This window comes from Sparus aurata, chromosome 23 (genome assembly GCF_900880675.1).
Source record: "Sparus aurata chromosome 23, fSpaAur1.1, whole genome shotgun sequence".
NCBI classification, from domain to species: Eukaryota; Metazoa; Chordata; class Actinopteri; order Spariformes; family Sparidae; genus Sparus; species Sparus aurata.
The window spans coordinates 30,216,340-30,288,428 of NC_044209.1; the positions used below are offsets into that span (position 1 = coordinate 30,216,340).

A 72,089-nucleotide genomic window follows, 5' to 3' on the forward strand; every position below is an offset into this window, starting at 1 on the left:
TTACTGCACAATTACTATCCAGGTTTTCTATAAACTGATCAATGTACAAGTTGTAAAGTCAGAGTTAGAACAGTGTGTAACTAAAGTGGCCTGTAAAGACGGACTAGTGAGTAGATGAGTCTCCGTGTTCACTGAGAGGACATTTAATGTCCCCGACAACCTCTGTAGTCTCATTCAGACACTCGTTAGCAACCGCTAACTGTTTCTAACACATGAAGAGCTTCAGGATTAAACTGTAGGACATTAATGATGATTTTATATGTTCAGCCTGTAAACACACCCTAACCCCTTATTTCACACATTTAACTGAAAAACTCACGAGGAAACCAGAAGTGCTAACATGCTGACATGCTAACGGATTTCTGGTTTCAGGACTACAGATGACATCACTCTGTTACGAACATAAATTATAATAAAACATTTACTGAATTACCTGAAGCTGGTCCATCAGTTTCTGTTACAGCTCATCAAAGATCAAGTATTGATCCATGGACAGGAAGTGTCTGTGCTTTTACAGGTTTTGAATCACTTTGATGGAGATATTTACTCTCAGTGTGGACCCGTCTGTACTGAGCTGTTCTGACCGAACAAACAGAAGCTGTCCTGGCTGTTTGTTCAGTCCCAGGATGAAGACTGTCGCTCTGAGTGCTTCACTCAGCTCAGACCGGCCGTCTGCTTCGATGCAGGCTGGTCCACCAGAAGCCGGTTACAGCCACTTTGTCATGATGGGTCCACTTCTACTCTGGACCTGAACTCCACAACACCACAGAGGGTCACCTTGATGCCTCCTCATGATCTGAGGGTTCGTAGGAACCGAACTCACGGGCCGATCCACAGCTCCACTCAGACTCGTCAGACCTCACACTCGGCTCCAGTCTACCCACAGATCTCATAAAATGGCTTCACTTGTTCAGATCAGGCTCTCTCTGTCCAAGAAACAGGATCCATCCGAGCAAACATAGTCGGATGATGTTATCTACTAACAGACCCACATGTGACTGACTGTATCCGCCTCCTGATAAAATATCAAAATATCGTCCCTTGATACAATACAAGATGGTGGCGCGTCCAGACACAGCGGCCCGGTGGTCTTCAAGTTTTGGCAAATACTTTGTTATAGTTAGGGTTAGGGTTTTTGTGTGTTTTTTCGTGTACATCAGCAGCTGCTAATGGCTGCAGGTTATTATATCTGCAATATGGACAGCCACAACTGGGCCTTCATACCTCTCCATTAGCTAACATCAGTCAGCCCACCCAGACAGCATTGTGATAGCAAAAGAGGACTTTAATCATGCCAACTTGAAGTCTGTCCTGCCAAAATTCTACAATTCTCTCTGTTGTAGACAAAGACCAACTATAAAGACAGTCAAAGTATGCAGGACTGCTTGGAGGACACAGACTGGGATGTTTTTGCTGAGGAGACAGACCTGGAGGGACACACGTCAGCTGTCCTTTCACACATTAACTTCTGTGCTGAGACTGTTTCAGAGACATAAACTGTTTAAGTGCTTCCCAACCAGAAACCATGGTTCAATGGCAAGATGAAGACCCGGCTCAGGACACGGGATTCTGCGTTTAAGTCTGGGGACCTGCAGGCCTACAAGCAAGCACGGCGAAGCCTGAGGAGAGGCATCAACAAGGCCAAATTGAGCTACAAACAGCGCATAGAGGAGCACTTCAACAGCAACAACTCCAGAAGCATGTGGCAGGGGATAAAGACTCTGACCGGCTACAAGGACAGCTACACAGCCACTAACTCCACAGACCGCACACTGCCAGACTCGCTCAACCACTCCCTTTCCCGCTTTGACCGCCGGATTGCTCCTGACACACGTGCGGCACTACCAGGGAAGGACAACGCCATTCAGCTGGACCAACATGAGGTCAGATCCACCCTGCGTAGAGTCAACACGAGGAAAGCAGCGGGTCCAGACGGGGTCACCGGCAGGATTCACAAGGCCTGCGCAGACCAGCTAGTAGAGGTTTTTTACCACCATCTTGAAACTCTCCCTACTACAACCTGCAGTCCCCACCTGTCTGAAGTCAGCCACCATCATTACACTCCCAAATAAAGGTACAATGATGACTAAGAACCAACGCCCAGTTGCTCTCACCCCCATAATTACCACATTAAATCTGCCATCCCTGCTGACCTGGACTAACACCAGTTTGCCTATCGAGCGAACAGGTCGATAGAGGATGCTGTCAACACAGTACTCCACACAGCCCTTAAACACCTGGACCAGCCCAACACGTATGTAAGACTGCTGTTTGTGGACTTTGGCTCAGCATTTAACACGGTCATCCCTCATAAAGTAATCTACTAGGTCATGATGGGAGGCCTCACATCATCCACTCTCATCCTGAACACTGGCACACCACAGGGGTGTGTCCTCAGCCGCCCCCTCTACTCCCTCTCACCCATGACTGCTCCCCCATACACGCCACCAACACCATCATCAAATTTGCTGATGACACAACCATCGTAACAAATCGATAACAAATAACAATGACTCAGCCTACAGGGAGGAGATTCAGCATCTGACAGAATGGTGTTCGGACAATAACCCGGACTTAAACACCTTGAAAACCAAGGAACTGATTGTGGATTACCAGAAATCAAATGCACAGAGCTCTCTGCCCTCCACATGCACAGGGAGGAGGTAGAGAGGGTAGAGAGCTTTAAGTTCCTTGGGGTTCACATCTCAGCCGACCTCACCTGGAGCACTCACATCTCTCATCAAGTGGGGAAGGCCCAACAGAGACTTTACTTCCTCAGGAAGCTAAAGCACGCTCATCTCCCTCAACTTCTGCTGACCAACTTTTATCAGTCAACAATCGAAAGCCTCCTGGCCTACTGCCACATGGTGTGGTTCTCCAACAGCACATCACAGGACAGGAAGGACTACCCCCTCTCAGAGACATTTTTTTTTTTAAAGACACCTTTATTAAGCAGTAGACAGATAGGAAATATGGGAGAGAGAGGGGGATGTGACATGCAGCAATGGACCTCCGGCCGGAATCGAACCGGGGTCGGCTGCGTACGTGGCATGGCCTCCAACCACTCAACCACCTGCGCGCCCCTCTCAGAGACATTTACACTGGCCGACTTCAAAAGAAAACCATCTGTATCATTAAAGACCCAAATTACCCTGGACATTACCTGTTCTTCCCCCTGCCCTCTGCGAAGAGATTTAGATCTATCGGATCTAAAACAAACATAGTGAAAAACAGTTTCTTCCCACAAGGGTAATAAACCCCCTGCCCAGATCTGAAGTGCAATAAAATCCCCGACCACTGCCACCCCTCACACACCCTATTTACATACAATTATCTTGTTGTATATATTTTACTATTGTGTATATATTCTGTAAATGCTGTAAATGTTCCTTTATCTACTTTTGTCCTTATTTTATATTTGTCAAACAAAGAGCTGCTATCTGTGTTTCATTGTTCTCTTCTCTATTCTATTCTCCTGGTCTCAGGCAGGGCCGTTTCTTGCTATATACAGACTATGTGGGTGCATCAAGCCCCCGTACCACTAGGGGGCCCCCTCAAGGTGCAAGTCCTGCCTCAAAATCTGAGGAGTGACCCGACAGAAAAGGTGTGAAAAGTACCTGGCACTCTTTTTTGTACGCCCGCTGATTGGTCAGGTCTGGTCTCTACCACGCCGTGTTGCTATGACGACCAGCTAAGATTACATTCAGGTCATGGCATCAACACGAACAGAAACAAGAAAGAGGAAGAAACTAGAAGAAGAACGCTCTAAGGATGAAGGTAAGGTTTGTTTCATGATGCGGGTGGAGGCGGAGATTTAGCTAGGTTAAGTGTTTGCTTTAGGAAAGGACTAAAATAAAATGTATATGTCACATGTGAATGTCATCAGACTGAAGTGACACATGTTCTGATGAACTCCGGCAGGACCAGGTCGTTGGTATCACATTTGGGTGTGTTGTTAGGCAGATGTCTGTCATGCACTGCTGAATCCTGGTCCAGTGGAGCTGCTGTTCCCTCATAGATCTCCTGTGATGTTAGATATTAACGTAACATTACTTTAGGATTATTTTAGTGTGTCCTCAGTTTGTAGGTCTCTAATGTGAAGTGTGCTAAACAACACTAATACATATTCAGCCTATTGTGGATTATTATGGACTATTGTGGCAGTGGATTATTGCTCTGAGTGGATTATTGTAAACTCTACTGAGCTAGTTGTGTCTTTCTTTACCACATTTATTAGAATATTTATTGTGACAATATAATTTGAATATATGTTTAATATGTCATGTTTAATACAAAAACTGATTATTAATTTCTGCATTAGTGTAACATAACTCAAGTATATAGTGTTGTTTAGGATCTATTTTGCATGGGAACCTGAGGAGTTTTGTCTTTGCAGGAACAATTCTGAAAGATTCTGCAGCCGCTGACCAGGAAGCAGCACGTCCGCCTTCAGCACCACCAGACCAGGAAGCAGCACGGCTACCTTCAGCACCACCGGACCAGGAAGCAGCATGGCCTCCTTCAGCACCACCAGACCAGGAAGCAGCACGGCTACCTTCAGCACCACCGGACCAGGAAGCAGCATGGCCTCCTTCAGCACCACCGGACCAGGAAGCAGCATGGCCTCCTTCAGCACCACCGGACCAGGAAGCAGCACGGCTACCTTCAGCACCACCGGACCAGGAAGCAGCAGGGCCTTCTTCAGCACCACCGGACCAGGAAGCAGCACGGCTACCTTCAGCACCACCGGACCAGGAAGCAGCATGGCCTCCTTCAGCACCACCGAAACCAGGAAGCAGCATGGCCTCCTTCAGCACCACCAGACCAGGAAGCGGCAGGGCCTTCTTCAGCACCACCGGACCAGGAAGCGGCAGGGCCTACTTCAGCACCACCGGACCAGGAAGCGGCAGGGCCTTCTTCAGCACCACTGGACCAGGAAGCGGCAGGGCCTTCTTCAGCACCACCAGATCAGGATGCAGCAGGGCCGCCTTCAGCACCACCGGACCAGGAAGTGACACAGCCTTCTTCAGCACCACCGGACCAGGAAGCGGCACGGCCTCCTTCAGCACCACCAGACCAGGAAACGGCAGGGCCTTCTTCAGCACCACCGGACTAGAAAGTGGCACGGCCTTCTTCAGCACCACCGGACCAGAAAGCGGCATGGCTGCCTTCAGCACCACCGGACCAGGAAGCGGCATGGCTGCCTTCAGCACCACCGGACCAGGAAGCGGCAGGGCCTTCTTCAGCACCACCGGACCAGGAAGCAGCAGGGCCTTGGTCCCAATGTCACAGATCACCTGAAAGAGTTAAGAAAGTTTGACAAAATAGGGGCCCCCAAAAAGACGGAACCGGCCCTGGTCTCAGGCCAGGTGCTGTAACCGCTGTTCAACGTACGTTGATATATTTATAAGCAAGATTTTAGATTAAGATTTAATTTTAGACTCTACAGTTTATATCGATGTAGGGTGAAGTTGGGACGTGACGTCTTTCTCCTGTATGGCGCCAGGAGCTGAACGTGGTCGTTCTCGATGATGCTCTTGTTTCCACTGGCTGCTCCATCAACTCTCAGCTGCGCCTCTTCGCTCTGTTCCGAGCTGACGGAGACAGACAGGAAGTCAGACAGCAGACTAGATAGTGCATCCGGTCAATTTTCAAAATAAAACACCTGGTGGAGACTCAGGATCTACGGCGCCACTGTCCGAAAGTTCAACAGGATTTAACTACGTTACTCCTCAAACAAGATGTGAGCAGGTCGACATCAGACGTGACGCTTGATCTGAAACACAAACTGGTTATTAGAGTGATTCTTGTGAGGACACATCAATAATCAATAATTAATATTCTATTCATTATGAATAGAATATTAATTAGGTTTCAGATACAAATTTAGTGAGCAGACACACTGAGCTGCCTCAATATTTACTGAAATCATCTGAACTGGAGTCAGTCAGCTGTAGTCTGTCATTCACTTCCTGCAACACACACACACACACACACACATCATTTTATTTTAGCGTGGAGAGCTGACAGAGAGAGAGGAAATGCCGGGCGTCTCTGACTGCGTCCAACAACATTCTGCGGTCTACAGTTGCACATGCACACACACACACACACACACACACACACACACACACACACACACAGCTGTTATCAGTGTTGTTGTTCCAGCAGAGTGTGATGTTGTGTCACACTGATAGAGAAAAGTCCTTCTGCTTTTAACAAAATGTGCGTGTGTGTGTGTGTGTGTGTGTGTGTGTGTGTGTGTCACCTGTCTGTCTCTCTGAAAGAAAGACGACTTTACTCACATGACCAGTTTCCAGAAGAAATGAAGGTTTAACGTAGCTCAGCATCGATTCTAAAGGGAACCGTTGGCCTAGCTTAGGACAGGTGCCGGGAGCATAGGGAGCTAAATGTGTACTCATGTACGTTTACATTACTTGTGTGTACTTATACAGTACTTGTGTGTACTCTTACAGTACCTGTGTGTACTTTTGCAGTACTTGTGTGTACTTTTGCAGTACTTGAGTGTACTGCCATAATCATTATGTTACTCGCTCCATCTTGTGGTGAATAATGAGACTGTGACCAACGTCAGTGTGTCTCTGTGAGTCTGTGTGGCGCCTGTTATCACAAAGACAAGAGGCTGAACGACATGTTAGTGATTGGCACACACACACACACACACACACACACACACTTACACTCACCTTCAGTTTAAAGCAGTGAACGAACCAACAGCAGCTGAACACAGTAAGACTCATGCTTCTAATGTTTCTGTCACATGTTGGATCTGTTGTGTTTTCAGACATGTTGTGTGTGACTGTATACATGTGATTATCTTGTATCAGTTGTTGTGTTCACACGTTTGTGCTGGTTTGATCGGTACAGACTTCAGTCAGACTGATTCATTTGAACTGTTGACTGTGTTTTGGCTAACGAGTGTTAACAAGTATTATTGAGCATTATAGGGCTTTTAAACATGCAACATGAAGGGAAAGTTCAGTTCATGCCTGTATAGCTTCAGTCTAGACCTGGTCCAGACCCGGTCCACAGAGATTGGCACTCTCTGGACCTCTGTGGATGTGGATGAAAAGCTAGGCTGTCGGCGGGCTCCTTGCTGGACGTCCGTGGAGGTTTTTGAGTCATCTAACACAAGTTCAAGATCTCGACCAACCTTGTCATAACTGTAAATTACAACATGATTGTTGAATAGAATTAGACTACAATGGAAGATTAAAATAAAATCTGAAAGTTAGCAATTATTTCAAAAGGATTGAGATTCCGACAGGAAGTAGACGCGGTGGTCAGGTGACACCTTAAGTCCAGTCAGAGGTGTTGAGGACTTTCCTGCAGCATCACTGATGTTCCTGATGGTCCACGTCGGCTGCTGACAGCTGTCTCAGACACCAGCAACGTGCTATTTGAGGCTCGTGTCACAGCTGGTGAGATTCCAGGCTGAATGTCAGTGATGGCGGCTCGAGCTGCAGCAGCTGGTGGGAGCGTCCAGCGTCACGTTCAGAGCAGCTGCCTCTTCAGTCTCCTCCGATACCGACGCAAAAACTACGGCTGCTGTTAACATTCACTGTGACGTCCTGCAGCAGCTGGCAGGAGACGCTGACGGCTGTGAGACGCTGGTCAGAAGCTGTGTGTGGATCATTTTGAAGACCCTAATGAAACACGCCAATCAACAAAAACTGTTCTCAGATCAGCCCTGGAAGCAGAAATACAAACACATGTTCATGTTTAAGACACAGAGCAGCGACAGTCTCATCAGCTCCTCGTGATGAGTGAGTTATTATTTGTTCATGAAAACTGTAGATGTATCTTCAATATCTCTGGTGTTTGATGCAGGGACGGTCTCACTGACAGTGTGTTCAGTCAGACAGTGTGTTCGGTCAGACAGCGCGTTCGGTCAGACAGCGTGTTCAGTCAGACAGCGCGTTCGGTCAGACAGCGCGTTCGGTCAGACAGCGCGTTCGGTCAGACAGCGCGTTCAGTCAGACAGCGTGTTCAGTCAGACAGCGCGTTCGGTCAGACAGCGCGTTCGGTCAGACAGCGCGTTCGGTCAGACAGCGCGTTCGGTCAGACAGCGCGTTCGGTCAGACAGCGCGTTCAGTCAGACAGGCTCCATGTTATATATTTCAAAACATAATGTGACATAAAGTGGACCTGCAGGTGTGAAGCTGAATGTCAGAACCTTCAGCTGACATCAGGTCAGTTTATGTCCCAGTTATTAGTGGTGGGCAGATCGATCCAAATATCGATAGTATCGATACCAAAGTGAGTATTGGTATCAGATCGATACTAGCGTGATGAGATCGATATTTTTGTTGTAGCTTCTCTTCTATAAGTTCAGCAAATCACTCGTTTTTCTTCACAGAGTTTGTGTGAGTGCAGCGTCTCTCTTATGTGCAGCGCTCCTCTCCACCTCTCTCACTCTGCTCACTCAGGTTCACTGAGGAACTCAAAAATATATGCTTATATTTAGATATATAGCCTACCTCATACCTGAAGTATGAATATGGCAGAGTATAATTACTCTTTTGTAGCTGTTGAAGGAATATTAGTATTCCTATTTAGGCTTCATGCAGATAGGTTATAGATTTAATTATGTTAAATATTATTTTCTTATTGGCTAAAATCTTTGTCCTGTGTTTTATTATTATCATAATCATGATCAACTCAATAAAGGCAAAAGTACAAAATCATTCAATGATCAGTAATCTTCAAAGAAAAAGTATCAGTATCAGTATCGGCAATACTGGCACTGTAATCACTTGGTATTGGATCGATACCAAAATTTGCAGTAATCGCCCTACCCCTACCAGTTATCAGTCTGTGTACCCTGAAGAATGATTGACAGTTTGTGTGTGTGTGTGTGTGTGTGTGTGTGTGTGTGTGTGTGTGTGTGTGTGGGGGGCTGTATTTAGCTGCCTGTAGCCTAATATTTGTGGGAACCAACAGAGTCACTGAGCCGATAGATGATCTGAGAGAGAGACAGACAGAGAGACAGACGGACAGGAAAAGTTCCTCCCTCTCTGCACTCAGACGGAGTTTTAATGTGCAAACACAAACACGTAAAACTGACTGACACCTGATTCTGATCCGGCTGTGAACTGGTTCTGATATGGTTCTGATCTGGCTGTGACTGCACTGTGACCTGGTCGATATCCGGCTTCTTAAAGAGTGTCTGAACTATGATTAAAACAGAACCTGTGGCCACAGAACTGAAGATCAGTGGTGCTGCTCGGTTTCATCCCTGCAGGTCCGACAGTCTGAACGAAATCTCTGACAGGATGTCAAATCTAATGTTGGAGCTTCTCACAGTTGATTGGAGCAAACAGAACTGTGTATGTGTATGTGTATGTGCCGAACATAATCCTGCTGTTGGGACCGCTCATGAGATCGGAGTATTTTGCTTCTGGATCAGAAACTGTTCATATTTTAAAAGGACACATTGAGTGTGTGTGTGTGTGGCGAACTGTGTGCGGGACCGACAGCAGGACACGTGGACGTCTTCACCTTCGTCTCTCTGATTGTCAGAGGACGAGGAGCGCCGGAGGTCAGGGGATGATCAGAGGAGGTGAAGAGGAGCTGAAAGCAAACATGTAGGAGCACTGAGAGGAATGGTGTGTGTGTGTGTGTGTGTGTGTGTGTGTGTGTGTATTCGTGTGTGTGTATGTGTGTGTGTGTGTGTGTTGGAATGAGCTGGGTCATCGTAGTGACTGTAACTTTACACCAGAACCAGAGGGTCAAAATGATGAGTCCAAACAGCTGCTGCTGCCATGGCAACGCAAGGGTGGGGTCAACCCTGGCAACGCTGGAGACACCAGAGATGAGATTTGCGTGTGTGTGGGTGTGTGTGTGTGTGTGTGTGTGTGTCAGTCATTTGAATCTAAGAATCAAAGATCGCTGTGTGGACTGACTGCACATCAGTTTGATCAATATATTTTTCAATGATACAGATGTGTTTATCGTTCCATTAAAGAAAGAAATAAAAAAATCGAATACTTTCCTCCGTCGACGTTGAAGTTTATCAGCAGGAGCTTTAAATGAACTCAAACTCAGCTGAACAGTGTGAAAGTAAGGTGATGTCAGGTGATATCAGCAGTAGGATGGGTGGATTCTGGTTGAACGTCTTTGTCCCCTCCCCTGACAGGGGGTGGTTGCTAGGCGACAGTGGGAGGAGTCTGCAGGATGCGAGCATGGCGCCTCCACTGCCCCCTGTTGGTACAGAGGTGTTCAGACGCTTCACGCCAGCCTCGCTGGAGGAGATCCAACGTCGTCACGAGGCCGAGGAGAAGGAGCAGCAGAGGAGGAAGGAGAGGAACATCGAGGTATTGATCACTCATCCACATATTAATCACCTGTCAGCTGTCAAAAACAGGAAGTCATTGAATGACTGTCTCTCTGATAAGTTGTCTCTGATTGGCAGATAGCAGAGGAGAATCTTCCTAAACCAGCCAGTGACCTGGAGGCTGGGAAGCCCCTCCCATTCATCTATGGAGACCCACCCCCTGAGTTTCTCAACACCCCATTGGAGGAGCTGGATCCCTTCTACCAATCACATAAGGTTTGTCTGTCTTCAATAAAAGATCTTCCCTGTGTGGTCAATAGAGCTCAACAGTGAGGTTCCGGAAGTGAAAATGCCATTCATATTCTGCATATAGATTTTGATTATTGGCCATAATGTCGTAACCATCCAAAGTAGACTCACCACGAGCTATCAGATTGTCAAACGATGATATATGATCCTGTAGAAGTTACAAGTCCGTATGATATCAATCTTGTTTTGAGAAAAACATGTTTTATTCGCGATGTCATGGAGAAGTACTACACTACCCACAATCCTATAGCGCAACAGCGACGTCTCTGATTGGTGGAGCTCGCTGTTACCATGGAAATGTTTACCAAACCTGCAAATTTCATGTTAGCTAGTTACTGCTAACACTGAACTCTACGATGGTTTACCACAGAGCTGCCATGATGTCACTTTCTGACCTTCTGCGTTCATTCAGTGATGAGGAGGAGAGTTTATTAAGGGTTCAGCCCAACATGAAATTTGCTGGTTCGGTAAACATTTCCATGGTAACAGCGAGCTCCACCAATCAGAGACGTCGCTGTTACATTCGCAATGGTTTATGGGATGAGTAGTTCCTTTTCTCTTAAGATAATTATGTACACAGTCTTGTACCTTTGCTTTTTTCTCCGTTTTCCAAATTTTTTTTTGCGCCGAATTAAATGTTTTATGGTTTCATCTGCTAGCTGATTGGCTTGGCTCCAGGCCTAAAACTCGTCAGTGGAGTAAATGAATGGCTAATTCACTTCCGGAACCGGAGCCGTTAAAAAAGTGGGCGGTCACTGTTGAGCTCTATGATATGATCATTCATATCACCCAGAATGTATTGTGATGGGGACAGACCTGTCTGTCTCTGACCTGTCTGACTCTCTCTGACCTGTCTGTCTCTGACCTGTCTGACTCTCTCTGACCTGTCTGTCTCTCTGACCTGTCTCTCTCTGACCTGTCTGTCTGACCTGTCTCTCTGACCTGTCTCTCTGACCTGTCTCTCTGACCTGTCTGTCTCTGACCTGTCTGACTCTCTCTGACCTGTCTGTCTCTCTGACCTGTCTCTCTCTGACCTGTCTGTCTGACCTGTCTGTCTCTGACCTGTCTGTCTCTGACCTGTCTGTCTCTCTGACCTGTCTGTCTGACCTGTCTCTCTCTGACCTGTCTGTCTGACCTGTCTGTCTCTGACCTGTCTGTCTCTCTGACCTGTCTGTCTGACCTGTCTCTCTCTGACCTGTCTGTCTGACCTGTCTGTCTCTGACCTGTCTGTCTGACCTGTCTCTCTCTGACCTGTCTGTCTCTGACCTGTCTGTCTCTGACCTGTCTGTCTCTCTCTGACCTGTCTGTCTGACCTGTCTGTCTCTGACCTGTCTGTCTCTGACCTGTCTGTCAATTTCAATTTCAATTTCAACAAGCTTTATTGGCATGACTGTGGTTCACAATATTGCCAAAGCGTACAGGATTACAGAAAAAATGTTAACAATAATAATGATAACAATAATAATGATGATGATAATAACAATAACAGCAATAATAACAACAATAGTAAACAGAATATCAGTGTGCAGGTAAGAACCCAGTCAGGATCAGCTGGTTCATGTGGAGGAAATCATGTCAGGTGTTGTTGTGCAGCTCGTCTCTTCTCCTGTGGCAGCATTCACAGATCTCGCTGCATCTACAGCAGTGCCAGTTTTTTCTCCCAGTAAATGTTGTAGTTTTTCTTGGTCTGATAGTTTGGGGAAGTCTGGGGTTGTACCTGTGATTTTAGTGTATATCTGGGTTCTGATGTCTGTGAATGTGTCACAGACTGTCTCCACCTGTCTGTGTGGACAGAACCGACACAGCCGGTCCACTCTGGACAGCCGGGTCTGTCTGTGTGGACAGAACCGACACAGCCGGTCCTCTCTGGACAGCCGGGTCTGTCTGTGTGGACAGAACCGACACAGCCGGTCCTCTCTGGACAGCCGGGTCTGTCTGTGTGGACAGAACCGACACAGCCGGTCCTCTCTGGACAGCCGGGTCTGTCTGTGTGGACAGAACCGACACAGCCGGTCCACTCTGGACAGCCGGGTCTGTCTGTGTGGACAGAACCGACACAGCCGGTCCTCTCTGGACAGCCGGGTCTGTCTGTGTGGACAGAACCGACACAGCCGGTCCTCTCTGGACAGCCGGGTCTGTCTGTGTGGACAGAACCGACACAGCCGGTCCTCTCTGGACAGCCGGGTCTGTCTGTGTGGACAGAACCGACACAGCCGGTCCACTCTGGACAGCCGGGTCTGTCTGTGTGGACAGAACCGACACAGCCGGTCCTCTCTGGACAGCCGGGTCTGTCTGTGTCTGCCGCTTTCTAAGGCCCGGCTGTGGTTGCTGAGTCTGTACATAGTCCAGGTTTTCCTCAGTCTCGGGTCAGTTACAGAGCTCAGATAATCTGCCATGGAGTATTGTCTGTTTAGGGCCAAATAGCATTGGAGTTTGCTTTGGGTTTTGGTTGCGGATGTCCAATAGTTGATGTAATTGTCTTTTTCTTGCTATAATTTGGTGGGGCTGGATGGTGTGAGGGCGGTCTTGGTGCCCGGTGCTGTTGGAGCTCAGCCTGTGGACCAGCTGGCTGAGGGGACTCCCTTCTTTGCTCTCCTCTTGGCATCGTAGGGCTTTGTAGTGGTAGGAGCTGGGCTCGCTGGCTCTGAGGGGTTGGTAGAACTTTATTGCTCTTTTTTGGATCCGAATTAAAAGGGGAAATTGGCCCAGTTCAGCTCTGCATCTGTTGTTGGGGGTGTTCCTGTGGACTCTGAGGATGCTTTTGCAGATCTCAGTGTGCAAGCTTTCCATTGGGTGTTTGTCCCATTTTTGGAAGTCTTGGTTCATGAGAGGGCCCCACACTTCACTACCATACAATACAACTGGTTCAATTATCGATTGAAATATTTTGATCCAGATTTTGACAGGGATGTCTATGTTTGAAGACTTTTTTACAGTCCACCTGTCTCTCTCTGACCTGTCTGTCTGACCTAATTCTCTCTGATCTGTCTGTCTCTCTGACCTGTCTGTCTCTGACCTGTCTGTCTGACCTGTCTGTCTCTGACCTGTCTGTCTCTCTGACCTGTCTGTCTGACCTATCTCTCTCTGACCTGTCTCTCCCTGACCTGTCTGTCTGACCTAATTCTCTCTGATCTGTCTGTCTCTCTGACCTGTCTGTCTCTGACCTGTCTGTCTGACCTGTCTGTCTCTGACCTGTCTGTCTGACCTGTCTGTCTCTGACCTGTCTGTCTCTCTGACCTGTCTGTCTGACCTATCTCTCTCTGACCTGTCTCTCCCTGACCTGTCTGTCTGAACTGTCTATCTGACCTGTCTATCTCTGACCTATCTGTCTCTCTCTGAACTGTCTGTCTCTCTGACCTGTCTGTCTGAACTGTCTATCTGACCTGTCTATCTCTGACCTATCTGTCTCTCTCTGACCTGTTTGTCTGACCTGTCTGTCTCTGTCCTGTCTGTCTCTCTGACCTGTCTGTCTGACCTATCTCTCTCTGACCTGTCTCTCTCTGACCTGTCCCTCCCTGACCTGTCTGTCTGAACTGTCTGTCTGACCTGTCTGTCTCTGACCTGTCTCTCTGCAGACCTTCATCGTGCTAAGTAAAGGAAACGTCATCTACAGGTTTAATGCTGAGCCGGCTTGTTACCTGCTGACACCGTTCAACCCACTGAGGACCGTCGCCATCAAAATTCTCATTCACTCATATCCTTTATGATGTCACACTGTTCTCCTCCCTGATTGGTCAGTGATGAGAAACTCTTTAGATGCATATAATGACTCATTTTTGTCTAATAGCTCATTGATGACATTTTTTGTTCCTTAAAACCAAAACATTATTCAGTTTGTTCATCATGGTAACGATTCTGACCAACTGTGCCCTCATGACGCTGAGTGATCCTCCACCGTGGAGCAAGACTGTGGAGTGAGTCAGCACACACACACACACACACACACACACACACACACACACACAGACACACACACACACACTCTTTTTCAGTTTTTTTCAGTTTTTTTGAGTGTGTGAGTTTTTTGGTGTCGTTGAACAGATACGTGTTTACTTTCATCTACACGTTTGAGGCGACCATCAAGGTTCTGTCCAGAGGATTCTGTGTCGGAGAGTTCACCTTCCTCAAAGACCCGTGGAACTGGCTCGACTTCATGGTCATCAGCATGGCGTAAGACTCAAAATGAACCATAAAGGGATTTTTAATGGTGGTGATGGTGATGATGGTGATGATGATGATGATTGTGATGATGATGATGATGATGATGATGGTGATGATGATGATTGTGATGATGATGATGATTGTGATGATGATGGTGATGATGATGATGATTGTGATGATGATGATGATGATGATGATGATTGTGATGATGATGATGATTGTGATGATGATGGTGATGATGATGATGATTGTGATGATGATGATGATGATTGTGATGATGATGATGATGATGGTGATGATGGTGATGATGATGATGATGATGATGATGATTGTGATGATGATGGTGATGATGATGATGATGATGATGATTGTGATGATGATGGTGATGATGATGATGATTGTGATGATGATGGTGATGATGATGATGATTGTGATGATGATGATGATGATGATGATGATTGTGATGATGATGATGATGATGATTGTGATGATGATGGTGATGATGATGATGATGATGATGATTGTGATGATGATGGTGATGATGATGATGATTGTGATGATGATGATGATGATGGTGATGATGATGATGATGATGATTGTGATGATGATGATGATGATGATTGTGATGATGATGGTGATGATGATGATGATGATGATCTGTGTTTCAGATACTTGACAGAGTTCGTAGATTTGGGGAATGTTTCTGTGTTGAGGACGTTCAGAGTTCTTCGAGCTCTTAAGACCATCACAGTCATCCCTGGTTAGTGTGTGTGTCTGCGTCTTTGTGTGTGTGTGTGTGTGTGTGTGTGTGTCTGTGTCTGTGTACAATGTTAAGATGGATTTAATTTTTTAAACTCTTTAATCCACCTTAACATGCTGCTGGAGGCTTTGTTCTGTGGGGAATCAGCTGAGGCTTTTTTTCTTGATGTTTAACATTCTGATTGGTTGCTCAATTTTACACCCCGCCCCTTTCCTTAGGTCTGAAGACGATTGTCGGAGCTCTCATCCAATCAGTGAAGAAGCTTGCTGATGTCATGATCCTGACAGTGTTTTGCCTCAGTGTCTTCGCTCTGATTGGTCTGCAGCTCTTCATGGGTAACCTGCGGCAAAAATGTGTCCTGATACCGCCGATGTTGCTTAGCAACAACACATCTGACGCTGGTTACCATGGCAACTATACATACGGCAACAACACCTACAGCAACAACACGTTCGCCAACAACACCTATGGCAACAATACAGGAAGCAGTGACTTTGATTACAACGAGCACATCAACAACCCAGGTATGATGAAGGTGGCAATTAAAAGTAATCAAAGTTCTTCTAAAGTATCATTTTGGAGTCATAGTTGATTCTTGTTGAAACTTTGAAGTTTTATAAGATTGTTTCTGATGTCGTTCATCTTTTTGAAGATGAAGGAAAAAATCATTGTTACACTGTAACTCTATAATACAACTCTGTCTGTCTGTCACCTGTCTCGCCTCTCTGATAGAAAACTACTACTACCTGCCTGATCAGCTCGATGCTCTGCTGTGTGGGAACAGCTCTGATGCCGGGTACATTCACACGGCTCCCTCAAATTAATACATTATCACACATAACAATGTCATCAGTAACAACACTGATAATGATGATGATGTGTTCAGGGTTTGTCCAGAAGGTTACGTCTGTCTGAAGGCCGGAAGAAACCCAAACTATGGCTACACCAGCTACGACTCATTTGGTTGGGCGTTTCTGGCGCTGTTCAGACTGATGACTCAGGACTTCTGGGAAAACCTCTTCCAGCTGGTCAGTAATGACTGGTCCCAGTGCCCTGACTGCATCCAGTACACTGGTCCCAGTACACTGGTCCCAGTACACTGGTCCCAGTGCCCTGACTGCTCCCAGTACACTGGTCCCAGTACACTGGTCCCAGTGCCCTGACTGCATCCAGTACACTGGTCCCAGTACACTGGTCCCAGTGCCCTGACTGCTCCCAGTACACTGGTCCCAGTACACTGGTCCCAGTGCCCTGACTGCTTCCAGTACACTGGTCCCAGTGCCCTGACTGGTCCCAGTACACTGGTCCCAGTACACTGGTCCCAGTGCCCTGACTGCTTCCAGTACACTGGTCCCAGTGCCCTGACTGGTCCCAGTACCCTGACTGGTCCCAGTACACTGGTCCCAGTGCCCTGACTGGTCCCAGTACACTGGTCCCAGTGCCCTGACTGGTCCCAGTACACTGGTCCCAGTGCCCTGACTGGTCCCAGTACACTGGTCCCAGTACACTGGTCCCAGTGCCCTGACTCGACTTGACTGTGATTACTGACAGTTTCAGCAGGTTTAACATGGGCGACAGCCAATTAGAGTGGATCACATGAGCAGCTTAATGTAAAACACAGCTAAAAACTCAAACAGATCAAAAAGAAAGAAAGAAAAAAAGTGTATCCAGAACATGAACATAACTATGTTCATGTTCGGTGCATGTTTGTCGGTTTGTCCTCTGTATCACTCTTCTGTCTGTCTCTCACCTGTCTGTGTGCAGACACTGCGAGCTGCAGGTAAGACCTACATGATCTTCTTCGTGGTCGTCATCTTCCTCGGCTCGTTCTACCTCATTAACCTCATCCTGGCCGTGGTTGCCATGGCGTACGCCGAGCAGAACGAGGCCACCATGGCTGAGGCCAAACAGAAGGAGGAGGAGTACGCTCAGATCCTGGAGACACTGAAGAAGAGAGAGGAGGAGGTCCGCTCCCACAGAACACACAAACATTATTCAATCAGTTAAACACACAGCTGAACATTTATTCCTGTTGTCAGTGCAGCAGGCAGCCTGCAGGGCGGCGCTCTTAGAGAAACAAGATTCAGAGATGCAGAGCCACGAGCAAGAACACACCACCATGGGAGGTACAAACACACACACACACCAACACACACACACACACAAACACACAAACACTGGAGAAGGTTCTGCTCTGTCACAGACATTCAGCAGGACAGTCTCATTGTCTCGTGGGGGACAAAGACAAAGGCACTACTGATGCTTCATCTTCTCACTGACCTGCTGTGTGTTTCAGACTTTGAGGATGAACAGAGGCCGTGTCCTCCATGTTGGTACGCCTTTGCCAACATCTTCCTGAAGTGGAACTGTTGTGGCTGTTGGCGATGGCTCAAACAGTGGCTCTACATAATCGTCATGGACCCATTTGTCGACCTCGGCATCACCATCTGCATTGTCCTCAACACTGTCTTTATGGCCATGGAGCATTATCCAATGACGGAGGAGTTTGAGGAACTTCTGAGTGTCGGAAATCTGGTGAGTGAAGAGGAAAAGTCAGTCTCTGCTTAGGGTCAGAGGTCAGCTGACAGAGGCTCAACTGTCACTCAGTTCAAGTCCAAAAGTATCAACTGAAAGAATGACATGAGCAGCGAATAACTTAAGAAGTAAAAGAGAAGAAAAAAATACAATCTTCTTTGACCTTTGATCCCTGACCTCTGATCTTTGACCCCTCAGGTCTTCACAGGGATCTTCACAGCTGAGATGGTCCTCAAACTTCTGGCCATGGACCCGTATTTCTACTTCCAGGTCAGACTTACTGTTTCTTTGTTCCCAGCTCACTGATGATGTTCCCATGGTAACACGTGTCTGTGATTGCTTTGTTGTCATGGTTACAGGTGGGCTGGAACATCTTTGATAGCATCATCGTCACCATGAGTCTGGTGGAGCTGGGATTGGCTAATGTTCAGGGCCTGTCCGTGCTGCGCTCCTTCCGATTGGTCAGTTCAGAATAATCATTATCAACTTCAACATGTTTGTCTCCTCACCTGTGTCTTTACCTGTCTCTGTCTCTCAACCTGTCTCCTATATAGATGAGAGTGTTTAAGCTGGCCAAGTCATGGCCGACCCTCAACATGTTGATAAAGATCATTGGGAACTCTGTGGGCGCTCTGGGGAACCTGACTCTGGTCCTCGCCATCATCGTCTTCATCTTTGCCGTTGTCGGCATGCAGCTGTTTGGAAAGAACTACAAAGACTGCGTCTGTCGCATCTCGCTCGACTGCGAGCTTCCACGCTGGCACATGTACGACTTCTTCCACGCCTTCCTCATCATCTTCAGGATCCTGTGTGGAGAGTGGATCGAGACCATGTGGGACTGCATGGAGGTCTCAGGACAGACCATGTGTCTGATCATCTTCATGATGGTTCTCGTCATTGGTAACCTGGTGGTGAGTTTCTTTCTGATCCTGATACACATGTAAGTTATCCTCCAGAGTCCAGCGGGACTGGAAATTCCTGAATGTGGTGCTGGTCTTGTTTTAGGTCTGCATCTGTTGCTGGTCTTGTTTTAGGCCTGCATCTGTTGCTGGTCTTGTTTCAGGTCATGAATATGTTCCTGGTCTTGTTTCAGGTCCTGAATCTGTTCCTGGCCTTGTTGCTGAGCTCGTTCAGTGGTGACAATCTTGCAGCTCCAGAAGAAGAAGGGGAAAACAACTTGCAGATCGCCATAAACCGGATTAACAGGGCTGTGGCCTGGATTAAGACCTGGATCCTGGACCATATCTGGACTTTACTAGGAAAAAAGAACCATGTCAACCCAGAACAGACCGGTATAACCAGTCCTTTGTCTTATCTGGGTTGTGTTACTGTTTTTGTTCCAGGTTTTGGTGTTCAGGTGTTTTATCATTTAAATTCAATATTTATTCTGTTATTTATAATCAAATAAGATATTTTGAACGATAATATTTATTCTGATGTGAAATTGATTTGCAGTTTCTATAAATGAAACATTTATGATTGAATGTATTTTGTGTCTGATTTTTCATGGATTTTATGATCAGTGGTTGGTGGAGAAGAAAACGACGGGACAGTGAAAGAGGTTTTGCCTTTGACCTCTGTGACCTCTGTGACCTCAAACCAGTCAGTGTCTGAGCCCCTCAGCTGTATCCATGACAACCTGATGACCAGCAACTACCACAACATTGCCTCCCTGAGGGTCCCCATCGCAGAGGCCGAGTCAGACTTTGAGACACCTGACAATGATGATGATGATGATGATGTTGATGATGATGATGATGAATTGGATGAAAAGGATGAAGAAGAAGAGGAGGAGGAGAAACAATCCCGAGTAAACACATTTTTACTCTCCCATTCGTTGTTGCAGCATTTCACTGAAACTGAAGTGTGTATGATGTGACAGAGCGTTCATAAAGATTTAAACAGCAGAAAGACAGAAAACAAACCAACGTCATCACAGTCGAGTACAGACATCATGAAATAGATTCAAATCTGGTTTTAATGTTAAAATCCTCCTCCATTCACTGGATCTATTCGGTGCAAAGACGTAGAAGACAGCCAGTCCAGGTTCAGTATTTACCTGAGACACACCTGAGATCTGCTCTGGTGAGAAGTCATAAACTGAAGCAGCTTCATGTCCTTTTGAAATTAAACTGAGGACAATATTTATCTCCTGTCATGAAACACAAAGTATGATGTTGTTTGAATGTGAAGCAGTGTAAAGGTTGTCTCCATCGTCATGGCGATGGCTGACTGTACAATCACACATTTTTTTATTCTGAGACATTTTTATCTTTACATGCTGCTGTCGTATTTATATGATTGGACCATTTCAGTACCGTGACGTCAATCTGTGAACACGAACATGATGATGAAGAACCAAAGGCTGTTTACTATGTCTGTTCAGGGGGACGCGTCGTCGACCTGCAGCACTGTGCAGAAACCTCCTGAAGTTCAGGAGGACGAAGAACACGAAGATCGCGATGCAAACACACCTGAAGACTGCTGGAGTGACAGTATGCACACACACACACACACACACACACACACGCATTCTTCAGCAGCCTCTCTTGATCCTGCCTCCATCTAATAGAAGTGTTTTATGGCTGTGGATGAACCCAGAGGAAACGAACATTGGAAAACAGATCTCAGTAGTGTCTCATTCATTTCTCCTAGACAACTATGAGATCTCTGTGAGACCAAAGTGAGGCTGTGGCTGATTTCTCCTGTTCCTCAATTGTTTCTCCTGAGAAACAGGTGCAGGAAATCTCAACTTGGGCTCCCTGTAAGTTTCAAAGGAGATCTCATCAAGCTCTCAATGAAGTTTCAGAATGTCTACTCAGTGCTGGAAAGGAGCAAGGTTTAAGTGGTAAAGGCTCAAGTCTCATCTATTGCTCCTAAGGAATTTTAGGAGAAACAAATGAGAAATGTTTGAGACCAAAAAAGACTACAACCAGACTGAAATGAGAACTCTCATTGAGCTCCTTTATGGCTCCATAGCCATAAAGGAGCAAGCTTTGAGCAGTAAAACTTTCCTCTGGGAATAGATAATGAATCAGTCAAACAACATGAACCACCTCCAGTCCAACAGGTGGATCAATACAAAGACAACTGAACTGTTACATCATCATCACTGAATCACCAGAACAACACTAACTAAATTAAATGTTGATGTTCCATTGAAATGTTTGGTCAGTTTGAATTATGATCAGTGATTATAATATCAGACACAAAGTGTGTTCTGATTGGGCAGTTTACAGCATGTGACTTTGTCAGCAGGTGATGAAGGCCTGTGTACATGTTGTGATATGAACCTTTGTGTTTATGTTTCAGAGTGTTACCAGCGCTGTCCATGCCTGGACATAGACACGTCCCAGGGCCGAGGGAAGGTCTGGTCTAACTTCAGAAGAACCTGTTTCTCCATTGTAGAACACAACTACTTTGAGACCTTCATCATTTTCATGATCCTGCTGAGCAGTGGAGCTCTGGTAAACATTATGACAAGTTCTTATAGATTATTTATTGATCCACGATCAGTTTTTAACTCAAAGTGTTGAAACATTCTAATTGGCTTTCTTTTTTGTTTGCAAGTTTTAATATTATTTAAAATACTCCATAAGTCTAACTGCTCCTGGATGCTGGTTTGTTTGTTTGATCTGATCATGTGACTGAGAAGCTCAGACCTGATTGGTTCTCAGGAATGTGTGCTGTGTGAATACTAACCAGTTGAGACACCGTGGCCCACAGCAGCGCTGACATGCTGACACTACTAACATGGCCACAGCACAATACACAGGTGAGATGATCTTGAACACTGCGTCGTAATGTTGACTAACCTCAGCATGGCATGAAATCATCATGTGACATAAAAACATAACACAACAAAGAAACACAACGTTATCTGAATAACGTCGACGTGAACCAATGTTAATGTTTTGCTCTGCCTGCATGTGAAAGGCCGCCACCCTGAGATCTTGTGACGTGTGACACACCTATCCAGGTGTTGATTTTAGTGTGTATGTGAACAGGCGTTTGAGGACATCTACCTAGAGCAGCGTCGGGCCATAAAGACGATTCTGGAGTATGCAGACCAGGTGTTCACCTACGTGTTTGTGGTGGAGATGGCTCTCAAGTGGGTGGCCTACGGATTCAAGACATACTTCAGCAACGCCTGGTGCTGGCTCGACTTCCTCATCGTAGACGTAAGACCATTCATACCTGCAGGAGCACGTAACCATAGTAACAGCAGTGATACTGGGAGAATGAAACAGATTACAGCCCGTCTGTTCAGGGGTGTGATGTCATCAGCAGGTGTGCTTTGTCTTACAGGTGTCTCTGGTGTCTCTGACAGCAAACATCCTTGGATACTCTGAGCTGGGAGCCATCAAGTCTCTCAGGACTCTGAGAGCTCTGAGGCCCCTGAGGGCCCTGTCTCGCTTTGAGGGCATGAGGGTGAGACATGCAGGTTCATCATCATCATGGGTTACCTGTCTACCTGTTTGTCTGTCACTAATGGTCCTGAGGTGGTAGGTTTAGTGTTGCTACCTGTCTCTCTGTCCCCAGATGGTTCTATCTGTCCATCTTATCATCGCATGTCAAATTCTTCTTCCACTTTTAAGACTCTCTGCTTTACGACCTTGTGTAGAAAACTGTTTTCTTTAATGACGTCTGTCGTTTGATTTCTGCAGTTTGAAATGTTTTAAAAGATCTAAGAAACTGAGGATCTTTATTAAACAGCATATCCTGGTTCACTTTAACTCTGCCAACACACTGAGGCAGAAACTTGTCCATCCTAAGGACCAAATACCCAGACATGAACAGAGTAATGTAGTTTATGCTGTTTAATGCAGCAGGATTGCACAGATTTGTACTCTGGAGATGAGACAACCTCTACATAAACAAATGTCACAACACAGGAGGCCAACTCAGGTCCAGACTCCTCAGGTCCAGACCCTGCTGTCCACTTATATCTGAAGGAGACAAATCATTCCTGTGAGGGGAACAATGTGAACATAAGTAAAAGAGTAAGGAGTAAAAGAATCCATCTATGTCAAACTGGAAGGACTGTCTTTGAACAGAGGAGGTGGACTAAGACATCACTTATCAGCCACCTACAGTGCAGAACTGAGTTCTCTCCACAGACAGGTCAACAACCATTCACACCAGGACTCACCTAGCCTTAGCAACCCACGAGTGGGTAACGGTCCGAAATTCTGAGCTCACACGTGTCCTTAAAGGGATAGTTCTGGTTATTTAAACTGGGGTCATATAAAGTACATATCTTTTTTTTTTTTTTAAACAGAATTTTATTGGTTTTCAACAGAAACAAGAGTTAGACATTTTACCAGCATATCGGTAACACGCAGACAGAAAATAAATTATTAAATAAAACATAATAGTGCCATCCATCCATTCTCAACAGAAATACCTCCCAACTGACCACCTCCCCCTCCCCCTCCTACACACAGAAGCTTTTCACCATATTGTCCTGTGTACAGACAGTACTGATTGGTGTAGCTGTATAAAACAGTAACATCCACTGTAACCCTTCATGATAGTACACAATGGTACATGCAGTAAAATAAGTTGAGGTAAAACACTAACCCATAGCAGTATTGAAGCAATAAGTTACAAGAGAAAGACACCTATGAGTTTATTTTGGCTGGGTGAGGCCATTGCAGAGAGTATTGGCCTCTCAGCACTAACCTGGTCAGTTCACCAGGTAAGTAGTCAAGCAGAGGACACCACATTTCAGTAAAGGACCTCTCATTACCCTTCAAAACTGCACTGATTCTTTCATGAGGGAGGACCCTGAATATCTCCCTGTACCACAATGTGGCAGTAAGTGGCTTATCCTTGATCCATCCATCCATCCATCCATTTTCATCCGCTTATCCGGGGCCGGGTCGCGGGGGCAGCTGCCTGAGCAGGGACACCCAGACTTCCCTCTCCCCGGATACTGCCTCCAGCTCTTCCGGGAGAACCCCAAGGCGTTCCCAGGCCAGCTGGGCGACATAGTCACACCAGCGTGTCCTGGGTCTTCCTCGGGGTCTCCTCCCGGAGGGACATGCCAGGAACACCTCCCAAGGGAGGCGTCCCGGGGCATCCGAAACAGATGCCCGAGCCACCTCAGCTGGCTCCTCTCGATGTGGAGGAGCAGCGGCTCTACTCTGAGCTCCTCCCGGGTGACAGAGCTCTTCACCCTATCTCTAAGGGAGCGCCCTGCCACCCTGCGGAGGAAACTCATTTCGGCCGCTTGTATCCGGGATCTTACTCTTTCAGTCATGACCCAAAGTTCATGGCCATAGGTGAGGGTAGGAACGTAGATTGACTGGTAAATCAAGAGCTTCGCCTTTCGGCTCAGCTCTCTCTTCACCACGACGGACCGATACAAAGACCGCATTACTGCGGCCGCTGCACCGATCCGTCTGTCAATCTCACGCTCCATCCTTCCCTCACTCGTGAACAAGATCCCAAGACACTTAAACTCCTCCACTTGAGGCAGGAACTCTCCTCCCACCTGGAGGGAGCAGGCCACCTTTTTCCGGTCGAGAACCATGGCCTCGGATTTGGAGGTGCTGATTCTCATCCCAGCCGCTTCACACTCGGCTGCAAACCGCCCCAGGACATGCTGGAGGTCCCGGCTCGAAGGAGCCAACAAGACCACATCATCCGCGAAAAGCAGAGATGAGATCCATTGGCTCCCGAACCAGATCCCCTCCGGCCCGTGGCTGCGCCTAGAAATTCTGTCCATAAAAGTAATGAACAGAACCGGTGACAAAGGGCAGCCCTGCCGGAGTCCAACATGCACTGGGAACAGGTCTGACTTACTGCCGGCAATGCGAACCAAGCTCCTGCTCCGGCAGTACAGGGACCGTACGGCCCTTAACAGAGGGCCCCCGACCCCGTACTCCCGGAGCACCCCCCACAGTATGCCACGAGGGACACGGTCGAATGCCTTCTCCATGTCCACAAAACACATGTGGACTGGTTGGGCAAACTCCCATGAACCCTCGAGCACCCTGCGGAGGGTATAGAGCTGGTCCAGTGTTCCACGGCCAGGATGAAAACCGCATTGTTCCTCCTGGATCCGAGGTTCGTCTATCGGCCGAATTCTCCTCTCCAGTACCCTGGAATAGACTTTCCCGGGGAGGCTGAGGAGTGTGATCCCCCGATAGTTGGAACACACCCTCCGGTCCCCCTTTTTAAATAGGGGGACCACCACCCCGGTCTGCCAGTCCAGAGGCACTGTCCCCGACTGCCACGCGATGCTGCAGAGACGTGTCAGCCAAGACAGCCCCACAACATCCAGAGACTTGAGGTACTCAGGGCGGATCTCATCCATCCCCCGGTGCTTTGCCACTGAGGAGCTTACGGACTACCTCAGTGACTTCGGCTTGGGTGATGGATGGGTCAACCTCTGAGTCCCCAGCCTCTGCTTCCTCTATGAAAGGCGTGTCAGTGGGATTGAGGAGACCCTCGAAGTATTCCTTCCACCGCCCGACGATGTCCCCAGTCGAGGTCAACAGCTCCCCACCTCCACTGTGTTGGTGGATGACTGCATCCCCCTCCTGAGGCGCCAGATGGTTTGCCAGAATTTCTTCGAGGCCGACCGGTAGTCCTCCTCCATGGCCTCCCCACACTCTTCCCAGACCCGAGTTTTTGCTTCCGAGACTGCCCGTGCTGCCGCACGCTTGGCCTGCTGGTACCCGTCAGCTGCCTCAGGAGTCCCCCGGGTCAGCCAGGCCCTCTCCCGGAGGTGGGAGTTAAAGATCTCCCTGGCAGAGGGTTCTGCCAGATGTTCCCAGCAGACCCTCACGATACGTTTGGGTCTGCCAGGTCTGTCCAGCTTCCTCCCCCGCCAGCGGATCCAACTCACCACCAGGTGGTGATCAGTTGACAGCTCAGCCCCACTCTTCACCCGAGTGTCCAAGACATACGGCCGGAGGTCAGATGACACGACCACAAAGTCGATCATTGATCTCCGGCCTAGGGTGTCCTGGTGCCACGTGCACTGATGGACACCCTTATGCTTGAACATGGTGTTCGTTATGGACAAACTGTGACTAGCACAGAAGTCCAGTAACAAAACACCACTCGGGTTCAGATCGGGGAGGCCGTTCCTCCCAATCACACCCCTCCAGGTAACACTGTCATCGCCCACGTGGGCATTGAAGTCCCCCAGGAGAACGACGGAGTCCCCGGTTGGAGCACACTCCAGTACCCCTCCCAGGGACTCCAAGAAGGCCGGGTACTCTGCACCGCTGTTTGGCCCATAAGCCGAGACAACGGTGAGAGTCCTATCCCCGACCCGAAGGCGCAGGGAAACGACCCTCTCGTTCACCGGGGAGAACTCCAACACATGGCGGCTGAGCTGGGGGGCTATAAGCAAGCCCACACCAGCTCGCCGCCTCTCGCCGCGGGCAACTCCAGAGTAGAAGAGAGTCCAGCCTCTCTCAAGGAGTTGGGTTCCAGAGCCCAGGCTGTGCGTGGAGGTGAGCCCGACTATTTCTAGCCGGTACCGCTCAACCTCCTGCACCAGCTCAGGCTCTTTCCCCCCCAGTGAGGTGACATTCCATGTCCCCATGGCTAGAGTCACCATCCGGGGATTGGGCCGCCGGGGCCCCCGCCTACGACCGCCACCCATATCCCTCTGCACCGGCCCCTTCTGAACCCTCCCGCGAGTGGTGAGCCCACGGGAGGGCGGGCCCACGTTGCTCGTTCGGGCTGCGCCCGGCCGGGTCCCGTGGGCAGAGAGCCGGCCACCAGGCGCTCGCCTGCGAGCCCCAACCCCAGGCCTGGCTCCAGGGTGGGGCCCGGGTGACGCCGATCCGGGCGACGTGCACGTCCTTGGTATTCTTGCTTTCATCAGGGGCGAGTGAACCGATCTTAGTCTGACCCGTCACCGAGGACCTGTTTGCCTTGGGAGACCCTACCAGGGGCATTAAGCCCCGGACAACATAGCTCCTAGGATCATTCGGGTGCTCAAACCCCTCCACCACGATAAGGTGCCGGTTCAAGGAGGAGATCCAGTTAATCAAAATACATTTTCTGGCCAATAATAGTAATTTGTCACATGGTTTGAACTGTAAATGGGTTAGAGTCACCAACTTTGAGGGAAGGCCAAGAAGGAAAAGGCCTGAGTCTTTCTTTAAAGATGCCACTAAGTTCTTGAGAAATTGTACCCCAAAATCTTTTAATCAGTTTACATTGCCAGAAATAATGGTAGTAGGTTCCAATCTCTCTTTGACACTTGTTACACAGAGGGGACACCTTCCGGTCCATCTTATTTGGTATGGAAGGGGTTATATGTAGACGGTGTAGTATTTTATACTGTGTCTCTCTCAGTCTATTACATGTAAAGGCGGATCTAAACACCCTGATGGCTTCCTGCCAATCATCCTCAATATACTCAGTGCCAAAGTCTCTCTCCCATTTCTTTGAGACGCTTGTGATATCGCTTGGGCTGAGAGAGTATGTAATGCATAAAAGGCGGAAATAAAATGGGTGAGACCTTTTCGGTCAATAAGGAACCTCTCTACATCGTTGTACATGACTGGGTCTGGAGGAGGTACATTTTTTGATCTGACAAAATGGCAGATCTGGAGAAAACCATAAAAGTGTTCTTTAGGGATACTGAATTGTGACTGTAGTTGTTGGAAAGTCATTAGTGCACCATCATGGTATAAGTCTCCAATCACATGTGCCCCATTTTCATGCCACGAGTCAAACATATTGGGAAGGAGTCCTGGAGGAAAATCCTGGTTCCTTACAAGAGGGGTCAGGAATGAGGCGCAACTTCCTCTACCCAAATATTTACAGATTTCCTGCCACACTCTGATTGAGTTATATATAATCAGATTTTTCTTGATATCCCCAGGTAACTTCTTTCTATCACCCATGTTAAAGCTCCATAATGAGGAAGGCAAGGATGACCATGAATCTAGGTAGGGCTTGGAGTCAAGATGAGCATGTAACCACTCCCACAGGAAGCAAGCATGGCATGCCCAATTGTAAAAAATTATGTTTGGCAGGGCCAGGCCTCCCCTGTCAGAGGGCAGCTGTAGTGTTTTTGTTTTCTGTCTAGGTCTCTTGCCATGCCATATGAATCTGGAAAATGCCCTTTTTATATCGAGAACAACCTTCTTGGAGATCCATAAAGGTAGCATTTGTAGGGGATATAAGAGTCGGGGGAAGACATTCATTTTGATTAAACTAATGCGCCCCATAAAGGATAAGGGGAGATCATGCCATCTTTCTAAATCCTTCTTTATTTTAGATGCTATCGGAGAAAAGTTGAGCTTCCATGTCTGATGAAACCTTTATCCCAAGATAGGTGAAGCCTGTTGGGGACCATTTGAAAGGGCAGCTGGTAGGTAAAGTTAACCCAGTTAGATTACCTAGTGGCACGGCCTCCGATTTGCCAAAGTTAATTTTGTAGCCTGAGAAGGAACTGAACTTATGAATAACAGAGAGAATAGCTGGTATTGATATTTCAGGTTTTGTTAAAAACAGCAAAATGTCATCCGCATAAAGTGCAATTTTGTGAACTGTTCCCCCAACTGTCATACCATGCACATCTTGGTGTTGCCTAACAGCCTCAGCCAGAGGCTCAAGCGCCAGCGCAAAGAGCAGCGGAGATAGAGGGCAACCCTGTCTCTTCCCCCTACGCAAAGGGAAAGGCGATGATTGTGTGCCATTAGTTAAGACACGAGCCTCTGGGGAGTTGTAAAGTGTCCTAACCCATTTAAGAAACGCCCCCCCCAAAACCCAAACCTCTCTAATACATCAAATAAATATTCCCACTCCACCCTGTTGAACGCCTTTTCAGCATCTAGAGATATAGCAAGCGCTCTGTAGTTTGTTAGACTTGTATGTTGTATCATGTTCAATAATCTTCTCACATTTGTGAGGGGGAACCGATTTTGTATAAACCCAGTCTGGTCTGGGTTTATGAGAGACGGCAGGAGCTTCTCCAGTCTCGTTGCGAGCAATTTGGAGAGCAGTTTACTATCCACTCCAATAAGGCTGATGGGCCTAAATGAGCCACAAGTATCAGGTGGTTTATCTTTCTTTAGTATGAGTGTGATACTTGCTAGGTTAAGCGTTGAGGGAAGGCGTCCGTTCTCAAAAGAGTCTAAAAACATGCCAGTGAGTGGTCCAACTACAAGATGGCTCAATTTCTTATAAAATTCTGGGCAGAAACCATCAGGTCCTGGAGCCTTACCACTCTTAAGGGAGGCTATGGCTCTGCGAATCTCCTCTTCAGTCAACGGTGCATTTAATTTTTCCCTTTGTTCATCTGACGGGCATGGAAGAGGCACCCTGTCAAGAAACTGCTTTCTCCTCTTATCAGAGGAGTCACATTCAGATGAGTACAGTTTCTCATAAAACTGCCTCATGATCCTATTGATGTCCTTGGTTTTGTAGTGTCTGACCTGGTTGTCGTCCAGCAATGACGGTATCGTATTTGCCTCAATTCTGCCTCTAACCAACCTCGCCAAGAGTCGGCCAGGTTTGTTTGCTGACTCATAGAGCCTATGTTTAGCAAAGAAGATGGTTGACTCTGCCTTTTTAGTTAACAACTGATTGAGGGCTGAGCGGGCCGCCTCCAGTCTTTTAAACAGGGTTGTAGAAGGTGTACTTTTAAATTGAACTTCCAGCTGTTGTATTATATTCTCTAAGTCGAGTTGCTCTTTAATAGCAGCCTTTTTCTGAGCTGTGGTGTATGATATAATACTCCCCCTAAGATAAGCTTTAGCATCTGGGGTCTTATTAGCAGCCATAAAGACATTCCATTGTTCAGTAATATAGTCAATGAACGGGGGACTACTCAATAGAGAGGGGTTCATCCTCCAGTGGCGAGAGGAGGGATCAGAGTATGGAGGGCAGATGCTCAAACTTACATGAGAGTGGTCAGAGTGAGCATCCGCCAATTAAGCACTCCCTGACCCTATCCAGAACCATTCTGGATGACAGGAAACAAATCAGTTCTTGAAAATGTCTGATGAGGTTGGGAAAAGAAGGTGTAGTCTCTTCCCTTGGGGTTGGCTATTCTCCAAGTGTCAAACAACTCTAAGTCATGGCAGAACTCTTTCAGCCTGAGACTCTTTCGAGGGGTTGGGCTAGACTTAGGTGGGGACTGGTCCACACTTGGGTCAAACACACAGTTAAAGTCGCCCCCTAAAACAACAAATGGGGTGGATACTGATGAGACATCCAATAGAAGCTTAGGGGAAAAGGCACCTTCATATGAATTAGGGCCATATACACAACCTGTAAGGATTTGTTCCCCATAAAGATAGCCTGAGACAAGGATATAACGGCTATCGTTGTCCTTGATGGTTATCGCTAAGGTAAATGGGAGACTACGGTGAATTAATATGGCTACTCCTCTGCTTTTTGTGTTATAAGATAAATAGAACACCTGGCCCACCCAGCTCCTTCTCAACTTCAAATGCTCCAAGTCATTTAAGTAGGTTTCAGATAAAAAAGCTATTTGTGTTTTCTCTTTTTTCAAAAAAGCAAGGATCTTTTGCCTTTTTATTGCATAATTAAATCCCTTAACATTAAGGGACACTATTTTGAGATCACTCATAACAGGGTAAAAGGAAGTTTGTGATCTAATTGAGAGAGCTTTGTGGCACAGCAGGGAGATTAAGTGCGCTTATCACAGGAAAATAGGTTAATATGTAACACCTTGGGATACAAAATGGATGGCTCCAGATACATGATGTCGTAAATAAAAACAACTGAGAGAACATCATGAACAGCAAAACATCCGTCCCCAAATGATGGACTCCCAATTAACTCCAGATAAAAATAACACCAGAACACCCCTCCCCACCCCATCTCCCGGTGCGGTCCACCAGCGTGGCCCGTTGAAAAAGTAGCGGGGCACATTGAAAAACGCAACTGATAGAAAGAAAATCCTCTCCACTCCCCCGCTTACCACGAGCTAAACAAAATATTACAACCATGTGAACTAAACTCGGATACATTTTAACCACCAGCATGTCTTTAGCCAACCAGTCAAAGGCAGTGGCATGTTGAAACGACATGAAGACAATATTTAAACAATTCCTCCACCCACAGAGTATTTATCTACAGTACATACCTTTGTATAAACGATTCCAAAAATAAACGCTAACTGCAATCAACTGTGTACTGTCTTTGTAATGTCACGTCACCTCCAATTCAGCCCAGTCCATCCAGGAAAGCAAGCGCATCCTCAGGCGAGCGAAACAAGTAGTTTTTTCCTCCGTGGGAGAAGTTCAGAGTAGCACGGAAGCACATGGAGAAGCGCATGTCCATTTGGATGAGCCGTTCACACACACCATTAAACGCACGTCGCATTTCTTTGACACCGACTGCTAAATCCTGTCGGATGAATATTGTGTGCCCCTCGTGTGACAGCGGTCCTTTCTCCTTGGCCGCAGCGAGAATCCTCAGCTTGTCCCTCGAGTTGTGCAGCTTGATAACCACTGCGCGGGGCCAGTCTGGTTTTGGCGGACCGAGGGTCCTATGAGCACGGTCAACTTTAATGATGCCCCGCTTGGTCTCCAGGTCTAGCAGAGTGGGTAACCAGCTCTCAAAAAACTTAACGGGCTGTCGGCCCTCTGCAGTTTCTTTGAGGTTGTAAATTATGATATTGTCTCTGCGGCTACGTCCCTCCATATCGATGCTCCTCTCCGTCAGGACCCGCACTTTGGTCTCTAAGTCAGTCAGCCTGGACTCCATGGCCGTCACGTTATCCTCTGCTGCGCTTTGTGTTGGACCCCAACCGTGTTGTAATACTGTTCAGCGTGGTTGAGAGCTCTTCAAATTTGTTCTCCATCATAGTGGATATTTTCTCAATAACGCTCTGAGAAATACCTCTGGCGAGGGCATCAGCGTCAACAGCAGGTGTCCCTTGCGGTGTAGCGTTAGCTTCCTTTCTAGCTGGCTCGTTCTTCTTCACTTTTTGGTCTTCCAGAGGCTTGTTCGTCATGGATTTGGCGGCTTTGGGGTTTGGCATGTCGGCGAGAAGTTGTTTGGCAAACTTTTGCGTGGTTGTAACTTTTTGATATTATGTAAATAATCAGATATAGTTCAGTAGCAGCAGGAGCTCAGCAACAGTCGACTGCTCAGGGTTGTAGCATCATGTGACCCCCATAAAGTACATATCTATAGTCGATCTGTTTCCTACCATAATCACAGATCAGCGCAGCCTCAGTTTGGAGAAGCAAAGAGCCGCTCCAGCCCAGACGCTCAGCTTAGTACTGCAGTGAACGGAGTCCAGATGCAAAGCAAAATTTTAACCACCAAAACAAGGCTCAACTAAAAAAAATCTATATCAGTTCAAGTTTACGTTATATAGAGAAAATTCACACCGCTTTACATCACCGTCAGACCGGGTTAGAACACTCCCACACTCTGTAAGGACACTCTCACTCCCTGTTAGAACACTCCCACACTCTGTAAGGACACTCGCACACTCTGTAAGGACACTCTCACTCCCTGTTAGAACACTCCCACACTCTGTAAGGACACTCTCACTCCCTGTTAGAACACTCCCACACTCTGTAAGGACACTCCCACACTCTGTAAGGACACTCTCACTCCCTGTTAGAAGACTCCCACACTCTGTAAGGACACTCGCACACTCTGTAATGACACTCTCACTCCCTGTGAGAACACTCCCACACTCTGTAAGGACACTCTCACTCCCTGTGAGAACACTCCCACACTCTGTAAGGACACTCTCACTCCCTGATAGAACACTCCCACGCTTTGCAAGGACACTCTCACTCCCTGTTAGAACACTCCCGCGCTCTGCAAGGACACTCTCACTCCCTGTTAGAACACTCCCGCGCTCTGCAAGGACACTCTCACTCCCTGTTAGAACACTCCCACGCTCTGTAAGGACACGCTCACTCCCTGTTAGAACACTCCCACGCTCTGTAAGGACACTCTCACTCCCTGTTAGAACACTCCCACACTCTGTAAGGACACTCTCACTCCCTGTTAGAACACTCCCACACTCTGTAAGGACACTCTCACTCCCTGTTAGAACACACCCACACTCTGTAAGGACACTCTCACTCCCTGTTAGAACACTCCCACGCTCTGCAAGGACACTCTCACTCCCTGTTAGAACACACCCACACTCTGCAAGGACACTCTCACTCCCTGTTAAAACACTCCCACACTCTGCAAGGACACTCTCACTCCCTGTTAGAACACTCCCACACTCTGTAAGGACACTCTCACACTCTGTAAGGACACTCTCACTCCCTGTTAGAACACTCCCACACTCTGTAAGGACACTCCCACACTCTGTAAGGACACTCTCACTCCCTGTTAGAACACTCCCACGCTCTGTAAGGACACTCTCACTCCCTGTTAGAACACACCCACGCTCTGTAAGGACACTCTCACTCCCTGTTAGAACACTCCCACACTCTGTAAGGACACTCTCACTCCCTGTTAGAACACTCTGATGCTCTGTAAGGACACTCTCACTCCCTGTGAGAACACTCCCACGCTCTGTAAGGACACTCTCACTCCCTGTTAGAACACTCCCACACTCTGTAAGGACACTCTCACTCCCTGTTAGAACACTCTGATGCTCTGTAAGGACACTCTCACTCCCTGTGAGAACACTCTCACACTCTGTAAGGACACGCTCACTCCCTGTTAGAACACTCCCACGCTCTGTAAGGACACTCTCACTCCCTGTTAGAACACACCCACACTCTGTAAGGACACTCTCACTCCCTGTTAGAACACTCCCACACTCTGCAAGGACACTCTCACTCCCTGTTAGAACACTCCCACACTCTGTAAGGACACTCTCACACTCTGTAAGGACACTCTCACTCCCTGTTAGAACACTCCCACACTCTGTAAGGACACTCCCACACTCTGTAAGGACACTCTCACTCCCTGTTAGAACACTCCCACGCTCTGTAAGGACACTCTCACTCCCTGTTAGAACACACCCACGCTCTGTAAGGACACTCTCACTCCCTGTTAGAACACACCCACACTCTGCAAGGACACTCTCACTCCCTGTTAGAACACTCCCACACTCTGCAAGGACACTCTCACTCCCTGTTAGAACACTCCCACACTCTGTAAGGACACTCTCACACTCTGTAAGGACCTGTTCTCCCTGTTAGACACTGCCACACATAGTTTAAAAGCCTGCCGCTCCTCCAGTTAATTTGAACTTAAGAAGCATCTTGGATGAGATGTGAATCATCTTCAAGAAACTGAAACAAATCCAATTGACTACAGTGGCGGAGCCAGAACGTAGCTAATGGGTGGGCCTGGAAAAATCTGGATGGGCCTGATTATTTTTAAAGCTGATATGAGATGTATGTAAACGATTTATGATAGGCTATATTAAAATCTGCCCGGCCACTGTAAATTAGCGTATGCTATGAATAATATACCTATGAGTCGATACACAGAGACCGCTACTCCACAACTGGACCTCTGTTCTGTTAAATTTCTTTTTTATTTTTTTTTTATTACATTTTTTTTTATTTTTTAATTAAATCTTTATTTGGGAAGGACATGTAAAACATCAGCATACCACTGTGGTGAAAATATAAACAGATGACCTTCCGGTTTTGTTGTTCTGAGTCCAAAAAAGGCACAAGTCCAGTCATCCAGACGCACGAGTCCCAAGGAAGTATATTCATGGGACGTGAATCAAATTGTACTCGTCCTTGGTAAAGCTTCCTCACCTCTAGAAGCTTAAATTTCACAGCCTTTATGACAAAATAACATCAGTGGAACTACATTGTCTTAGAAACAATATTAACATTTTGCCTGGTATAGACAGAACCAGATAAAATTCACATGTAACTCTCGAAAGTTCTGTTAAATTTCACTGTTAAGACCCAAAGGGGAAAAAGAGGGAGAGAACGAGAGAGATCCAGTTTATGCAGGGTATTTGATGAAGCTTTATTGTTTTGCTGCTATTCAACGAGAGGAGAAACATGTTTTTCTCTGTTTACTGAGGTTAATTGCAGAAAAATTCATACCACTGTACATGGGAGACAGAGAGAATGCGCTGCTCCGGGTTAAGCACCTTGGACAGTTCAGTGCGTACAATCAGCGCACAAGTATTTAAATGTCTGACACATTGAATACCGTAAATTACCAAATAATAGGCGGGTTTCAATTAACCGCAGGATCCCTTTAAACGCCGGGTGCAGGTGTTTATTTTGGTAAATAACCGCCGGTTCCAAATAAATGCTGGGGCTAATGTAAATTGTTTTCTTAAATCAAGGAAGAAGACGTGTCCACTGACACTGCACGTTTTTCTTCTTCGCCTTTTTCACGTATTGTGCTGCTTTCTGTCAGTCAGTATCACATTGATGATCGCCATGGCTCCGGTGCAGCAACAAAATAAAAAGTAAAACTTGAAATTTAAACTTTCTGCTGTAAAATATGCAGAGGAAAACTTGGGAGAAGCAGCCGCTAGATGTTTCTCTGTTGACCCCAGACTGGCAAAAAAAAGAGAACAAACTGAGCTTGAGCGTCTGTCCGAGGAGGACAGCAACAGGGCCAGGCTGCCTGCTGGAGGGAGGAAGAAGGCTAGCGAGGAGCCTGAGATAAACATGCGGGGATGAGTTATCAGCAAACGGGCACGACACGAGAGAGTGTCCCGCAAAATGATCAGGACGATGGAGAAACAAATGTACGCCACCATGAGTGACAGCAGAGATGAGTCATTTGCTTCACTTGTAGAAGAAGGACAACTATTGCCCAGAAGGATGCCAGAGAATTCACAGGGAAGCTGGCGAAGTTTGTGACATTTTCATCCCGGATTTTTGAGAGGAAGGAATTAAACACCTGTTCCAAATAAAAACCTGGTCTGTTAAGTGACTTATAAACGCCTCGGCTATTATTTGGTATTTACGGTATGTACACAACCACAATCACAACATGCCCCAGCGGGCCAGAATACATTTATATATATATATATTTTTATATATATATATGTATATATGTATATATATATATTGTATATATACATATACATATATATATATATATATATATATATATATATATATATATATATATATATAAATAACACTGTCTTACCGGCTGTTTTTACACAAGGCGGAGTCTTCTGGGCTTTGAGTTAAACACATTGATTATGTCATCATAATCAGAACTGTGATTGATTGACACTGATCACTTTAAAGACAAAGTTTTTTGTTTTTTTTCATGAATCTCACTGGGTGTGCACATCCAGGCCCACCCATAGCTCTGCCCCTAGTTGGATATGACACAGCAATTAGAATTTTTTTTGTATTTTTTTTAATCTCATTTTAATATTAATTCATTCCATTTTTTTTTCTTCTGGTATTTGTAATTTAAAAAAGTGTTAGTGTATTCACGTGTCTACCTGTCTCCCTCTCTAAACCTGCCTGTCTGCCTGCAGGTGGTGGTAAATGCCCTGGTCGGAGCGATCCCCTCCATCTTTAATGTGCTGCTCGTGTGTCTGATCTTCTGGCTGATCTTCAGCATCATGGGGGTGAATCTGTTCGCAGGAAAGTTTTATCACTGTTTCAATGAGACGTCTGAGGAGATGTTTGATGCTGCAGACGTCAACAACAAGACTGAATGTTTGGCTCTGATCGAGTCAGACTTCACCGAGGTCCGCTGGAAGAACATTAAAGTCAACTATGACAACGTCGGGATGGGCTACCTGTCACTGCTGCAAGTGGTCAGTCTCAACACTCAACAGTGTAATAATAAGTGTAATAAATCTGAAGAGTAGCTCTCCTGGTAGAGTGCAACATCATGCAGCTCAAGGTCAAAGTTTAGGGTTTGAATCCTCCCTTTTGCTGCATAGTGTAAAGTTTGTCAGTGACGAAAACTTTTGGGCGTTCGTGACTGAAGTTCAAAAATTGTCTGACATTACAATGTAAAAACTAATGTTGAACCCTGTAAGGACGTCACTTGGATATCAATAGTTGAACACTAAAAGTGCGCAGTGGGTGAGAATTTAATTCTGACGTCAGATTGTGTTTGTGTCCTCTGTTTCCTGGTTCCTGTCATGTTCACTCTCAATGTATGCAGACGACTCAACTGTTTATTCAGAATTCTGGTGTTAATGAGTTTTGTCTCTTTCAGGCCACATTTAAAGGCTGGATGGACATCATGTATGCAGCAGTGGACTCCAGAGATGTCAGTACTGTCATCAATATTTATATCATGACTGGTACTAAAACTGACACTGGTTATAATTCTTGTACTGGTACTGATAGTGGTGCTAACTAGATGCTAGAACAACTGTAGTGGTACAATCATACCAAAAGTTGAGACATGCTGTCAAAGTATTGATGCTGACACAAAGCCAACAAGTCAAAGACGTTTTATTGCAAAAATACACGCAACGAAACTGAAGAGGGGCATGTTTGTAATTTTGGTCCCAAATAAAATGGACTTGACTCTAGTTACCATGGTTACTGTGTGTGTGTGTGTGTGTGTGTGTGTGTGTGTGTGTAGGTGGAGTCCCAGCCGATGTATGAAGCCAATCTGTACATGTACCTTTACTTTGTCATCTTCATCATCTTCGGCTCCTTCTTCACTCTAAACCTCTTCATCGGAGTCATCATAGACAACTTCAACCAGCAGAAATCAAAGATATGTTTCTTCTCAGCGACAGACAGGAGGACGCCTCTGTCCAGATTCTATCAGATGAAACTGAGATAATGAGAATGATTCTGTGTGTGTCTATCAGTGAGTTAATGGTGTTTTGTCTTTACATGGGAGGAACAGACATTTTCATGACGGAGGAGCAGAAGAAATATTATAATGCCATGAAGAAACTGGGCTCCAAGAAACCTCAGAAACCTGTTCCACGACCTGAGGTCAGCTCACTTTCTGTCTGCTGTTATTAAAACCTGTGAACCAGGTGACAGGAGGTACAGGTGAGTAGAGTTTAAACAGTTTCTTCTCTCTGTCTGACCAGAACAAGTTCCAGGGTCTGGTCTTTGACCTGGTCACCACGCAGTTCTTCGATATCTTTATCATGGTGCTGATTTGCCTCAACATGGTGACCATGATGGTGGAGACAGACGAGCAGAGCGCAGAGAAAGAAATGATCCTGTACTGGGTCAACCTCTGCTTCATCGTCATCTTCACCACAGAGTGCTCTCTGAAGGTCATCGCACTGCGGCAGCATTATTTCGCTGTGGGCTGGAACATCTTCGACTTCGTGGTCGTCATTCTGTCCATCGTAGGTGAGTGTCTGGTGATGTCATCGTCTCGTCAGTCTTTCTCTGATGCCTTGAACTTGAGGAGATATATTTGATCGGCACAGGAGGGATTTTTCAGGTAGTTTCTAGAACAACAACAATAACTTTGCTTATCGCAGGAGAGGAAACGTGTTCTGTGTGTCGTCCCTGCAGGCCTCCTCCTTGCTGACATCATAGAGAAGTATTTTGTCTCACCCACGCTCTTCCGTGTGATCCGATTGGCTCGTATTGGCCGAGTACTCCGCCTCATTCGTGGAGCCAAAGGGATCCGGACGCTACTTTTTGCCCTGATGATGTCACTCCCTGCCCTCTTCAACATCGGCCTGCTCCTCTTCCTCATCATGTTCATCTTCTCCATCTTCGGCATGTCCAATTTTGCCTATGTGAAGAAGGAGGCCATGATTGATGACATGTTTAACTTCGAGACGTTCGGGAACAGCATGATCTGTCTGTTCATGATCACTACGTCGGCTGGCTGGGATGGGCTGCTGAATCCCATCATGAACACGCCGCCAGACTGCGAACCCAACGTGGAGAACCCAGGGACGATGGTCAGAGGGAACTGCGGCAGCCCGGGGATCGGCATCGTCTTCTTCACCACCTACATCATCATGTCCTTCCTGGTAGTGGTCAACATGTACATCGCCATCATCCTGGAGAACTTCAACGTGGCCACGGAGGAGAGTGCCGACCCGCTGTGTGAGGACGACTTCGAGATGTTTTATGAAACCTGGGAGAAGTTCGACCCCGACGCATCACAGTTTATACAGTACAGGTGAGTCTGACCTGAAGAGCATGATCACATTTCACTGTGGTATTGACCCTAACCTGACTCTGATGTGTTTCACAGTAAACTGTCAGATTTCTGCGACACTCTGAAGGATCCTCTGAGGATCTCCAAACCAAACACCATCAAACTGATCCAAATGGATCTGCCTCTGGTCCCTGGAGACAAGATCCACTGTCTGGACATTCTGCTGGCCCTCACTGCACAGGTAACACCACCTGCTGTCAGCTCACATATCGGTGTCCAGACTTAGTCGAGCCTTTCACAGGTCATGCTTCACAAAAACCCTCCACAAAGGTTCATCTGATCCGTGCGGACTTGGTAAAAGATCTGAATAACAAACAGTGTGGCCGTCGTGAGGAGGTTAACTGAAATGTTGGGCCAGAAAACACGAGGTGGTTTCTAACTCTAACATACATCATCCAATCGGATATTCTGCCTGAAGATGACTACAGGCTAATAACAGTGCCACCTACTGAAAACTGGATGTAAGGCTTGTCTGAAAATCATTATTTGATTTACACGATCCATCATATGTGTGCAGGTGTTGGGTGATTCAGGAGAGATGGACGCTCTCAAAGCCAGCATGGAGGAGAAGTTCATGGCCAACAACCCATCAAAGGTTTTTCTCCATTCTCTTCTTTTCTGTGTGTTATTGTTAACTACACACTGAGCGTATCTTCGTCCATAGCGTTTGTTGTTTATCAGTCTTTATCAGTGAAACAGTTTAATTAAATGTCCTGATGACTTTATGCTCAGGAGACACAGAAACCTTCAGACAGGAAGTCATATAAAGGAACATGAGTCTGACCTTGTTTAACCTTCAGCTGTCCCACATCAGAGCATGACATCGACCTGTCAGGTGGAGGTCATTCCTGATGTTCATCCATCCAACTGGCCATCATGCTATAGTGTATTTCTACTTTGCACGGAGCATCTGGAACAAAAACAATTTCCCCCCGGGGATTAATAAAGTATTCTGATTGGCTGATTGATTGATTGTTCCCTGCAGGTGTCGTATGAACCAATCAGCAGCACCCTGCGGAGGAAACAGGAAGAGGTGGCTGCGACAGTGATCCAGAGAGCATACAGGAAGCACCTCCTGCAGCGGACGGTCAAACTGGCGTCTTACAAATATCGGGAGAAGATGGACGGGCGTCGAGACAAGGAACCGCCGCCAGAGACAGAAGGACTGCTCTGTGAACGGATTAGTCAGCTGTACGGACACGACGGAGACACAGACCAACCTGTCTCAGGTGTCTCAGGTGAGGATGGCCCTGCCCGGGTGGAGCTGCAGACGGAATTTCTCCTGCACGCTGCTCCACCTTTCAACGCCTGCGACTTCCTGCGAGATGAGAACCTGAGGGAGTCTATCGTGTGATGACAGCTGATTATAAACTCACCTGTGGCGTTACCTGTCCGAGGATCAGAGACTTCTGAAAAGACTCAACAGAGCGACAGATCGCAGCAGAGACAACTTCCAGTTCGTCAGACTGATGACCTGAGTGCTGCAGAAACTCTTGAACTGCTCTTCTTCTTCTTCTTCTGGCTTTTTATTACTGCGTGTTTCTTCTGGGAGTTTTAATCTTGGAACAGAACTCAGTGTTTGCAGGTGAACCAGGTGATTTAAATACTCACACTGTAAATCCAACACTCCAGCTATTATTGAAAGAAATAAAAAAACATAGAATAGAAGTATTTAATTATACAGGTACTCACTCATCATCCAGGTGATTCCTACCTGTCCACAGGCGTGTATAAGTCACACTGACTGTGTTTGTCAACATGTTCAGGAGTCACATGCTCCAAGATGACCAATCACGTGGCATTATTCACCTGCGCAAACCATCAATAAACTCTGTCATTAAAGCTCGGGTTTGTTATTGACTTGTTCTAGAAGCATTTTCTGTTAAATGTGTAGAAAATCTCAGAACATTGTGACAGAAGTCAATAAATCAAATTATCTGACAAAAAGAATAAAATAAATCCAGTAACTGTGGCTGCTGCAGGAATCTGACGAGCCGTCCAATCATCTTATCCAGCCAAAATGAAACCATTAGACCGGCTAACTTTCTGTCTACCTGCGTACCTGTCTGTCTACCTGTGTACCTATCTGCTACCTCCAAACCTGTCTGCCTGCTTGCACAGTTTTACACAAGTCATACAGTTAGCGATGATGCTAACAATGTGCTGCGCTCACATAAACAGCCTCTGAGCCTGTCATTAGGCAGTTAAATCAGTTAGCACGCAGCCCCTGAACCCAACAAACGGAGGGTGGAGGTGGAGGTGGAGCATGTTAATGGATGTTTAATGAACTGTCTCGTCTGCTCTGTAATAACTCTCATGTCGTTTCAGATCCTGTCCTGCAGTAAACTCCCATCATTCCCATCAGCTGATCTCCCTCACCTGCCTGCACACCTGTTCCCTCTCCTCCATCACCTCCACCTGCAGCGTACCGTCTCATTCCCCCTCACTCTGTGTCTAAACTTTCCTCCTGCCTGTTTCCTTCTTTCGCCTGCGTCTGGCTTCTTGGACCACAAACAAACAAACAAACAAACAAACTTGATTTTTAACTCTCGTCTCTGAGACGTCGATCTGTTAAACCTGTTGGCACAGATGGAACAAGCAGACAGCCAATGACAGAGCAGCAGTTGAACAGATCAAACGTGATTTAAAGATCTGATGTTGAGACTAAATGAAACATGTCCTGTGTTTATGATCAGATATGATGTCACTCAGTCAGCTGCTGAGGTGAACCAACCAATAGCAGCTTAGAATGGAGCGGCCAATCAGAACTGAGGCTGAAACCCATCAGACTGACTGAGTTTTCAGGTCCTGAACCGTCTCGTCGAAGCTTCAACAGCCAACCAAGAATGAGCCGTTAGCAGAGCGGAGGTGAGGTCACCTGTCAGTCTGTTCTATCATCTTCTGGTTCTCTTCAGAGCCAATTAATTATTGGAGGCCAGTAAGACGCTCATCTATTAGTGTTAACAAGCATTAACTCTGTTTCCCTGGCAACACCTGAGAGTCTGACTTACAGCTGGAACAGTCATAACGATCAGGTTCTTATGTAATGGAAACGTTCAGCCAATCAGAGGTGAGATGACTGGTTGTGCTACTTCCTGCAGCTGTCAGAGCAGCTGATGGAGGAGAGTCATCACACAGGTCCAGCCTCTCAGGTGTCTGTGTTTCAGCAGCTAATTGACACCTTGCAGCCAATCAGAATCAAGTATTCACCCAGATCACACGTCCGTCATCTATAATGTGTGTTTGATGCTTTCTGTCATCATCATCCCTCATCACAGTCCTCTGAGGCGGGGCTAAACACAGGACGCCGCGATGGTGCTCGTGTCTGAAAAACAATCAATGTTTCTCATTGTAAACAGATGAAAGAAGAAGTGCTTATTTAGTAAAACTAATCATTATTGATTGAATTGATAAGCAGCTCTTCTGATCGCCCTCTTTCTTTCTTTCTTTCTTTCTTTCTTTCCTGTCATTCTGTCATGAAGTATTGATCATGTTATTTTGGTATATCAGCGCTATTGATGATTTTATTTATTTGTGCTTTCATCTTGTTGCTGTTGTTTTTTCACTCGGAGGGATGAAACTTTTCAAACTGAGGCGCTTCATGTGATTGGAGGAAGGATGGTTGTCAGAGTCAGCAGTCTGCTTATTGGTCAGTTTAAAGTGTTGGAGGATGATGATTTGCAGATGTTACCTGCAGTGAACACAAACTGATTAAAGTGTCAAACTCTCCTGTAAATGTTTCTGCTGTCGTTCTTTCGGCTCACCTACAGACCTGTAGACCTGTAGACCTGTACACCAGTACACCAGCACACCTGTACACCTGGTCACCTTTAGTTCCACTTCCTGCCTGGCTCCGAGGCAACGCAGCAGCAGCTGTTGTCATATCATAACGGCCAAAGTTCAAAGAGAAAGACAAGAAGAGCAACAGCTGACATTACTGAGGATTACAGCGCGCGCACACACACACACACACTCACACACTCACACACACACACAGAGTGAGTTTCTTGTTTCAGTCGTGAGGAGAATCAGCTCAACTGTGAATCAGTTTTCAGCTGCAGACGTCTTGTTTCTGTCCGGGCTCATTCTGAGGTTCTACGGATCATCAGAACAAACTCCACTGAAACCTTCTGTGAGTTTCTGAACCATCTACAGCAGAACGAGGTGGAAACAGCTGATAACCAGCAGCTTCCTTTGATTCTATTCTCTACATTTAACATCAGGTGCTGATGATCTGAAATGTCTCAGGAGAATTTGGATGGTGATCAGAACCAGTAATCAATGACAACAATTATTGATTCATACGGATTCTTCAGCTGCTTGTAGTTTATACCAGTAGTTTTATTCTGTTGTTTCTTCATCAGCAGAGAAACTTGTGAAATACAAACTGATGTGCAGCCGTCGCCCCCTGCTGGACATCTGCTGACATTACATTCACATGAGCCTTCAGCTTCAAACACATCAATGACACAACATGTCACATGAAACACATTAACCGTACCAAGGAATTATATTTTCAGTGAAAAATCATTTTTTTGTTAGGTCAGGTGAAGTAAATTTGTATTCATACAGTCTAAAATCTGTTTTCAAATTAAAAACATATCAACAAAAGAAAGAAATCTGCGGAAGATCAACAAAGACACAGGAAGTAGAAGTGGACACGTTTCATCCACTGATGTGTCATCAAACAGCAATAAGAAGAAATTCAGCATCATACAGAAATCATCACAACAATGTCAGAAATCCCCAGAAAACAGCAGAAATCAGAAGTCATCAGTTTGTCCAAGACACGAAAAAAAGACGTGTAAACATTGTTTGAGATTATCTTAAACACGTGATTGATTGGTTCTTACTGCCGCTGGCAGCTTCACCTTCACAGTGAATGGTCATCACCATGGCAACCAGATGATGGAGGTTTGTTCAAATTAACAAGTTTGTTCTGCTTTGAACACGCACACACACACACAGTCATCTTATACAGGGCATATAATCCTGCTCATATGCAGCACTGACAGTGTATCTCATTAATAAACTGGAATGGGACTCAGTGGAGTGCATACCTCCGCTCAGGCCCTCAACTCTGCTCCAATATTAAACTTTGAAGTCCTGAATCAAATTTAAAACCTCAAATTTAAAACCCCCAATAACTGCTTTTTTAATCATAACTCAAGCAGATCTCATTCACAATCTAGCTCACTCTCCAAACAAACCATCTAAACAACAAACAATGAAAACAACAAACCATCAAAACAACAAACAATGAAAACAACAAACAAACCATCATAACAACAAACAAACCATCAAAACAACAAACCATCAAAACAACAAACAATGAAAACAACAAACAATCAAAACAACAAACAACCAAAACAACAAACAATCAAAACAACAAACAAACCATCAAAACAACAAACCATCAAAACAACAAACAAAGAAAACAACAAACAATCAAAACAACAAACAACCAAAACAACAAACAATCAAAACAACAAACAAACCATCATAACAACAAAAAACCATCAAAACAACAAATAACAATCAAAACATAACAAACAACAAACCATCACAACAACAAACTACGGAGCCCCAGACAGACATGTTCAAAAAAAATTTAAATTGTGGCCACAATATAGCTATAGCGTGCGCTATGGCCACGAAATACTAAATTGTGGGCACAATTTGATATTTCGTGGCCACGAAATAAGGATAATGTGCGCACGAAATACTAATTCGTGGCCACAAAGTAGGTTTAATGTGCGCACGAAATACTAATTAATGATATTAATATTATTCCTGGACAACAGGGTAAGTAAATCAAGCACACCTTCTCTAGAAACCACAATAGCCTACGTGATAGATAGATAGAGAGATAGAGAGAGAGAGATACTTTATTTATCCCGAGGGAAATTCAAGTGTCCAGTAGCATACAAAATACAAAACATACATTAAACTAAAATAAAAAACCTAACCTTAAGAACAGAATTTAAAATAGAATAAAAGATAAAATAAAGTGTATATATATATGTATATATATATATATATATATGTATATATATATAATGAACAGTAGCTGCAGTAAACAGTGCAAAATGGTTGACAGTGCAAAATGAAAGTGAAAGAGTGCAAATAGAGGTAGAAATTGTCTATTATCTATTGTTCCCCTGCCTTTACTGAGAGCTGTTATACAGTCTGATGTGGGACGAAAGAGCTTTTGAGTCTGTTGGTGGAGCTGGACTGACTCAAAAACTCTTTGGTCCTTAAGGTGAGTGTCTTTTCTTATTCTGTTCTAGTCAATATCTTGCTATCCCGCATTTAGGCAGTTATTTAACTAGGCCTATAATATAGTGAACTTTTAATCGTCTGTGATTTTATTGAAGGACAAATGTCCAGAGAACACTACAGACACCTTCAGTAGTTCAGTCAGAGCAACAACAACCTGTAAATCAATACAAACTAGATTCTGATCACTGAGGTTCCCTTGGCAACGCGATACATACAGTGAGCGCTACTGTAACTGCACAGCTGCGTTCAGTGGCATCATTAAACGCTGCGGCTCATATAGCCTCTGTATTCCCTCAGCTGAGAGTCTGACACACATGATGCTACTTTCAAAGGAGAGGATCAGTGAAAGGCACTGCCTAAATGCTGGATAAAAAGATATTGACTAGAACAGAATAAGATAAGACACTCAGCTTAATGACATCACGGAGGCTATTGCAGTTTGTAGAGAAGGTGCACTCGATTTGCTTACCCAGCTGTCTAGGAATGATATTAATGTTATTAATTTGTATTTTGTGCGCATGTTATACTTATTTCGTGTCCACAATTTAATATTTTTTTTGACCATGTAATGTCTGGGGCTCCGTAACAAACAAACCATCAAAACAAACAACAAACAATCAAAACAACAAACAAACCATAACAAACAACAAACCATCATAACAACAAACTAACAACAAATCACGCTGTTAACCAGTGGTTTGTGTTACCGATGGTAATGAGATGAACCTGTTGTTGTCTTCGTCATGTATCTGGTGTCTCTGTGCTCGTCTCTCTGTCCCGCAGCGTTGAATAAAGTCAGTTTCCTGTGATGTCACCGCTGCAGTCTGACCTGAGATCAGTGACATCTGTGAATAAATTCATCAAACATCTGTTTTCACAGCAGCAGCAGCAGCAGCTTTCCCGTGAATCACCTGTAAATATTCAGAGTCACACGCGTCACATCGTTTCATCTGATGGATTCTGTTCCATTAAACTTCAATCATATTTGTAATCAATCTGTTTGATCAGCTCAGCTCTCTGTTTCCGTTCACTTCAGCCTGTATTCAAATCTGCATCCATCAGCCTTCAATATTGATCATAACTAAACTGGTCAGTGATGATGTCACAAACGTTCATGTTTGAGTATTGAAAATGTTTTATCGATCAGTCAGAAATTAGAACAACACGTTCACCATTCTTTACTGTTCTCTATTGTTCTCTACTGTTCTTTACTGTTATCTACTGTTCTTTACTGTTCTCTACTGTTCCTTACTGTTCTCTTATGCTCTTCACTGTTATCTACTGTTCTTTATTGTTATCTACTGTTCCTTACTTTTCTCTTATGCTCTTCACTGTTCTCTACTGTTCTTTACCATTCTATACTCTTCTTTACTGTTCTATACTGCTCTTTACTGTTCTCTACTGTTCTCTACTGTTCTCTACTGTTCTTTACCGTTCTTTACTGTTCACTACTGTTCACTACTGTTCTTTACCGTTCTATACTGCTCTTCACTGTTCTCTACTGTTCTTTACTGTTCTTTACTGTTCTATACTGCTCTTCACTGTTCTCTACTGTTCTTTACTGTTCTATACTGCTCTTCACTGTTCACTACTGTTCTTTACTGTTCTTTACTGTTCTTTACTGTTCACTACTGTTCTTTACTGTTCACTACTGTTCTTTACTGTTCTTTACTGTTCACTACTGTTCACTACTGTTCTTTACTGTTCACTACTGTTCTTTACTGTTCACTACTGTTCTTTACTGTTCACTACTGTTCACTACTGTTCTTTACTGTTCTTTACTGTTCACTACTGTTCTCTACTGTTCTTTACTGTTCACTACTGTTCTCTACTGTTCTCTACTGTTCACTACTGTTCTCTACTGTTCTTTATTGTTCTTTACTGTTCTCTACTGTTCTCTACTGTTCTTTACTGTTCTCTACTGTTCTCTACTGTTCTTTACTGTTCACTACTGTTCTCTACTGTTCTCTACTGTTCTTTATTGTTCTTTACTGTTCTTTATTGTTCTTTACTGTTCTTTACTGTTCACTACTGTTCTCTACTGTTCTCTACTGTTCTTTATTGTTCTTTACTGTTCTCTACTGTTCACTACTGTTCTCTACTGTTCTCTACTGTTCTTTACTGTTCACTACTGTTCTCTACTGTTCTTTACTGTTCACTACTGTTCTCTACTGTTTCTTTATTGTTCTTTACTGTTCTTTATTGTTCTTTACTGTTCTTTACTGTTCTTTACTGTTCACTACTGTTCTCTACTGTTCTCTACTGTTCTTTATTGTTCTTTACTGTTCTCTACTGTTCACTACTGTTCTCTACTGTTCTCTACTGTTCTTTACTGTTCTATACTGCTCTTCACTGTTCTCTACTGTTCTCTACTGTTCTTTACTGTTCTTTACTGTTCTTTACTGTTCACTACTGTTCTTTACTGTTCACTACTGTTCTTTACTGTTCTTTACTGTTCACTACTGTTCACTACTGTTCTTTACTGTTCACTACTGTTCTTTACTGTTCACTACTGTTCTTTACTGTTCACTACTGTTCTTTACTGTTCTTTACTGTTCACTACTGTTCACTACTGTTCTTTACTGTTCACTACTGTTCTTTACTGTTCACTACTGTTCTTTACTGTTCTTTACTGTTCACTACTGTTCTCTACTGTTCTTTACTGTTCTCCACTGTTCTCTTCTCTACTGTTCTTTACTGTTCACTACTGTTCTCTACTGTTCTCTACTGTTCTCTACTGTTCTCTACTGTTCTCTACTGTTCTCTACTGTTCTCTACTGTTCTCTACTGTTCTTTACTGTTCTCTACTGTTCTCTACTGTTCTCTACTGTTCTTTACTGTTCTCTACTGTTCTCTACTGTTCTTTACTGTTCTCTACTGTTCTCTACTGTTCTTTACTGTTCACTACTGTTCTCTACTGTTCTCTACTGTTCTTTATTGTTCTTTACTGTTCTTTATTGTTCTTTACTGTTCTTTACTGTTCTTTACTGTTCACTACTGTTCTCTACTGTTCTTTATTGTTCTTTACTGTTCTCTACTGTTCACTACTGTTCTCTACTGTTCTCTACTGTTCTTTACTGTTCACTACTGTTCTCTACTGTTCTTTATTGTTCTTTACTGTTCTTTATTGTTCTTTACTGTTCTTTACTGTTCTTTACTGTTCTCTACTGTTCTCTACTGTTCTTTATTGTTCTTTACTGTTCTCTACTGTTCACTACTGTTCTCTACTGTTCTTTACTGTTCACTACTGTTCTCTACTGTTCTTTATTGTTCTTTACTGTTCTTTACTGTTCTTTACTGTTCACTACTGTTCTCTACTGTTCTCTACTGTTCTTTATTGTTCTTTACTGTTCTCTACTGTTCTTTACTGTTCACTACTGTTCTTTATTGTTCTTTACTGTTCTCTACTGTTCTTTACTGTTCACTACTGTTCTCTACTGTTCTTTACTGTTCACTACTGTTCTTTACTGTTCACTACTGTTCTTTACTGTTCACTACTGTTCACTACTGTTCTCTACTGTTCTTTACTGTTCACTACTGTTCTCTACTGTTCTTTACTGTTCTCTACTGTTCTTTACTGTTCACTACTGTTCACTACTGTTCTTTACTGTTCTTTACTGTTCTCTACTGTTCACTACTGTTCTTTATTGTTCTTTACTGTTCTCTACTGTTCTTTACTGTTCTCTACTGTTCTCTACTGTTCTTTACTGTTCTCTACTGTTCTTTACTGTTCACTACTGTTCACTACTGTTCTCTACTGTTCTTTATTGTTCTTTACTGTTCTCTACTGTTCACTACTGTTCTTTACTGTTCACTACTGTTCACTACTGTTCTCTACTGTTCACTACTGTTCTCTACTGTTCTTTATTGTTCTTTACTGTTCTCTACTGTTCTCTACTGTTCTTTATTGTTCTATACTGTTCTCTACTGTTCTTTATTGTTCTTTACTGTTCTCTACTGTTCTCTACTGTTCTATATTGTTCTCTACTGTTCTCTACTGTTCTTTACTGTTCTTTACTGTTCTCTACTGTTCTCTACTGTTCTTTACTGTTCACTACTGTTCTTTATTGTTCTATACTGTTCTTTACTGTTCTTTATTGTTCTTTACTGTTTGATACTCAGTGTGTTTTCTTCCTGTTGTACTGTGTTCCACAGATTAATGACCTCATCCCAACATGTTATTTATTTAGTTATTTAGTTAGAAGTGACAGTTTCCATGTTGTGGGGTAAATAAAAACTATCAACTATCTAAATCTAAATCTTAATAAAAACAAAGGTTTAAGTTTTTGATCAAAACACAAAAATCTGTTTTTTATTTTTCAGTCTTAACCTTAAATCAGTTCAGCCGTCAACATGCAGAGTTTTTATGATCCATAAATATTATTATTGAGGTATTCATGTTAAACACACACACACACACACACACACACACACACACACACACACACTCGGTAGTTGTTTGTTGGTTTCATGTTTCTGTTGATGAATTAATTCATCAAGTTTTCTGCTATAAAACCACAAAAGTCTGAGCTGAAAACATCAGAACGACTGAACTCAGATCAGATCTAGTCACCAGAACTTGAACCAAAACCAGAACCTGAACCAGACATGGACAGAGGTAAGACATAAAGATCAGCATTTCAGACTCCTTCACATCTGTCTCTCTCTCTCTCTCTCTCTCCCTGACCTGTCTGTCTCTCTGACCTGTCTGTCTCTGACCTGTCTCTCTCTGACCTGTCTGTCTCTCTGACCTGTCTGTCTCTGACCTGTCTGTCTCTCTGACCTGTCTGTCTCTGACCTGTCTCTCTGACCTGTCTGTCTCTCTGACCTGTCTCTCTCTCTCTCTCTCTCTCTCCCTGACCTGTCTGTCTCTGACCTGTCTGTCTCTGACCTGTCTGTCTCTGACCTGTCTCTCTGACCTGTCTCTCTCTGACCTGTCTGTCTCTCTGACCTGTCTGTCTCTGACCTGTCTCTCTGACCTGTCTGTCTCTCTGACCTGTCTCTATCTCTGACCTGTCTCTCTGACCTGTCTGTCTCTGACCTGTCTGTCTCTGACCTGTCTGTCTCTCTGACCTGTCTCTCTCTGACCTGTCTGTCTCTGACCTGTCTCTCTGACCTGTCTGTCTCTGACCTGTCTGTCTCTGACCTGTCTGTCTCTCTGACCTGTCTCTCTCTGACCTGTCTGTCTCTGACCTGTCTCTCTGACCTGTCTGTCTCTCTGACCTGTCTGTCTCTGACCTGTCTGTCTCTCTGACCTGTCTCTCTCTCTGACCTGTCTCTCTGACCTGTCTCTCTCTGACCTGTCTATCTCTGACCTGTCTCTCTGACCTGTCTCTCTCTGACCTGTCTATCTCTGACCTGTCTCTCTGACCTGTCTCTCTCTGACCTGTCTGTCTCTGACCTGTCTGTCTCTCTGACCTGTCTCTCTCTCTGACCTGTCTCTCTGACCTGTCTCTCTCTCTGACCTGTCTCTCTGACCTGTCTCTCTCTGACCTGTCTATCTCTGACCTGTCTCTCTGACCTGTCTCTCTCTCTCTGACCTGTCTCTCTGACCTGTCTATCTCTCAGTGGTGCTCATGCTGTCGGTGATGTCTCTGGGCGTCTCTTCTCAGCCGATCACAGACGGCCAGCGTCTGTTCTCCATCGCTGTCAGCAGAGTTCAACACCTCCACCTGCTGGCTCAGAGACTCTTCTCTGACTTTGTGAGTGTACAGCAGCTCAAAGGAACAAAACTCACACACATATGATTTCATTAAAGCTGTGGTTGGTCAGGAAGTAGCAGAAAAAACCCGGTCAGTCTGTCTGAACCTCTTCAACACTGTCCGACTGCAGCGACTGCCTCGTAGCTTCACAGCGTCTCTGTGTTAGCAGCTAGTTCGTTATGCTTCACAGTCAAATAGTTCCAGCAATAAACAAATCTGAACACCACGATCATATAAAAGCAAGCTGAACGGCATTATGGTCCGTCAGTCTGTGGAGGCTGTTAACAGTCACTGCTCCGTGCTAACGTTAGCTGCTAACAGAGGCTGCTGAAGATGATGCTGTGGATCTGCTGTAAGCTTTGTGCTAACCGAGTTAGCTGCTGAATGGCTGTGTGACCAACTCAGCTTTAACCATCACTGTTTGCAGTAGTGTGGAAAACTTTTCACTGAAAATTTACAGTAATTCTCTGGCAGCAGCTTCACCAGCAAAGTACTGTATTACAGTAATATACTGTAATTTAGAAGTACAGTATATTACCTGAAATAAATGTACAGTTCACTCCTGCATTCTTGTAAATTAACAGCCCAATATTGTTTCAAGCTTTGTCAGTAAATACATTTACAGTTCGTTACTGTATTACTGTATATTTTGAGTATTTAAAGGGATATTCCGGTGTAAGTTTAATCCATGTTCTAACACACCGTGACATCGAGTAGGACTCCCTCTTGAGAGATAGTTTGCAGACCACTAGCTAACGTAGTTTTATCACCCTCAGAAACGACTGCACGACAACAATACACTGCACTAAATAGGTCCAAATATAAAACCACCATCAAAAAGCCACAAATAATGCTCAGAACAGCACCAAACTTCAGCAACATTAGAAACAGGGTTCCAGCACATATTTCGAGGCATCAAACATTTGATATCATTTCCGAATTTGTCGGAATAGATAAACAAATCTCACCACCCGAGAAGCCTTCCTTGTTGTGGGGAAGCCCTGTGAGTCAATTACCGAGTGCAGTAGAGTCCCGCAGTAATGATCATCATTGAGCTGCGGAACTCTACTGCACTCGGTAATCCACTCACAGGGCTTTATACTTTATATACTATACTATACTTGGACCCATTTACTGCAATGTATTGTTGTCGTACGGTCATTTCTGAGGTTGCTAAAACTACATAAGCTAGCGGTCCGCAATTATTATTATTATTATTATTATTATTATTATTAATAATAATAATAATAATAATAATAATGATACAATTATAGCCCAATAGTAATGATAATAATAATAATAATAATAATAGATGGTAATAATATAAAGAATGAAAAGAATGACAAAGGGACAATAATAATTATGCAGTTAATTTTCAGGTATTTATTATCCCAAAAAATAATTAAAGAATAAAAACATGTGCAACAAAAGCAAAAGTAGACCATAACTCTCTGCCTGTTTTCTTATCTTTGTTTCATTCTTTCAAAAGACTGACAATTTTTAATTTAAATGAAAATGCAGACAGTATTTAGTAACTCACTGTGACAATTTTCTTTTTGTGGGAAAGGAACACCAAACTTAGTGTTTCTAATGAAGATGCTGCAGAACAGCAGCCGCCTGGTTTCATGAGAGAACACAAAACAAGCAATTGTTTTTCTGAACAATGTAAAACTTGAGTTTTAACAGATTGAATGAGGAAGTGAGTGTGTTTATAACAAAGTGAAAGCATCTTTGAATGTGTGTGTGTGTGTGTGTGTTAGGAGAGCTCTCTGCAGACGGAGGAGCAGCGACAGCTCAACAAAATCTTCCTGCAGGATTTCTGTAACTCTGATTACATCATCAGCCCCATCGACAAGCACGAGACGCAGCGCAGCTCAGTGAGTACACACAGTACTACACACAGTACTACACACAGTACTACACACAGTACTACACACAGTACTGTGTGTAGTCTCATGTAGTACTGTATGTAGTCTCGTGCAGTGACACTGCACGAGACTACATACAGTACTACATGAGACTACACACAGTACTACATGAGACTACACACAGTACTACATGAGACTACACACAGTACTACATGAGACTACATACAGTACTACATGAGACTACACACAGTACTACATGAGACTACACACAGTACTACACACAGTACTACATGAGGCTACACACAGTACTACACACAGTACTACATGAGGCTACACACAGTACTACACACAGTACTACATGAGACTACACACAGTACTACATGAGACTACACACAGTACTACATGAGACTACACACAGTACTACACTACACACAGTACTACACACAGCACTACACACAGTACTACACTACACACAGTACTACACTACACACAGTACTACACACAGCACTACACACAGTACTACACTACACACAGTACTACACACAGCACTACACACAGTACTACACTACACACAGTACTACACTACACACAGTACTACACACAGTACTACACTACACACAGTACTACACTACACACAGTACTACACACAGTACTACACTACACACAGTACTACACACAGTACTACACTACACACAGTACTACACACAGTACTACACTACACACAGTACTACACTACACACAGTACTACACACAGTACTACACTACACACAGTACTACACTACACACAGTACTACACACAGTACTACACACAGTACTACATGAGGCTACATACAGTACTACATGAGGCTACACACAGTACTAAAGAATACTACATACAGTACAGTAACAGGAGGCAGTAAAAAGTATCAGCAAGTATTTGTACTTCCTGTCCTCCATCTTGTCCATGAACACTGACAGCTGATTGGTCGGTGTCCCACAGCTCACTTTAGACAAACTTCTGTTACTTTCTTTTCTCATTGTTTTCTCAGAACCTCGTTAACAGAAATGATAAACGAAGAGGTGTCTCTGCTTCTGTCTCTTTTTGATTGACTGATTGATTGGCTCTAGGTGTTGAAGCTGCTGTCTATCTCTTATCGATTGGTCGAGTCTTGGGAGTTCCCCAGTCGTTCTCTGTCTGGCGGTTCTGCTCCGAGGAACCAGATTTCACCCAAACTGTCTGAGCTGAAGACGGGCATCCATCTCCTGATCAGGGTGAGAACATACACACCAATCATCTGGTACACATGGATCTGTATATCTGAGTACCTATGTGAGTGACCACCTGGTCCTGCAGGCCAATGAGGACGGAGCAGAGATCTTCCCTGATAGCTCCGCCCTCCAGCTGGCTCCTTATGGAAACTACTACCAAAGTCTGGGCACCGACGAGTCGCTGAGACGAACCTACGAACTACTTGCCTGTTTCAAAAAAGACATGCACAAGGTGAGGAAGAAGAGGGGTGATGATGATGATGATGATGAAGTGATGATGTCATGATGTTGTCATGATATTTGTTTTACAGGTGGAGACCTACCTGACGGTGGCAAAATGTAGACTCTCTCCAGAGGCCAACTGCACCCTGTAGCCCCGCCTCTCTTCTGTGAAACCACTGCCCCCGTTGATGATGTAATCGTGTGTGTTCTGTAGCTCCGCCTCCACGCTCTCTGACTCTGATAAGTGGTGTTAGCACTAGCATTAGCATTAGCTCCTGTTCAGTGGTGGAGGATGTAATTGAAGGTGGTCTGGTGTCATGATGATGAAAGTTTTGAACAGGAAGTGATGTCATACTGTGAAATAAAGTCTGTGCTGTTTGCATTCACGTTCTTGTGCAAATGTTTCTTCTTTGTGTAATCAGGTTGACTTAATACACCGTAATGACAAAGACGAACAAGAATTTTAGAAAAATTTGCAAATGAAAAGAAAAACTGAAATATCACATCGACGATAGTGAAGAAATGAGAACCTTCAGTCAGTACGGCATCGTGTCTGCTTGGGTCAGTGACAGGCTTTTGGGATTTTCTGCACAACATGCTAAGTTATCTGGAGATCGATTATTATTGTCGTGACTGCTATTTGTATAATTTCTACAAGTCACCCTTTTAAGTTGAGTGAATGAAATCCTCGTCATCCTATTCAAAGGCTGCAACAGGCGACTCATCGACGGCAGACGTGATGCAGACAACAACATTATAGTTAGGCAGCCTAACTTAGGCTATAATAAACACAAGTACCAAATAAATGTCCTTTAGATCTTTATTCAACGTGTTGGATTAACGTTACATTCATTAGACCCCAGTTGCTAGCTTGCATCAAAAGTTGCTAGCAGCTAGCTAGTTAAACTTGACAGAGTTTTCTTTTGTATCAACAAATTATTGTCAACATGAGTTTTGTTTGGTTTGACACGTTTAAAGGAAGTGGGGTGCTAGTCAGAGTCATGTCTGACAAATAATAATTATAACATAGAAAGAAAAGAGTTCCGTCAAACCATACAAAACAATAGAGCAAATAGTATGTAGCAGCAAATGAAATGTCACCAAAAACCAGCACTGAAAAAAAAACAAATAGACTACAATTCAATTCAGTTTTCAATTTGTATTATTCAATTTTCTGTGAAAATTATCCCACAGTCTCAGAGTTCAATCCACTTTGGACAGAATGTGGTTTTCTCACAATCCAAAAAAAAATCAAACCAGGAAATCAAAACCAAAATACCAGCGTCTGTATTCTGTATTCACAGTTTATTATATTATTTACAATATATATACACCGGGTACTCACAGTACCGTGGATCAGTCAGTCAGTGGTCAGTGGTCAGTCGGGGTTGCAGCGTCGGCCTTAGCTCCAACGGGACTGGCAACTCCAGGAAAAACTCAGACTGGAAATATCCACTGGTTAATTCCTCCTCCTGACACGGCATCCAAAGACTCTTTGGCAACCACAACGCGGATTTTTCAGCACGATCAGATGCCGAGGTAACACTCCACTGACCACCGTACTGGCGGCTCTGAGATACACTATAGACTTCTCACAGGCTACTTTCACACTGCACGGGTCCTTTGTGTGGGGAATTGTGATTGGATGAAGCCAAGATTGTGGGTGTTAACAGTGAGAAAACGTTAATGAACTCTAGGACAGGTGGGCGGTGATGCAATTACAACAGCCGGTCGCTACACTCCTCCTCCCTTAGTGGAAGCCGACCAAAGGTAAGGCGTTGTAGTTGTGCCGGAAACGTCTGTGTCAGAGGAGCTGTCATGTTCAGTTCAGTTCAGAAAACTTTATTTATCCCATACGGACAATTCAGTTTACAGCTCCCAGTTCAATTAAGTTAGAAAAGAAAAAACACATAACATACAAAAATCATTCATTAGACATACAACTCTGACACACAACTCTTAGTTTTCAGTATATCAGTTCAACTCATGGCTCCCAACAGCGATGTCATGTACCTGTGCAAATATGCAAGTAAATATGTAAATAAATAATCACAAGCACAACCCTACTCATTAAAATTGGCTTTCATCAACCTAATAACTGAAGGGATAAAATAATTTGAGTAGCGATTTGTCTTCCTCAGGGGGGCAGAGTAGCGTGGCCCTCATCAGAGTAATCCTCTGGTCCACCTGCAGATCCCTTCACCCATCCCCCACTGAGAGCAGAGCATGCAGTGTCTGAAAAGCCAAGGAAGTCCTCTTCATCAGACTCCTCATTCAAGATCTCCAGAACACGCTTTCGCTCCTGCTCCTGCAGGTCTTGAGCGTTAGGGTAGCAGGGTTTCAGGTGAGAAATGTGGACAACTTTTAAATCTTGGCCAGAAGCCTCCAAAACCACTTTATAGTTGACTGGCCCAACTTGCTGCAGCACCCGATATGGCCCTTGCCATTTAGGGTCGGGTCGGTTCGGGCCGAAAAAATACGCAAATGAGCCGGGTCGGGTCGGGCCTCAGGCTTCCTTTTTTATAAAACACGTGTGTGGTGAAGAGTAAGTCTGGCTGCTGCTTCACGGGGAGGGGCAGACACAGACCTGACGCCGCTGCGTAAAGTTACGATAACAAGTGTATGAGGAAAACAATGCAGGCGCGCGGGGGTCGGGCTCGGGCCGGGTTCGGGCAGACAATTCATGGTGGTTTGTCGGGCTGCGTCGGGTTCGGGCTTAAAAACTTGCCGGCCGGGCCGGGTCGGGTCCAGCAGAGCAGGAAATGCAAGGGTCTTGGAATCCAGCACCACCACAGCTAGCAGCCAGGTTTTATCCTGTGGGCTCAGTTCCATCTCCACCCAACCAAGGGGCATCCTGGGTTTCCCGTCAGCCAGAAAGAGTGGATCTCCAATCCATGGGGTAAGTTTGTTCTTTGACTGTCAGATCTGTTTGAGCTTCAGGAATTCCTGATTTCCTTTTTAATCCTCGTGCTTGTGGAGGAAGAGGAGAAGCGGCTCTGGTTTATCTCCGGCTGAGAGGACCGTGGAGAGGTAAACCTGTTATTGATCCCACAGTAATGTTATCAATATTATCATTATTAGCTAGCTAACAGTTTGTGCTCATTAACATACAGATACATTATGTTAATGCTGACATATAAACTGCTGATTGCCACATATGGTTTTATTTTTATTTTAAAGGCATTATTCCTATTTAAAGTGTTTGGTAGATAGTTTTGTTTGTTGTAATGATTTATCAATACTATAATTGTATTATGAAATTACCTCTTCTTAAACAATTCTTAGTGACATGGCAGCCATGGATGGAGTCAGAACTGCAGACCCAGTAGATGGAGGATGTGGTGGACAGAGGAGACTGGACCCCCAAACACCCTGAGTACCGACCCAGATGATGTCCCACTGACACCATCCAGCCCAGCAGCACATCAGCCTGTTACTGTACATCATCTCTAACTGTTTTAATGTTGTTTTTAATAACTGTTTTTGTTAATAGTTAATAATAATAACAACAATAATAATAATAATAATCATAATCATCATAATGTGTAAATAGTTTTTTATGCTGTAATTTTGTAAGTAGTTATAAATGTTAAGACCTTAAAGGAGAACTTCGGTCGATTTAAACATGCAGCTTCATTGCTCAAGCTACCCTTGACTTGCCAGTACCGAAGACGCGAACACATTTGGTCCAGCCATTACAGAGCTCCGTGAACGGAGACTTAGCATTGAACGCTAACAGCATGGGGTCAGAACTTTACACTGTGTTTTAAGCATCTTAACATGCTCCACATCTCACACCAAAAGTTATACAACATCAGCAGACACCTTAGCACACAGCACTGTAGCGTGTATGACTCAAACTGAATAAAAAAGTAGTTAAAACAGTGTGTTTGTGCAAGCAGCTACTTACCTGTTTGTTGACATCCGTGCCCTCCGGTAGCTAGACCAAACTAGTCAATCCGTCGAGCGGGGGTTCGGGTTAGGGTTAGGGTTAGTTCTGCGGTTGAGAAAATGTAGTGCCAAAAGAAAGCGCGGCCTGACGGCGATATAAAGCGGTGTGAATTTTACCTATACAACGTACACTTGAAGTGGTGTAACATTTTTTAGGTGAGCCTTGTTTTAGGTGGTTAATTTCACTTTTTTGCTGGACCCGTTCACTGCAGTACAAAGCTGAGTGTCTGGGCTGGAGCAGCTCTCTACTTCTCCAAACTGAGGCTGCGCTGATCGCTGATTACGGTAGGAAACAGATCGACTATAGATATGTACTTTATATGACCCCACTTCAAAAAACCCGAACTATCCGTTTAAAGCCATCGTTCCGAGCCGCATACATCGTTATTAAGCTGAAGCTAAGTCGGTGTGAAAAGTGTACACTGTCATACAGCCTGCTGGTCAAACAGTCTGCAGAGTACGTTGACATCCAGGCCGAGCTCAGCGTGAGGTCAATCAGCTGTGGCAAATCATGAGACGTCCAGATCAACCTGTGATACAAACACCAGTAGCGACAATGGTTCATAGAAAGCCCAGACATGTATCTCACTCTCGATGGTAACATGTGTCAACAGTTAACCTGGACGCTACACTCTTAGCGCTACAGCGAGCGGCTAAAAGCTAACAGCTAACTGCTAACAGCGGTGTCCACGCTCGGCGTGAACAAATGCTTAATACTGTTCCACACATGAGTTGTTTGAGAGTACAGAGATTCACGACAAAGATACGAGACCGACAACATGCACTTTTGGACGATTTGTGCTCTGTAGCGCTCGTCTAGCAGTGGTTTGCAAGTCGCACTCCCGGAATCTCTGTGTGGATAGAAATGTTCAAACCACGTCAAAACGAATACACGTATACATGACTTGGAGCGATGAGCAGAATGTTTTTCCTGGTTAGCGGACATGGCTCTCCAGACAGGATTCTCAAACCACACCACCAGCACATCTGGGACCCTCGCCAGTTAAAATGAACGCCAGTTAACCTGTCACACTGGTCGAGGCCATTAAGCTAACTGGAGCTGTTTACAACGTTACAGAGAGGGAGGCTTGGGATCAGGAATCGTTTGCTTTTGTCTGGCTCTCCGATTTGACCAATCATGCTCTTGACTGAGGTTAGAACCTCCTACCTCCTCATTTACATATGGACACAGAAATACAGAAATAAATAAATGTAGGTGAACAGAAATGTAGAAATAAATAAAAAGCATTTATTCTTTTATTTATTTATTTATTTATACATTTATTTCAGCATTTATTTATTTATTCATTTATTTATGCATTTATCTATTTATGCATTTATTTATTTATACATGTATTTATTTATACATTTATTTATTTATTTCAGCATTTATTTATGTATTTATTTATGCATTTATGCATTTATGCATTTATACTTATGTCAGGTTTGGTCCTCCACAGTCAGGAGGGTTAAAGCTCCAGTCCAGAGAGGTCGACAGTACTGCGTTACAGCCTGCTGCCAGCAGGGGGCGCAGCAGCCGCTTCGGCTCTGTCAGTTTCACGATCGTTCATTTCCGGCCCGACCTTGTTCCCTCTTCGGGATTCTTCGGCTGTGTTCGGCTAGTAACGGTCGGTGTATTCGGTTCAAATCTTCGGCCGCAGCTCCTCCTGGAGACTGAAGTAAAGAAAGAGCCGAGAGAAAAGAAGGAAAACAGACGACAAGAAGCGACGGACGGAGTCTCGAGGCGGAATGACGGTGCTGCAGGAACCTGTCCAGGTAAAAACACATCCAGAGCTCGTTGTCATGAGCGGGGAGCCGAGTATTTATGAAGCCCGTGCTGCCTTCTCCGTCCCGGCCTCAGCGGCTGTTCCAGTCCGCGGTGTGAGCTCTTCCCCCGCCAAAGGCCCCGCAGCCCGCAGCTAGCAGCACGGGACGTTTCATCGCCGTTATTGACGTTAAAAATCGCATTATTACAGTGTGGTTTGGTTCGTCGGGCTTCGTTTGATTTAGGACAATTAACACAATGCTAGTTCGTTTGCTAACATCATCTTGGTTACTGTTCAGATAGGTCATGCCAGTCTCCCTTTAAAAACCTGTCAGATTGAGGTTTCCATTGGTGTTGTGTAATAAATCAACACTGTGGAATAATTATTTACACATTTTGTGATTTACGTGGTTCCGCACGTCGCTTCGGCATAGATCAAATCATTCACAAAATAAGTCTAATTTAGGGAATTCAAAATTCATTTCGCATCTAAGTCTCATGGTCGTCCGTTTTGGCTGAGATTAACATAGGCTACTGAGGGCGGCAGTAGAAGCGCTAACACTTATCAAAGTTAATATTCTACCGAAACCAACCATGCCTGCTTTAATGCATGTATGCCGAATTTATCAATGGCCAATTTTAGGTGGATGAAGGTCCGTTAAAAGTTGACTATTTCTACTGATAAGTAGGACGATTCTAATCAACTGGATTACAAGTGGAGTTTTGAATTATTAGCATTGCTAATGCTCAACTGTGAGTTGTGTTAGCCGGCTAACACCGTGGCTAACGTTTATTAGAGCGGCTTCATTCAGCAGAAAACCACCTCTTAAGTTCCCAAGTGGACATAAACGTGCTTGCTGAAGTCTGCTCAGTTTGTATTTGACGTCTGACTCCAGAACAGCCGCTTCAGTGAGGCTAAAGTTAGCCAACAACTGGCTGATAGCTTCTTGTTGCTAACGCTAACTAACGTCAGCTAGCTGCCGGTCAACATGAACAGTATCAGTCAGCTGGTTAGCTTCCATGTCAGCCGGAGTCGGAGTCAACAACAATAAACAGTAAAAACAGGCGGTGGTTGGAAATCGGTGAGTATTTATCTCCCGGTCACAGGCTAACAGCGTTAGCATGTAACAATAAACTGCTTGACATGTAGTGAAGTGATGTGGTTCATCACATTTCATATGAACAATCACAGTGAAGATCAACGCAGGTTGTTTTCTGCTGGTGTCTTGTTGTTCATGTAGACACTTAACCAGGTTACGTGTTTGACACTGACTACTTGTACAGTGAGTGCACACTGATGTATAGTGATGTACAGTGATCTACAGTGATCTACAGTGATGTATAGTGATCTTCAGTGATGTATAGTGATCTACAGTGATGCACACTGATCTATAGTGATGTATAGTGATCTACAGTGATGTATAGTGATCTACAGTGATGTATAGTGATCTACAGTGATGTACACTGATCTATAGTCATCTGCAATGATGTACAGTGATGCACACTGATCTATAGTCATCTGCAATGATGTACAGTGATCTATAGTGATCTACAGTGATGTATAGTGATCTACAGTGATGTATAGTGATCTACAGTGATGTACACTGATCTATAGTCATCTGCAATGATGTACAGTGATGTACACTGATCTATAGTCATCTGCAATGATGTACAGTGATGTACAGTGATCTATAGTGATGTATAGTGATCTACAGTGTAGTGATGTACAGTGATGTACAGTGATATATAGTGATGTATAGTGATCTACAGTGATATATAGTGATCTACAGTGATGTACAGTGATCTATAGTCATCTGCAGTGATGTACAGTGATCTATAGTCATCTGCAGTGATGTACAGTGATCTATAGTGATGTACAGTGATGTACACTGATCTATAGTCATCTGCAATGATGTACAGTGATGTACAGTGATCTATAGTGATGTATAGTGATCTACAGTGTAGTGATGTACAGTGATGTACAGTGATATATAGTGATGTATAGTGATCTACAGTGATATATAGTGATCTACAGTGATGTACAGTGATCTATAGTCATCTGCAGTGATGTACAGTGATGTGTAATGATGTATAGTGATCTACAGTGATCTATAGTGATGTACACAGGGTTCGTACGGGTGCTTGAAATCCTTGAAAGTGCTTGAATTTCAATGTTGTGTTTTCAAGGCCTGAAAAGTGCTTGGATTTTAGTTTAAGTGCTTGAAAGTGCTTGACATTATAACTCTGTCTTTCACAAAATTGGGATCAGACTGGATAATTAATTTCTGAAGTTTTTGCTATTATGAAACATAATTTTAGATGTTTACAGCATAATACAATGTACATAATTGTGATAAGAAAAAATCACGAGTATATATATTCCTGTAGATACGTATTTTACCCCAGCAAAAAGGTGCTGGAAAATCTTGAAAATGACCCTTAAAAGTGCTTGAAAAGTGCTTGAATTTGACCTTGAAAAATGTGTACGAACCCTGTGTACAGTGATCTATAGTCATCTGCAGTGATTTACAGTGATCTATAGTCATCTGCAGTGATGTACACTGATCTATAGTCATCTGCAGTGATGTACACTGATCTATAGTCATCTGCAGTGATGTACAGTGATCTATAGTGATGTACAGTGATGTACAGTGATGTACAGTGATATATAGTGATCTACAGTGATGTACAGTGATCTATAGTCATCTGCAGTGATGTACAGTGATCTATAGTGATGTACAGTGATGTACAGTGATGTACAGTGATATATAGTGATCTACAGTGATGTACAGTGATCTATAGTCATCTGCAGTGATGTACAGTGATGTGTAATGATGTATAGTGATCTACAGTGATGTATAGTTAAACACAATGATGTATAGTGATTTACAGTGATTTACAGTGATCTATAGTGATGTACAGTGATGTATAGTGATGTACAGTGACTGCAGATCACAGTATATTGATGTACTGTGATCTACAGTGATGTATAGTGATGTACATCACTACAGATCTCAGTATAGTGATGTAGTGTGATCTGCAGTGATGTAGAGTGATGTACAGTGACTGCAGATCACATTTTAGTGATGTACTGTGATGTACTGTGATCTACAGTGGTGTACAGTGACTGCAGATCACAGTATAGTGATGTACAGTGATGTACAGTGATGTATAGTGATATACAGTGATGTTCAGTGATGTATAGTTAGGGCCCTATGAAATCCGTTTTATTTTTTCCCAAATTCCGTTTTTTCCGTTTTAATTTTTGGGAATTCCGTTTTTTCCATTTTAATTTTTGGGAATCCTGATTTACTCTTATTATACTACTAAAAACAGTGTGTTTTCAATGTAAATAACTCAAATTTACACAAATTAAATAGAAATTACCTTAAATTAATTGTGGGGAAAAACATATTTCCTCAGTACTGTACCGTACAGTACAGTAAACTGCATCAAAAATATTTTGACTTCATCATGTCTTCATACAGTAGTATATTTTGTGTTTTTATGGGTTTCATTGAATAAAAACATGGTCAGCTCTCAGGCAGATCCAGAAAAGCCTCCCAGCCCAGGCAGAGTCAGCTAAGAAGGCTGTGGCTAACGGGGCTAGCTAGCTAACAGCAGCTACTGTTAGCAGCAGTTAACAGTCACTCTGGTATTATATGCAAATAATATGAATCGGACAGTGGCTAACTCTGACGCATTACACCTTTAATTATGATTTCTCAGGTCTGCTTCTTTGCAAAACAACAGTTCACCTGACACATACAAGTCGTTCGGGAACTGCTCGGCTCTGTACTGCGGGGTAAATGTCAAGTTTCTCAGCTTTTTCGCCGACGAAGACGGAGCCGTGGGCAGCCGCTTCGCCATGCTTGCAATGTTTTGACCGGAGAGCTCAGTCTGTGGCGAGGGGGGCGGCCGCGACTTGTTGTGCCACCCAGATTTGGTTCCCCAGACAAAAGTTCCTCTTCCACACGAGAACAACATTTCAGTGAAATTATGTCAAATTCCGCGATATTCCGTGTTAAAAAGTAGATTCCGTTTTAATCGGCCAATTCCGCGATTCCGTCCGCAATTCCGTGATCGCGGAAATCATAGGGCCCTACATAGTGATCTACAGTGATGTATAGTGATCTACAGTGATGTACACTGATCTATAGTCATCTGCAATGATGTACAGTGATGTACAGTGATCTATAGTGATGTATAGTGATCTACAGTGTAGTGATGTACAGTGATCTATAATGATGTATAGTGATCTACAGTGTAGAGATGTACAGTGATCTACAGTGATCTATAGTGATGTACAGTGATCTATAGTCATCTGCAGTGATGTACAGTGATGTATAGTGATCTACAGTGATGTACACTGATCTATAGTCATCTGCAGTGATGTACAGTGATCTACAGTGATGTATAGTGATCTACAGTGATGTACACTGATCTATAGTCATCTGCAGTGATGTACAGTGATGTGAAATGATGTATAGTGATTTACAGTGATCTATAGTGATGTACAGTGATCTATAGTGATGTACAGTGATCTACAGTGATATATAGTGATCTACAGTGATGTACAGTGATCTATAGTCATCTGCAGTGATGTACAGTGATGTGAAATGATGTATAGTGATTTACAGTGATCTATAGTGATGTACAGTGATCTACAGTGATGTATAGTGATGTACAGTGACTGCAGATCACAGTATAGTGATGTACTGTGATCTACAGTGATGTATAGTGATGTACAGATCACAGTATAGTGATGTGGTGTGATCTACAGTGATGTATAGTGATGTACAGATCACAGTATAGTGATGTGGTGTGAATGTATAGTGATGTACAGTGATGTACAGTGATCTATAGTCATCTGCAGTGATGTACAGTGATGTGAAATGATGTATAGTGATTTACAGTGATTTACAGTGATCTATAGTGATGTACAGTGATCTACAGTGATGTACAGTGATGTACAGTGACTGCAGATCACAGTATAGTGATGTACTGTGATCTGCAGTGATGTATAGTGATCTACAGTGATTTATAGTGATCTACAGTGATGTATAGTGATCTACAGTGATTTATAGTGATTTATAGTGATCTACAGTGATGTATAGTGATGTACATCACTACAGATCACAGTATAGTGATGTACTGTAATCTGCAGTGATGTATAGTGATTATCAGTGATTTACAGTGATGCACAGTAATCATTGTCCCGCTACACAAACTAGATGTTCTGTCTGAAGTTGTGTTAGAGGACAAGGTTCAGTGTTTCCCCTAGAATTTTTTTCAGGCCCAGTGGTACCCACCGAAAAAACCCTAAACAGACGAGATGCAAAATACAGCAATAACAAACATTTACATTAAAAATCATTGTAGGCCTATATTGCTGAATAATATCACTTAAATGAAATCATTAGGCTTAATCTAACCTTTGGTGGTCTGAACCCATATGAGCATCAAGCACATCTTTTCTGTACATTGCAGAAGGGATCTCAATGAAAACCCTCTGGGATGGTCCTCTTTTAACGGGCTGCTTATGCTGACGGCATAAGCGACAAAACATCCCTACACATAATTGAGATTCTATCAGTTATAAATATTTTTTTTAACAAACACATACGTTTTTTATTCATTGTATTATAACAGAGTTACATACTTTTGACAATGCCTGGGAAAACTAGCCTATTGTCTATGTTATTTTCATCATTATTGCTTACCAAAAAAAAAAGAGAGAGAAGCTCCTCAATCAGAACAAAAATATAAGCTAAACAACAAATTGTAAACTCACCATGGGGAGTGTGGTACAACCAAGGACTGTAGTTATAGTTATTAAGCCATTCGGGATCCCAGCCAGATGTTCTGTGTTTAGCTGTATTTTTTTTGCTGGGTCAACGTTACCAGTCGGTCCGGGCCCGCGGTCACCCGCCGGACAGGGGTCGGCAGTCGGATTGGCGTCAACCGCCGGACAGGGGTCGGCAGTCGGACCGGCGTCAGGGACAGTAACGGTCCTCGAGCAGCCCCCCTCTCCACTGCAATCTGCCCCCCTTTCTTCCATCTCACCTGCACCTGTCATTTTTTCTGGAGTTGCCTCTGTTACTCTCCCTTCATCTATTTTGCTTGGCTCCAGAGTCTGGCAGAAGAATTTCTTTATATTATGTTGTCTGTCACCCGCGATATTTATTTTTTCTTCGGCGGCGCCATAGTTGGTTAGCTAACAAACCTTAATCATCCCAGAATATATGCCCGCGCTCTCAGCAGCCGTACTCGCATCGTTACTAGGCAACAAAGCAGGTTGACTCACGTTGCGCTGCACAGAGGCGCTCCTAATGTCAATGATTATTGATTTATAAATGAATTGATAGGTGGCTTATTTTTGGCATATTGATTTTTTTTTTGGCCTGGCGGCAGGTCTCCTTGGCCTGTACAATGGTAGGGGAAACACTGAGGTACTTTGATTCTGGAGCTGTCGTTTAATTTCACTACAAAGTTTGTAAGGGTCATCTTTTCCACTCTGATCTAAAGTCCAACCCTAACCCAAAGATGAAACTTATATCACAGTGTTCTCTCCTGAATAATTGATCAAGGAAAAGGCTAATGTTTATCACCAAACAGCAACAACAAGGTAAACTAGGAGAAACCATTATTAGGACTACTAGTAATTAACAGCTAAAATATGAAGAGTGACGTTTGAGTATTGAAACTTTAACAACATAAGAAAGGTCATGAGATGAGACTCAGATGAAATAATAACCTTACAACAAACACATAATGATAACACACACGAACAGATTGTAACAGAGGAGCAGGTGTTGATTAGAAGGTTAACTGACAACAACACTGTGACAGAAGTGTCTAATGTCACATGAGTGAAGTTATCCTCTCTGCCCCTCTAACACGGTTAAATAACTGCTATTTCTTCACTGTGGTCACTGACGTCTTAGAATAGCACCTCAGTGTAGTGAGCCGGCTAACTTTGTTTGGAGCTTCTGAGGATGAACACAGCTCAGTTACAGACGTGGCGTAGAGACAAACGTGTCCCTAAACTGCCACAGGAACCTATGTTGGTTTGCTGTGCGGGGTGAGACAGTTTGCTGTGCGGGGTGAGACAGTTTGCTGTGCGGGGTGAGACACTAGCCTCTTTCACACTGCCGTTTGCATGCGGGAATCCTGTGCCAATTCTCCGCACCCTCCTCTGTGTGAAAGTTTCGGATGCGGAGAGGGGGGAAATTTCGCTCCGGCGCTGATCCGCCTCTGGAGGTAGCATCAGGGCCGCATTATTGGTGAGCTGTCCCAGTGTGAACGGATAATCCGGAGGCGCAGAGAGAGGGCGTGTCGGTCTGACAGTCTGATAACTGCACAGGTCCTTTACTCAACTAAATACAAAGAAATGTACCACAAAGCAACGTTACAGGACCGAACAACAGTAATGTAGTAACTGTAACTGTCTTTAGCAACTTGTATGAGGAAAACAAATACCACAGCTGTATGTGGAGAAGCGTCTGTCCTCCTGTCCGTCCTCCTGTCTGTCCTCCTGTCTGTCCTACTGACTCTTCCTCACATTTCTGCTCAAAAACAGCGCTTGTCACCGGAAAAAAACTTTAACTCACCGAGTGTTTGTGACGAAAATAAATCACTGCAACCGTCAGCCCTCCGGACCGAGACTTCAGGGAACTTTCCCCCAGAAAACAGCCTCCGTCCCCGCGAGTGACGGAGTCAGACAGCGTCCTGTTTACTGATGGTGATTATGTATAATTATGTAATTTAGCGCGAAAAACGTAACTCCGTCACTTTGCAGGTGGGTCAGGATCTCAATCACTACACATTATAACAGCATCCATATGATTATAAACTGTCCGCAGGTTTAGATTGACAGGGGAACACCTGGGGAAACACCGACGTCATCAACATGACGTGTACCGTCACGCCTCTTTAGGAGCCGCAGCGCCGGCTTTCTGTGTGAATTACAAACATGAAGGCGGAGATGCTTCGCTCTGTGTGAATCACCATCGGCGGAGAATTGGCGAACCACCGCTCCGGAGATAATGCGGAGAGGCTGTGTAAAAAGGGCTCGTGTTGCACTAATGAGCAGCTGCTACCATACGGCAACCCCTTACTCTAGAGTAGGGCTGCACTATTTTCTGCTTAGAATTGAGATCACAATTCTCTGGCACAATTTTTTTCACAAAATGTTTATTGCACTGATGAATTTTAACAAAACAAAAAAAACATTGCTTTGGCAGAGGCATAGTAGTAGTTCTATCATTGGAAGAGAAAGGATTTTTACAAAAGTGAAAAAAAAATTGAGACATGCGGCTGATAACAACTTTCCCTTATCATCATAGTACATCAAGCAGTCTGATTTCCTTAGAATGTAGAGCGTATGGCCCTGAACATAGCACTTCAGAATTGGCTTAAAGATTCTTGGCCAGAGACGCAAGTCTGTCAACATGTTGAGGCTTCAGTGACAAACGGTGACATGTCACAACGTTCCCCCCTGTACTGAACAGCCGTTCAGAAGGTGAACTTGTAGCTGGAATACACAGGTATTTCCTCGCTAGCACACACATAGGGCCCTATAAAATCTGTTTTATTATTTCCCAAATTCCGTTTTATTTTTTACAAAATTAGTTTTTTTCCGTTTTTAATTTTTGGGAATCCCTTTTTTTTTTTTTTTTTTTTTTTTACCTTTTACTCTTATTGTACCGCCAAAACTATTGTGTTTTTAATGTAAATGACTAAAATGTACACAAATTAAATAGAAATTACCTTAAATATATTGAGGTGACAAACACATTTCCTCTATACTGTACCATACAGTACATTAAATTGCATCAAAAACATTTTGACTTCATCATGTCTTCATATAGTAGTATATTTTGTGTTTTTATGGGTTTCATTGAATAAAAACATGGTCAGCTCTCAGGCAGATCCAGTAAATGTTTGCATACCAAAATTGTTATAAAAAAATTTAAGTTGTAAATATTAAAAAAATTAGCAAAGATAACCAACAAAATGAGAAATTATACTTGTGACGTTATGTCAAGTTAGAATACTAACCAGCCAACAGTGAAAACACCAACCCTCCCCCGTCCTCTGAGCTCCCAGCCCAGGCAGAGTCAGCTAAGAGGGCTAACTAGCTAACAGCAGCTACTGTTAGCAGCAGTTAACAGTCACTCTGGTATTGTATGCGGATAATATCAGTGTTTCCTCTAAGATTTTTTTCAGCACCGAGCTCTCCGGGGAGCCGTGGCAGCGTAAACAAATGACACTTGACTGCAGATTTTACTTTTATGCCCAGCATAATCCCCCTTTTTATTGACTGGCTGACATGGAAAATGGCTTTTTAAAGGCTGAATGTAAAAATGAAAAATAATAACAAAAAATACAACAATAAAATAAAAAATATATATATTTAATTTAAATTTAATGTAATTTAGGGTCCCAGCCTGATAGCCTGTGCTTCCCTTTAGGTTTTTCTCCTCTACTCTCATCTCTCTTTCCTGCACCATCACTTTGCTCTCCTGCTCCTTCACTCGGCTCTCCCCCTGCTGTACTCGGCTCTCCTTCACTTTGTTCCACTGCTCCTCCCTGTCTAATGTTACTTGTCTTATACGATTACATAAAACATTAACGTTAGATAATTTACACTCACATCGCATCTGATTACAAGTGTGAACACAATTTTTTTACCTAACCATCATCATTTGAGTCAGTAAAAGGCTAATGATACCTGACTAGCATCATCTTCATCAGGTGTCTTTCTCTTCTTTGAGAAATATTTGAACAAGCTCATCTGAAAATGCAGTCAGCAGTGACATCATGGCGTGTATATATTCGCTTAATGCTATCAGTTAGTTTACTCACGTTAGCGACACTGAGTTGAGTTGGCACCGGGCCCAATTAATTAAGCAACCGATATGTTACGTAACCTTAGCTGGCCATCAATATTTTGCGAATGTCTATTGAACTCATAAGATCTATTATAAGTTTTGTTAAGCTAATAAGTCTACCTTTTCTCCAGTGAGTCGTTGCCCTGTTTTCAGGATGACACTCCTCTGACTCTCCGACCTGGTGCCTGGGTGCTTGACGTGATGTCACTTTCAAGGCCGCGCTCTTGCGAGTAATAAACGTCGATGGCACCAGTAAGTTCTTGTGGGGGGGGGGGGGGGGGGGGGATCTACTCTAAAGAGTAGATACTGAGCAAGATAGTTATCTAGTTTACCTCAGCACTCGCGACACCCGACCCAGTGCAGGACTCTGCTGTGAAGGTGGAGATATGATGCGGCGGTGGTGTATTTGTGACAATTTAAAAAAAGAGAGAAAAAAAAAAAGGAATTTGAAGGAGCGGCGGCTAGGATTTAGGAGTGGCGGGCTGCCACTCCTAAATGAATGTAGAGGAAACACTGTCCACTTTCGAGTTGCATTGTACAAGGTTCCGGTTATTGATGTCTGTGTTTGTTTTTTGCCTTGTACGGCTTCATCGTGCTGTACTTTGATGATTAAGGTGATTGTAGAGATTTGTGGTGTTGCCATGCTGTGCTGCAACAAGGGCAAAACACACTTTACAGTGCACCTCACACTGTTTGTCATTGTCTGGCTTAAATCCAAAATACTTCCACACCACCGAATGAAAACCTTTTTTGGGTATGAGGTCGGTTCGGGTTGTTGGGTGACTCTCACCACTACCACTTGGGTTTTCGTCGCTATCCATTCCACCCTCCTTACCGCAGACTTTCCTCCGCTTTAATTCTCACTCACTCTTTCCAAACGCTCAACTGCAGGCGGGCTTCCTCCACTGAATCACGTTTTGTGAGGACGCTTTACCATAGGTTGAGGGAGGAGTTGGCAGTGCTGCGTTTAGGGGCGCTTGAAAAACTCCGGGAGGAAATTGGGAGCATTTGTTTGTGATGCAGCTCGAGATATAAAATGAATCAGAATCACTGTGTGTAGGAATGAGATGACGTGTATGTGTGAATCGAGATGGCAATTTTTTAACGATTTATCGAGCAGCCCTACTCCAGAGTAAAGTCTGGGTCAGTCAACAGGACGTTTCAGGTGTCACGACTGATTCTAAACCTCTGTCTCCCTGTCTGTCTCTTTTCAGGCTGCAGTGTGGCAGGCTCTGAACCACTACGCCTACCTGGACGCTGTTTTCCTCGCTGAAAGACTCTACGCTGAAGGTAACACCTGTCTGTCTGTCTCTTTACCTGTCTGTCTCTCAGTGAGGTCAGAGGAGGCCCTCTACCTGTTGGCAACTTGTTGACCTGTCTGTCTCTTTACCTGTCTGTCTCTCAGTGAGGTCAGAGGAGGCCCTCTACCTGTTGGCAACATGTTATTACCGCTCGGGGAAGCCATATAAAGCGTACCGGCTGCTGAAGGCTCACAGCTGCTCCACACCACAGGTTCGATTCCTGCTGGCAAAGTGCTGCGTCGAACTCAGCAAGTAAGCTCACGCACACACACACACACACACACACACACACACACACACATTGTCCGATACGCTCTGATTGCTCATCAATATATAGTATGTGTAGCTGGTTAGAAGTGGAAGTGGTGATGAATGTGACACATTGATATGTGAATGATTTACTCTAACATCATCAGTCTGACTCAAACATAAACGAGTTAAATCTTGTTAAAACATAGAAATGATTCAGCTGCTGTCTACCTGTCTGTCTCTCAGGCTCGCTGAGGGAGAACAGGTTCTGATTGGTGGAGTGCTGAACAAACAGAAGAGTCAAGATGACATCATCACAGAGTTCGGAGAGTCCGCCTCGTTCACACTGTCATTACTGGGACACATTTACTGGTAAGAACCAGCCGTCCCAGTCTGTTACTGGTGTTAAACACACAGATGGCTGACCTGTCTCTCTCTCTCTATCTCTCTGTCTGTCTGTCTGTCTCTCTGTCTGTCTGA

General features: G+C 44.4%; 3 protein-coding genes across 6 annotated transcripts in view; all 3 read left to right on the forward strand.

The window, feature by feature from the left end:
• Window positions 1-10,059: 10,059 nt before the first annotated feature.
• scn4ab (sodium channel, voltage-gated, type IV, alpha, b) lies at window positions 10,060-40,967 on the forward strand. Its single transcript, XM_030408790.1, has 30 exons — window positions 10,060-10,337; window positions 10,436-10,573; window positions 14,182-14,300; window positions 14,431-14,520; window positions 14,648-14,776; window positions 15,436-15,527; window positions 15,746-16,051; window positions 16,260-16,323; window positions 16,414-16,555; window positions 17,292-17,492; window positions 17,572-17,653; window positions 17,824-18,062; window positions 18,261-18,332; window positions 18,422-18,523; window positions 18,617-18,973; window positions 19,156-19,354; window positions 19,586-19,872; window positions 20,449-20,557; window positions 21,375-21,529; window positions 22,070-22,243; window positions 22,371-22,493; window positions 36,490-36,774; window positions 37,185-37,238; window positions 37,560-37,697; window positions 37,820-37,924; window positions 38,026-38,296; window positions 38,465-39,086; window positions 39,162-39,306; window positions 39,643-39,720; window positions 40,111-40,967. Exons 1-30 carry the CDS (start codon window positions 10,092-10,094, stop codon window positions 40,477-40,479), a joined length of 5,493 nt encoding a protein of 1,830 aa, XP_030264650.1. The 5' UTR covers window positions 10,060-10,091; the 3' UTR covers window positions 40,480-40,967.
• Window positions 40,968-49,945: 8,978 nt separating this feature from the next.
• On the forward strand, window positions 49,946-54,833 carry gh1 (growth hormone 1). Its single transcript, XM_030406481.1, has 6 exons — window positions 49,946-50,025; window positions 50,976-51,109; window positions 52,870-52,986; window positions 54,085-54,228; window positions 54,311-54,457; window positions 54,537-54,833. The coding sequence occupies exons 1-6, from the start codon at window positions 50,016-50,018 to the stop codon at window positions 54,597-54,599; spliced, it is 615 nt and encodes a 204-aa protein (XP_030262341.1). The 5' UTR covers window positions 49,946-50,015; the 3' UTR covers window positions 54,600-54,833.
• A 5,156-nt stretch (window positions 54,834-59,989) lies between these two features.
• Window positions 59,990-72,089, forward strand: part of cdc27 (cell division cycle 27) — a 26,414-nt gene continuing 14,314 nt past the window's right edge. For 3 of the 4 annotated variants that reach the window (XM_030408427.1, XM_030408428.1, XM_030408430.1), the window contains exons 1-4: window positions 59,990-60,174; window positions 71,274-71,349; window positions 71,465-71,612; window positions 71,856-71,981. In XM_030408427.1, the coding sequence (XP_030264287.1) occupies window positions 60,148-60,174; window positions 71,274-71,349; window positions 71,465-71,612; window positions 71,856-71,981 (377 nt within the window). In that variant the 5' untranslated portion in view covers window positions 59,990-60,147. The remainder of the gene's footprint in view (window positions 60,175-71,273; window positions 71,350-71,464; window positions 71,613-71,855; window positions 71,982-72,089) is intronic. The other variant, XM_030408429.1, reaches the window with a different exon arrangement.

Coding starts and splice junctions, on each gene's coding strand:
- gh1 (XM_030406481.1), top strand. Junction 54,229..54,310: donor GCATCCATCTCCTGATCAGG/GTGAGAACATAC, acceptor CTGGTCCTGCAG/GCCAATGAGGACGGAGCAGA. Junction 54,458..54,536: donor TCAAAAAAGACATGCACAAG/GTGAGGAAGAAG, acceptor TTTGTTTTACAG/GTGGAGACCTACCTGACGGT.
- scn4ab (XM_030408790.1), top strand. CDS start 10,092: ATGTCAGGTGATATCAGCAGTAGGATGGGTGGATTCTGGTTGAACGTC. Junction 18,524..18,616: donor TGCTGCGCTCCTTCCGATTG/GTCAGTTCAGAA, acceptor TCTCCTATATAG/ATGAGAGTGTTTAAGCTGGC. Junction 18,974..19,155: donor TCGTCATTGGTAACCTGGTG/GTGAGTTTCTTT, acceptor GTCTTGTTTCAG/GTCCTGAATCTGTTCCTGGC.